This window comes from Lepus europaeus, chromosome 8, assembly GCF_033115175.1.
Source record: "Lepus europaeus isolate LE1 chromosome 8, mLepTim1.pri, whole genome shotgun sequence".
NCBI classification, from domain to species: Eukaryota; Metazoa; Chordata; class Mammalia; order Lagomorpha; family Leporidae; genus Lepus; species Lepus europaeus.
In genome coordinates this window covers 47981656-48053744 of record NC_084834.1, presented here as the reverse complement: position 1 = coordinate 48053744, position 72089 = coordinate 47981656, and the positions used below count along the sequence as shown (strand labels likewise).

The 72089-nt window shown below is 36.7% G+C and overlaps 1 pseudogene; it reads left to right on the top strand.

The window, feature by feature from the left end:
- The first annotated feature begins 40339 nt into the window (after positions 1 to 40339).
- Positions 40340 to 41078, top strand: LOC133765534 (transmembrane and ubiquitin-like domain-containing protein 1; annotated as a pseudogene).
- Positions 41079 to 72089: the final 31011 nt, after the last annotated feature.

Genomic DNA, 72089 nt, shown 5'->3' with positions numbered 1-72089 from the left:
GAAGGGCCCGTGAATGTTGGAAGCAAGCATATCCTTGGGAAAATCCTATATTTTACAGATGCCAGAAGGTGAAATTAGCTTGGAAATCACTGTTCCTGAGGGAATAGTTGATTATACTCAAATTTTACATTTAGTGTCCCTGCCATTCATTCATTATTTTAGTAACGTTGTGTACAACTGAGATAACATATTTCTTTCTCAACAGGGTTCTGTAGCAGATTGCTTAAAAGTATAATTTCATGTATGTATGATTTTAAGAAGGAAGCAAGGCTGTATTTGATAAGAGAGCAGAATAGTGCAGGCTTCAAAACAGATAGAGGATGCACTCTTTATCAGATAAAGTTTTAACAACTACTACCCTCATATTTTATAAAAGCAAACCATTCATAATTTCACACTTTTAGATGCATGAAATATCTAAATGTAATTCAAATAATGTGATCTACTGATGTTCAAACTAAAACATTTTAGAGAAAATAATAAATCTTAAAATATACTCTGGACATATAAAATGTTATAAATTTTTATGATTATATATGCAATATGCATATATATGCTAGAAAACTTGGAAATCACAGCAAAACACAAGGAAGATAAAAAAATGATTATTTTTCTATGACTTGGAAATTATATGAACAATCTTCCCTTTCAAAAGAAAATTTAGTTATGGGAGACAGTGAGAGCAAGAGAGAGAGAGAGAAAGAGAAAGAAAGAGTGTGTGTTAGAGAAAGAGCAAGAGATATTCCATCTGCTGGTTCACTCAAAATTAGGTATTATGATAGAGGATGGAGATGTCTCAAACAGCACTTTATTGCCTATATCAAATACCCACACCAATCTTTCATTTTGAATGGGTCAACAAAAAGAAGTCATTACAGACACACTTCAAAAAGTTTAGGGAAAATGGAATTAAAAGATGGACTTATTTTGGTAGAAAACATTTTGAAAGCCATTCATATAGATGATCTTCATAAAGTCCACATAAAATGCATATTATGGAAAAAAACTGTACATGACTTTTAAAATATTTTTCACTAAAATAAACTTACTTCTATTTTTCATGAATATTTTAAAGCATATATACACATATATATAAACACACACATACAGAACACTATTATCTAATTTCGTATAGTGTAACTCTAATAAAAGTTGTACAATTGATTTTTAACACTGGGAGAATTGTAGACACAAATAGGGCACAAGCAACGTGAACATATACTTGTTCATTTGTTTGTGTCCTCCTAGCACCAAGCTACCTGTTTCTTTGAGCCTCATGGCAGTTTGTGCCTTTTGTAGATAAGTTACGTAAGTGAGGCCTGGATTTCCCTGGAGTTACATGGAGAGAACAGGACTTGAGACTAGTATATAACATGGCACAGACTGAAAAGTTACTGGGTTCTCAGAGAATTGTGGAAGCATTGTTGACCAGGATATCTGAATTCTGGTTTCCCCTGGCATGAAGCGAGCTCCCCAGATTGAAGGAAGATGTAATTTAAAGAGCACAAAGAGATACCTTTGGGAGTTAGTTTCAGCAAGGCCTAATAGCCTGCCTTTTTTCACACTAATGTTCAGTAAGGGAAGAGATAGTTTTGTCTCCCAGCACCTGTAAGTCTACTGTTGCTTGGGAACAACTAGAAGATATGAGTGCCACAAGTTTCACCTGATGAGTTACAACCTATCTAACTTGGACATTGATTCATCAAATCATAGCTGCTACATGACATATCCACCTGAATAAAATCTACTGACAGAGACAATAAGGATAGTAGAGTCCACACGAAAACTAAAATAAAATTTTAAAAATTTAAGACTCCATTAATTAGATTTTATTTTGAATTATTTTGAAGGAAATCAAGTATTTTTCACACTGCTAATATGACTTTATATTCAGATTGTATGCAAACATATTTTTAAATGTTCATCTCCCATTTAAAAATTTGTTTGATTTTTTTCCCTTTCTTTTTTAACATAAATTTGTTTGATTTTTTTTTCCTTTCTTTTTACATAAGTTCAAGGCCAATAGTATGGTGTGGATATTTTGTTGTTTGGATGAATGGATTTTTTGTTTTGTGAGTAAAAAACAGGTTATGCATTACACATTTTTACAAGACAAAAAAAAAGGAAATTATAAGTATAAATATCTTAGTATGAGAAAATGAGTGGAAGAAAAGTGACAACACTACAGAAGGCATACTATCAGAATGTCTTTCTTGAAACATTTATGTAATTCTCCTGTATTTCAATTCCTGAAACAGAATTACTTATGTGGCAATATTTTGCCAACAAAAAGTATGTGCCAAAATAATTGATATAGAAACATTTTTCCCAAATTCATCACACAAGAAAACTGGTCCCTTTACAGCACATATTTCCCTAGTGAAATTGTCATCGCAAAGACAGTGATTATATGCAAGTAGAATTTTCCAGCTATTACCATTTAACACCTTTGAATGAAATTTTTACAAATTGTTGATGATATTGGGGACATGCTCAATCAGACTTGCCCCAAATGATGGAGTTAGAAACGTGCCAGGGGATTCCAATACAATCCCATCAAGGTGGCATGTACCAATGCCATCTCACTAGTCAAGGTGATCAATTTCAGTTCATAATTGATCACACTGACAGATCTAAGAGTCAAAGGGATCACACAAACAAAACTAATGTCTGCTAATACTAAATGATAAAACCAAAACGGGAGAGAAGGATCCAACATGGGAAGGGGGAGACACAGCAGACTCATAGAATGGCAGATGTCCTAAATAGCACTCTGGCCTCAGAATCAGCCCTTAAGGCATTTGGATCTGGCTGAAGAGCCTATGGCCTATGAGAGTATTATAGGCATGGAAAGCCAAGACACTCTGGAAAAAAAAAAAGAAGAAGAAGAAGAAGAAGACCTAAATGAAGGATCTCAGTGAGTGTGATCCCAGTGGAAAGAACAGGGCCATCAAGGTAGGAGGTACCTTTCTCTGAAGGGAGGAGAGAACTTCCACTTTGACTATGACCCTGTCGGAGTAAGATCAAAGTCGGCGAACCCTAAAGGCTTCCATAGCCTCAGCAACTCATGACTAGAGCCTAGGGAGATTACTGACGCCATAAACAAGAGTGTTAAATTGTTAAATCAACATCAAGAGTCACTGTGTACTTACGTCCCATGTGGGATCTGTCCTTAATGGGTTGTCCAATGTGAAGTAATAATATAGCTAGTACTGAAACAGTATTTTTACACTTTGTGGTTATGTGTGAGTGCAAACTGATGGAATCTTTACTTAGTCTATACTGAATCGATCTTCTGTATATAAAGATAATTGAAAATGGAAAAAAAAACTTGATGTTAAATTGGAAATTACATAGAAAATTAATCATTTTTTAAAATATCATGCAGGATCTCTGTCATTAATGTGCTGTACACTGTTATTTAATGCTATAACTAATACTCCAACAGTATTTTTTCACTTTGTGTTGCTATGTGAGGGAAAACTGTTGAAATCTTTATATATACTAAACTGATTTTCTGCATATAAAGATAATTTAAAATGAATCTTGATGTGAATGGAAGGGAAGAGCGAGTGGGAAAGGGGAGGGTTGCGGGTGGGAGGGAAGTTATAGGGGGGGAAGCCATTGTAATCCATAAGCTGTACTTTGGAAATTTATATTCATTAAATAAAAGATAAAAAAAAATTGTTGATGATTTTATTTATTATATTTGCATTTCACCACTCAAATCACCTGCAGAAGTGATTGTGTGGATTCACTGTACTTAACCAAAATAAAATATTTGTTTAAAAAAATGAAAGCTTTTTTTTTCTATCCTCAATGAATAGGACACTCATTTTCTAAAGATTCATACTGTTTGAACAATGTAAAAGAGAGCTGAACAAAATATTTCTTCTCCTTAGGATGTGATCTAAGTAGCAACAGGAGCTTGTCGATTTTCATTGTCATTCTCCAACAAAGACCTGAAAAATGTTAGATGATGATAGGATTATAGATTTTACTTATTTGAGAATATGTAACTATTTCAAGGATTAAAAATAACACAGGGTGAGTATTGTGACACAGAAGTTTGTGCTGTCACTTTGGGGATGCCCATAGCAGGTGCAGTATTTCCTGGTTTATAATCCCAAGTCTGCTTCAGATCCAGCTTCCCACTAGTCTGCCCAGGAGGCAGCAGATGATGGGCCAAATACTTGGGTTCCCACCACCACATGGGGGATGGACTTCCTAGTTCCTGGCTTCAGCCTGGCCCAACCCTGGCTGTTGGACACATTTAGGGGGTGAGCTAGAAGATGGGAGATCTCTCTCTCTCTTTCTCTCCCCTTCCTCTGTCCCTATCACTTTGCATTTCAAAATAAAATACCTGGGTATATCTTTAAAAAATAATGATGCATCTCTACTTCAATATCATAATAGTTTCATACAATTATCACCCAACATCAAAATAAAAATAAAAATTCAGAGTGTACTTGAGACACAATGGATATAAAAATGCATACAATTTCTATGAAATAGGCAAAACTGGTATTTTAAATTCGAACTTTATGTATGTGAGTTGAAAATGATAGAATTAAATACTCTGTGTTCTAATTTGCATCCACTTGGAAATCAGAAATGGAACCCCTCATAAATTTCATATTAAATGGCACATAAATATCAGCAGTTAGAGGACATATTTTCAATGCAATGTTATGCCCTGAAAGTGAAATTCACTGAAGCTGGTAAAATGAATAGAGTTAATGCCCCTGGTATTAAACTAGAAATATAATCAGTAGATATTTAAAGTAGACTCTTAGAAGCCCAGAATGTTTTCTACAGGGTATGTAAACAAGTTTCTAAATATGTCAGTGATTTTTGTGTTCACCTTATTTTGTTCTGAGTTTCAAATAGACCTTCACAGCTGAGAGGGCCATACATTTTCCAGAAGTTCAAGATGCCAGTCATCTTCTGAGAGTCACTGCTTCCTGGACAATGTCAACCATCTCCTTGCTACCTCCTATTTCAGCCACTGGCTTATATTAGAGAACCTCTGATTAATAACCAGATGAAATACCCTGTGTACCATTGGGGGCAGCAGGGGATGAAGTTACAGGTATCTTCCCAGTCATGATGCCTGATAAAGCTACTTCACAGAAGTACACTGTTCTCCTGGACACGATAAGAAGGTCACTCAAAACGCATGATGGAGAGACACCTAACCCAAATTATCCCTGGTCTGCTCATAGAGAATTCTGATTTCCGAAATTCATCTTCATGTTGTGGACTTATTAAATAGTATGCCATGAACCACGTTATGGTTTATAAATTACCCTATTTCATGTAAAATTGCAGGAGGGGCAGGCATTTGGTTTAGCACTTAAGATTACAGCTGGGGCACCTCCAACTCATATTAGGATATTGGCTGACTCCTGACTGTAGCTTTCTGCTATTGCAGACCCCAGGGAGGCTGCCGTGACTCAAGGAATTGCTTCCTGGCACCCACATAGTGATAGAGGTTGAGTTCCCAGCCTTGGCTTCTGCTTAGTGAATATATTTTGGGAGGGAGTCAGCACAAGGGAGCTCTGTCTTTCTACCTCTGTTTCTTTGACTCTCAAATAAATAATTTTTTGAAAAACTGTGCAAGGCATTATTTTACATGATCGTGTTTTCTTCTCTCATGTCTACTCCTACTTTTCATTTCAATATTTCTCACAATCTCTCTATGGTGTGTTGTCTCTCATTCTGCTGTTTTACAGACCACTGCCATTGGGAAAACCACTGGAGCACTTTCTCCTGGCATCTGCCTTTCCATTTCCCGGGTAGCCCGTGCTTCTTATTAGCAACATTTAGGAAAGCACCTCTGAGACTCACTGTGTGCTTTCCTTGGGGACCCTATCCCCTATCTTAGAGCGATGCTATTTCACACGAAAAATTTTAAGTTCTTCTATTGCAAAACCATCTTTTAAATGGGGTCCAGACCTGTTTTTGATTTGAATTCAATTCTATAATAAAGTTACTTTCAGTTTTACAAAGAGTGAGAAGTAAGTCCCACAGGGAAGGAAAATCCTCTCATTGGGTTTAAGATAAATAATAAGAAGAAAAAAGATAACTGGATTGTTCAAATTTGACTGCAAGGAGAAGATAATTTCAGCTAGAGAGCCATCAGCACAGAACAGAAGCAGGCAGACAAAACAGGCATCAGAGATATTCCTAGAAAGTGAGAGCTTTGAGTGGAAGTCAAATCCTGAATCAACAGTGGATGTTTTGAGACCATCAAGAAGTCTGTGTCTATAGCTTGTGCTCTATGCAATTAGTAAGTTACTAATTCACAGTAATAAACATGGAAGCTCAAATATTCTTCTTTTATCACTAAAATATTACAGAACATTGAAATAGACCAAATTACAGGAAAAGGACTCATGTATGCAAAGAATTATTATACAGAAATTTACATAGAATCATGTATAACTATACATATAGGTTATGTATGTCATATGTACTTTTTATTTTATTTTAAATATTTACTTATTTGAAAAACAGAGTTATAAAAAAAGAGGGAGAGAGAGAGAGAGAGAGAGAGAGGAAGAGAGGGGGAGAGAGAGAGAAAGAGAGAGAGAGAATTTTCCATCCACTGGTCTACTCCCCAGGGTGTTGCAGCAGCCGGGTCTGGACTAGGCCAGAAGCTTGGAACTTCACTGGGTCTTCCACGTTGGTGGCAGACCCATAGAGTTGGACCATCCTCCACTGCTTTCACAGCTGCATTAGCAGGGAGCTGGACTGGAAGTGGAGCAGCTGGGTCTGTAGTGCCCTTAGGGGCAGCTTTGCCCATTGCAGAATAATGCCAGTGCCCCTGTCATACACTTTTCAGATATCTTTGTTTTATTTTCCTCTTTTCATTGGCTCCCATCTGCTTCTCTCTCACTTATGTCATCTCTCCCCACAGTCATGTCAAAAATCTACCATGTATTTATGATATTTGATATCTTTATAATATTCAAGTTTTTTGTAATACATTTTCATTTCAGCTAATATCCCTCAGGAGTTTTCTTTATTCATGGTCTAAGTTAAGGACTCAGTTTTGTTTTCTTTTCTAGGTAGAATTTGTGCCAGCTTAATTACATAATCTATTCCTCATTTCCCCTTTAGCAATGAATCTAATGGCCACTTTGACAAATACTCAATTTTTATGTAGACTGGGCTCTATTTCCAATTATCCTATGTGCCACTAACCTGCATGCTATTCCTTCTTCAGTGTCACACTTAATTGATTATAACAGTGCATAAACTTTCTATTGCTGCTGTAACAAGTTACCACAGACTTAGTGAATTAAACAATACACATTTATTATGGTTTGTAGGGAAAAATCTGATATTGGTCTCATTAGGATAAAACCAAGGTGTTGGCAAGATTATGTTCATTTCTGGATGGTTTAGAAGAAAATTCATGTTTATCTTTTATATCTTCAAAAAGCTGCTCATATTCCTTGGCTCATAAACCCCTTCCTCTATTTCCTGAGCCTATGCAAGTGAGTCAAATTTTTTTTATTAAACTTTTATTTAATGAATATAAATTTCCAAAGTACAGCTTATGGGTTACAATGGCTTCCCCCCTCCCATAACTTCCCTCCCGCCCGCAACCCTCCCCTTTCCCACTCCCTTTCCCCTTCCATTCATGTAAAGATTCATTTTCAATTCTCTTTGTATACAGAAGATCAGTTTAGTATATATTAGGTAAAGATTTCAACATTTTGCCCATATAGCAACATAAATTGAAAAAAACTACCATTGGATTACTAATTATAGCATTAAATAGCAATGTACAGAACATTAAAGACAGAGAACCTACATAATTTTTTTTTCAAATTAATTAATTTTCTATGCCATTTCCATTTTAACACCAGGTTGTTTTTTTTTTTTTCAAATTATTCACACACTTCAACCTCTCTGTGGTTCTCCACAGCTTGAAAGTTTCTATGCTTCTTAAAGGTGCAATTAGTTTTGACTCACTTTTGGTATTGCAGGATATTTTGTCAATCATACTTTCAGAGTCTCCTTTGCCATATTCACAGACTGTATTGATCAGAGTTGGAATTCACAGCTGCATTGAGGGCCGTTACTCTGCCTATCAACAATGGCTGAGTTACTTTCTGATACTACATGTGGTCAGTGCCTGACCTGTACAATCACTGTTCCTTTCCATGCTTTTCTTCCTATAACACAGAACCTATTCTTTCATTTATACTTTAAGAATGTTTCATTAAGCTCTAGGAACAATTGTAGTTTTAGAATTGCAACTAAATAAATTCTACAAATTTAATGTTCTTATATTATATAAATTTATGCTTTGTGATCCTAGGATATAGTATAATCTTTGTGTTCAGGAATAGTTCATATTTTATTTCTTTTGATTATACATCAGTTTTCTCCTTACTGATTCTCTTCTTCTTCTAAAATTTATTTTAGCTTTTCCTCCTGTAATAATGTTTCAAATGGTGCTAATATTACAAACAGGACCTATTTTCTAATTTTTAATTTCTGGGAACATTTTGCAAGAGTAAATGAAAACTACTGAATACACTCACACACACATACACATGCCAGGATGGTGAAAATTTTGTGGAAAAATGGAATTAAAAGGTTATATGCATTTTGCATGATCTTTCTGAAAACTTGTAAATACATGAACACACATACACACATGAACACATATACACGATATACATATATATGCATGTATGTGCTTTAAAATTAGCATATCTGATCTTGACAAGCTATGCAAGCATTTCATCAGCAAAATGTGGCACTCTATTTTTTTTAGATGATGCTAACTAATAATTGCTGAACAAGCACCGCAGGTAGCTTGGGGTTTTATTGAAATTATCTCAGTGCTTTAACATTTTGTATATTTGGTATTATACCTGACAAATAAATAACTTATTAATCTAGATTTTTCTCAGTTCCCATTGTAAATGGAATTTTAACCAGATGTTCCTGCTGAAATCTATCAAATGAATATTCAGCATCTATTAACATGGCACATGGATTTATAGATTTTCTCCCTTAATTTGTTGATGCAATGACTATTATTTCTGAGGAAAAAGTGGAGAATGGACCTATGCATACAAATGCTCTACAGCTATATACATTCTTTTCAGATTGCATTTGTCTGTGTTTGATGTCATCTGACAGCTATCTTTGTGTGCATGTGTGCATCTGTGTATGTGAGGAATTGGGTTATATTTGACTGTTAAAGAAAATTATATCTTTACCTATGAGAAGTACTTTTATTTCTGGATTGAAAGAGACTGGTTTTTTTAACAGGATAACAATGACACAAAAGGAAGTCTTAACAGGGTTGAGATACATGCACAAAAATAAGTATATTGAAAAGCGATTTTTGGAATCTAAGTTGATCACAATCCACAGTTGACTGAGAGGGTGTATTGGTTACCATTGTGTAATGCTGTGGATCCTCTGGGCCACATCTATCTCCTGAACAGATATATTTAAGACGCCCTTGCAGCCACTCGTTCTATATGAGTTCTGACAAGTTTCTGCAGGGCCAACCGTATCTCAGGCTTGTGACACTTGGTGTCTAGATTTGTGCAACTGGCAGATTCAAGGTCATTAGCAAATTCTGGGTGGAACAGAGAGCACCAAGTGAAAGGGGCTGCTGGAGAAATGTTGCCCCGTCAGAAGGGGGATGTGCTTGTCTGAGGGCAGTAATCCTCTTGATGATGATAGTCTTTCTGACCCCTTCCTGACTGCTGTTACTGCTTGGATCCACCTTTTGCTCTTGACAAATCTTTCAGAATGCTCTGATTTTAGGAGGGCATTGTTGACTAAATCTCGCTTATTGATTTCTTGGCCCACTTCAAAAAGAATCACTTTGAGAATTGTCTTTTAGGCAGGCATCATGGTGCCCGAATTAAGAGGTCTTTTTTCCTGAACTTACTTCCTAAGGGGAAAGATTCCTGGAGGCCCACATACCTTCAGTAAGTACACCCATATGTCCTAGATAGAAAATCCACAGACTGTTAACCAAAGGTGTAATGGAAATTCTCATAAAAGTTTATGGGAAAAGGGTTTTACGTTTTGGATCTTTCTAAATCAAAATCCAAGGGATTGTTTATTCTAAATTAGGCTGTCATGATATTTACTTTAACGATAATATGTAAAATGTTACTCAGCTCCCTGTTCTTCCTAGGTTTTACTTGTCTCTCATTTAAATCGCCTGATGTCATGTAAAGTGTCCCAGAATCTCTTATCATATTTGCATCCTAGTAGACTTGATTTCCTCTGGTTTCTGGATCATTTGTAACCACCAAGTGAAAACTTTAGACAAGTCTTCCCTTAAGACATTATCAGGCCATTGAGTGCACTGCACATTACTGCTTTAAATAGTTTCCTGAGACAAAAGCATGGCTGTGCCTTGCAGAGCGCTTACCTGAGATGCATTGGCACTCATTATTCTTGAACCACTGAGCAAATGTGTTCTTAATATGGATTCCATTTTTTGAAGTGGAAAAGACATAGAAAATCTATAATTATTTTGTTAATTTTGGCTTTTATAAATAGTTTGGACCCCATAGTGAATTAGTGTATTTATCATCTATCTTCAGACTCTCCCTGTGTATTCAAAGAAGACATTTTATAGGCACTATTAGGGTTTCAGTGATTTCGTTAGACATGCCCTCAAGGAGCACATAGTCTCATGAAGGAGTTTACTGCCTATAAAATTGCCTTTTTCAATTGCCTGGAAACACCGGGTACTTTGATTTGTAATATCCCCATATAATTTAGGCTTAAAAGACATTAAGAAAAGAAAATAAGTAAGATATTTTGGAAAATTTGGAAATTCAGATATTGTAGCATGTGAAAAGACAGACATTTAGAGTTTTCTGAGGGATGAAATGTCTGCCAATTCCAAGTAGATTTTGGAGAATTCTCATTGCTTCAAGATTTCTACATTGTTTATTTTTGGGAAACAGGGTTTACAACAATCAACTCACAAATATAAATTAATTCCTTACATTAACATGGTGTATGCAATGTGTCCATTTGTGTTTTTAGCAAACATTTAAAGAGTTTCTAATGTGGACCCTATGTTGTGCCAGATGCCCAGAAACAACAGAAAACAAAAAAAGGTGGTCTCTGCTTTTGTAGAGGTTATATCCTATTGGCAGGAAATAATGGAAAATAAACAAGCACGTATGGAATGTAATTGCAATTCTAAGTTCTGTAGAGTAAATAAAAATTTGATGTGTTAAGTATGGTTATATTTTTAACATCAGTCAGAAAAATTTTCTTGAGAGGTTATATTTAAGCTGAAAAAGAGGTAACCAAGAGTGATGGACCCAAATCCTGAGGAAACATTCTCGGAAAGGCAGGTGATCTGTACATGACTACTAGGACCTCTTCAGGCTGCACTGCAGAGGGTGGTAGATGTTAAGAAGTGATGCTGGAGACGGACACAGAGGACATCATGCAGGGAGTTTCCATTTTATTATACATTTAATGGGAAATCAATTAATGGGTTTTTCATCTTTTTTATCTATATAAAGAGGGCAGATTACAATTTTCAGCACATAAAGATTTGGAACAGAATTTAAGTGAATAGGAAAATATGATTAGTTTCATACATTTCTAAATAAGCTCTAAAATACATGCAACCTCAGCTCACTGTAAACATTTCTTGAGACAGTATGAGTGAAGAAAATATAAGCTGTGAGAGCATTGGTGTATTGGATTCATATTTCATCAGGAGCAGAGAGATCAGGGAGCAGTGGAACTGTTTGGGATCATGAAGTTCTAGGCCTGAGGACACAAAAGCGGTCCGAAGAAGAGGAGGGTTTCAGGGAAGCACTAGAGAGGATGCCGTGCTGTTCAAATCCCATCATTGAAGAAAGGAATCAAAGTTTAATTTTATTAGGAAAAGAAAAATATGATAAGTTCTATGTGTGAGACAAAAAATTAATTATGGGGGAAATCAGGGCAACATATAGTTCAAAAAAATAAAGAGAGGCAACAGTTACAGTGAGATTACACTAGCAGTTGGTCCATGAGTGAAGTAAGGTGATTCAAAGAAAACAAGCTCTGGGTACCTAAAAAAAGGAAAAAGATGAGTATGTAGTATATATCCCAAATAATTTGTAGTTTGAGAATGCATATGTTGCTTAAAATAGTTATCTCAATTAAATTGTGTAACTGAAAATATAACATGGGGAACACAAAGGAGGTTTCATGTATCATTCCCCAGATTGTAGCCTAGAACCCATGGAGAGTAGGATTGAGTGAACTGAAGAAACTTCTCTTTAAGCTAATTCTATAGTGTTTATCATGGATTGGGTGGCATACACATAATGATTGAATAGAGATTTGCTCATGGACTTCAGAAAGGCCATCAAAACCATCAGCAGTCTCTTCTTAGTAATGACCAAGTAAGTGGGAGCAAGAAAGCCAACCACTGGCAAGAAATGTTAGGGCTGTGAGGCAAAGGAAAAAATGTTGAGAAAATGAAAATTGAGAAAGAGATGGTTGCCAGACAATAAAATTGAAGTTGAATGCAGAAAAGCACAGACATCCCCAATATAGGAAGATCTATGCAAGTAATTATGCAAATAAAGTGAAAAGGGTGAAAGGTTGAAATTTCTTACAAGTAAAAATGCTCAAAGGCATTATCTCATGTCAGACTGGGGTTCATTACTAGAAAATGATTAGAATCAACGCTACAAAGTCAAGAGATATCCAATTGGTGAATCTGGCTTATGAAAAACAATCACAGATTTAATGAAGGGGCTTTAACCTTTAAGTTCAATACAGATTTGATTCTGTTTGTCTGAGCAAAACTTAAATATAACGGAAGTAATTTATTGTTAAAGCCATGTAAAGTGCAATGATTATTATGCTAATAAGACTGGATAGCTAAAATCTCTTGCTTTATAAATGTCATAGATTAAAAATGGATTGTGCTAATAATTAAAGTAATGTCAATTTTAGTATTTTAACACAGATCATTTTACTCCAGCTTTAATTGTCTTTTTAAATTTAACACTTTTAATTGTAGGAAGGCGTATAATTATTTTGAACTTTACAAAATTATTCACGTATACAATAGTTTTAATATGTACAGTATATTTTTAAAGGATATGAATCTTTTCACAAAGCCAGCTGAAGGTTTTTCTAAAGGAATGGACAGTTTAAAATCATATAAGAGAACTTTCATAAGAGGGCAATTTGCTTTAACATTTGCTACTTTTGGTTTTCTATCTTGAAATGAAGTCTGTTCATGCTTAAGTGGCTTCCATATTTTGAATCAATTATCTCTGGTATTTGCAATTAGTGTGCTGGTCACTTTTTAGCTGCTCTCAAGTCTGAAATGTTCAGATTAGGTAGAAGAAATTAACTCATTTGTGACCTTTATCATGAATAATGTGTTCTTCAAGATTTCATAGATTATCTTTGAAAGTATTTCGATTTTGTAAGTGAGCCAGTTGCAGAAAGTTGGAGTGTATGATATTTGGGGGGCATGAATATTTTATAGTGGATAAAAAGTCTTTGTAATTTTATCATCTAAATAGTTCAACAAATCACTTGCCTCCCCTCACACTCTCTCTACCCAGACTACAATTATCCTAATTCCTGCTTGATCATCTTTCACATATCTAATCCTTTGCTTTCTGTTTCTGCTGCCAATTTTTTCCTGATTATTTCTTGCTTGGCTTTTAGTATCCAAACATATCACACTTCTTCAAGTATCTCTTCCTAAACTTTATTTCTCTCTATTTCCACTGATGATCCTTCTCTGGATGTGGAATTGCAAAGCCTTGTGAATGATCATTTTAGGAGACATGACACATGTGTCACTTAGTTGAGGTCAATAAGACGACAAGAGGTACCTGCTGGCACTTTCATGTGCAAACAAGGGAGGTAGAGAGTGGGGTGGGGAGAGAGATCTCATGGCTAGATGTTGTTATTCCTTGATTTGCTATAGGATGAAACCAACTTAGTGTAGGAAATTGTTAAAAGAGTTATGGATAAACAGCTGAAGTTTTAGTTTGAAGAAGCTAGAGTGTTTCACATTGATAAGCTTCTTGTCCTTTGACATGATCAAACTGTTTCCTATTGCCAACCTTTTGAGTTACTAAAATTACTTCCAGCTGGATGCAGCTGAGGTGGGGAAATGATAGGTAGCAGAAGCTTGGGATGTGGAATGTGATGTTCTATTTTCATTTCCTAAATCACTGTTCATGCTCCCACCAAGGGATAGCTGCAGAGAAAGAGAGGAGACTAAACTCCTAGATGCGGTAGAAATTTAAGAGAAGAGGGGACATCAGCTAGGGAGGTTTAGTGTAACTGAAACAATCGGAAGGCTTCTTCCAGTGATTTCCTGATTTTTCAAAATGTGACATGGAAAAATGAGTGTAATAGTTTTCCGTTAGCATCAGCACACATAGTAGCTTAAAAGAAGTTAAAAGAATACATATTTATTATCACTTGAATTCTGTGGGCTGAGATTCCGGGCATGGTTTGCTTGAGCCCTCTGTTCAGGACTTCACAGAGCTAGAGTAAGTTATTAATCAGGGCTGTACTCTCATCTGGAGTCTTTTCTGGGGAAGATTTCACTTCCGAACTCATTGTCAATGTGAGGAGAATCAATATCCCTGCAGCTCAGTGACTGAGGCCCTTGGCTTCTTGCTGGCTTCCAGTAGAGGCTGTCTTTAGGTACATTAGGTTGCTTGCAGCTCCTTGCCACTTGGCCTTAAAAATTTAACAGGCTTGAAAAGGGTAGTCCCTCTTTCCTGTGCTAACTAGATAGCCTTCTAAACAATTTTTAAACTTGTTTAGTCTTGTAAGCAAATCATAACCTAATCGTGGAGCTGAGCCATATTCTGTTGATGAGAAGCAAGTCGAGAACAGAATACGCTGCTTCGTGAGACACCAGCATCCCATATGAGCACCAGCTCAAGTCCCAGTGACTGGACTTCCTGTTCAACTGCCTGCTAATGGGCCTGGGAAAGCAGAGGGAGGAGGTCCACCTCCTCAGGCCCTTGATACTCATGTATGAGGGCCAGCCCTGTCCATTGCTTGCGCTCAGGGAGCAAAACAGTGGATGAAGGATCTATTTTTCTGTCTCTCTCTCCCTGTAACTTGTATTTTAAATAAATAAATAAATAAATAAATAAATAAATAAATAAATCTTTGTTAAAAAGAAGATGATTATTCTAGGTATAGTACTAGGGAGTGGAGATCCTCTGAGTCATCTTACAATTTTGCCTGCTTTAATGAGAGAAGTCAATAAACTGATGAACACAGTTTGTGTTATGATGTGGAAGTAAATGAAGATCACTCTGCAGCACTAGGATCTAAATTAGAGTAATGGGGAGAAATCCTTGTGCCATTTTATTCTGAATATACATTGAAAAAATATTCTAATGAAATGTATAAGGATATGTAATTAACATTGTGCCTTTATACAAAAACAGAGGATGTGATACTCTTGGGCATTTTCAATGTTTATGTTTTATAAATATACATTTATAATTATCAAAACAGCATGAAACAAAGCCACAACTATCCTTAAAACTCCTGAAAGATTGGCTTCGCTGTTGTGTTAACATTATTGTTTTATTTAGACTATTTTCTACCTAAATAGTGACTTTTGTAGTGATGTTCAATGAGGAAGCACTTTTAGATTGAGATTCCAATCTTGTAACAAAGAGAATATTTTGATATGGTGGAGATTAATGAAATAAAATAACTTGGTAACTCTGTGAGTCTATTACTATGGATTGATGTTTGTATTTTTCTCAAATTCATGTGTTAAAACCCTTCCTCTAACTGTGATGGCATTAGAGGCCTTTGGAAGATAATTAAGGTTAGATGAAGATGCAAGGGCTCTACTCTGATAATAATATATTGAGATTTGTGGCCTTATAGCTGTCCAGAGAACCCAGAAAGAATTTGCTCTCTCCTCTGTCTACCATCTGAGTGTACAAGGAGACGCCAGTTGTGAATGAACCAGGAAATGGCCCTTACCAGACTGAATCCACCAGAACCTTGATCTTGGATTTCTCAGTCTCCAGAATTATGATAAATAAATGATGGCTATTTAGGTACCCAGTCCACAGTACTTACTGCAGCCTTCACAGACTAAGACATTAGGAGATGACATTTGGGAGCTTTTAAGAAAACCTATAGAAGTAGTTTACATATCCACTTTTATTCAGAACACTTCTGAATAAAATCGTTTCTTCAATGTGGAGCAGCTGTGAAATTACAGACAACTGGGCAAGACTGACTAAGGCCGAATTCTGGCTTTCAGCTGGAAATCTGGGATTCCGATAAGAAAAAAAAAATGTGTACTTTATCTTATTTTGTCTTCAGACTAACATTATTTGATTTGATCTATAACCATTTCCAATATTATGCTAAAAGAGTATAGAATAATATTCAACAACTTACTCAAGAACACACAGATGTTTAGATACTGCAGACTGACACAGGCAACATGGCTCCAATATTCACATGCTTAGTCGCTCTGCTAGAGAGCTTTCAAAGAACAGAGAACACAGATAACCTTACATGGGATTGGTTATATCCCTTAATGAGGGTCCAATTAACACCAGTATGAAGACATATGCTCACAAACACGGTTGAAAAAACTCTTTAATAACTTAGTGTATTTGATGTATATACCATTAGTATTATATAGTACAAAATCAGGAAATATTTAAAATACTTCAGAAAACAAAATTTTCTGACCTTTTTTTAATGCTTATGTTGAGATGTATACATTTATGCTGGTGGAAAATATGAATGAAGCAGATAGGAGAGTAATGAAAGTAATGAAGATGATATTTAATGTGAAAGGGACTAATTTAGACTTCATCAGGTTTCCCTTTGGGTTCAGAATTGCTCTGGGAATTAATATTGCTATGGAATGACACAAAGCATGAAACAAATAAAATGGAAGTTTCTGTGAGCTAAGATTTTTCTGTGTTCTCCATGTTCTCTCTGGATTAAACACCTATAGGTTAAGATTATTATTGCCAGAAATAAATATTTCCAAAACTAAAGTTGGCTAAGAAAATCCTCCAAAGAAAGTATTTACTATGGTATAGAAAAAAAAAACATAATTTTTAGGCGAATGTTTCACTTTTTGTTGAATTGCCTTGTCATAATGTAGACACAGTTTAAAAGTGAAAATAAAATGCATTTAGTGACCTCTGAAGGGTGTTGGGAAAATGCGCTACCATTTTGTAAATAGCTTTCAATATGAAATGTGATAGGTATTTTGGAACTGCCCAAAAAAGCAATCTTGAAACTTCAAGCATGGTTAAAAAAATGTCTATAGTATTTGAGGGTGTCCCCCAAACTGCAGGAAACTGACAGTTTCTAGACAGTTTTCCTGTCTAAAAAAATAGTCAATGCAAATAAGGAAGTTTCCACACTATTAGAAGTAGAGACATTTAAGGACAGAAGGGTTAGGAATGTGTAAGTTTACCCAATGATATTTACTGAATCTTAGCACTCAACTGTCAGTATTTTCTCTGTATTTTCAGATACTTCTTAAAGGATTTTAGTTGTTTCATCAATAAATCTAAGTTATAAGAATTAGGCTCCTTGATTACTGAAGAACAGCAAAATGCTTTAAATATGGGGGAATTTATTTTAACAGGCTAAACAGTGCAAGTTGGATTCTAATGTATTGTACGTTGATAAATCTAATGGAAAAGGTTGGCAAAGAGATTTCATACCTAGTGGAATGTTTTCACCCATAGCCATTTACTGTTAACAAAGATGGTGTTTCCTATTGCACTGAGGGGAGTAAATTGAACATTATCAAACTGACTTTTAAAAATCCTCCAAGTACTAAAGAGCTGCTCTTTGTGAGGCTGTTATATATATGGAGGCATGAGTTTATCACTGTTTCTCTTCTGACTAAGAATTGTTTTAACTTATGCATAAATATAATCCTTTCTGTTTTGAAGGATTAGTTTTTTAAATATTTATTTATTTATTTAAGAGGTAGAGTTAGAAACAGAGAGAGGGAGAGGAACAGAGAGAGGTCTTTCATCTCTGGTTCACTCCCCAAATGGCTGCAACAGCCAGAGCTGGGCCGAACCAATGCCAGGAGCCAGGATCTTCTTCCAGGTCTCTCATGTGGTTGCAGGAGCCCAAGCAGTTGGGCCATTTTTATTACTTTCCCAGGCCATTAACAGAGTTGGATTGGAAGAGGAGCAGCTGGACTAGAACCAGTGCCCGTGTGGGATGTTGGTGCCACAAGCAGGGGCTTAGCCCACTACACCACAGCAGTGACTCCCATCCTTTCTCTTTTAATATGAGAAAAAGAGTATTTTAAGGACAGGCTCAGGAATTTTTCTTTGGTGTTAAAAATGTAACAATTATTGTAACAAACAAAAGGATAAACAATATCAGTTGATTAAATGAGTATCCTTTTAAAGTTACAAAATCTGTTTCTATCTAGGGGCTTCTGATGAAATAAACAGTTTTGAATAAAAGAAAAGCCAATTCCCTCTCATTATATAATTAGGTCAGGGGAGATTTGTTCTTTATTTGAGGGATTATATGGATTCTGGAATTCATTGACTGTTGCTGAACATTCAGTTTAAGCTAATGAAAACACAATTTTTTATATTAATAATAAGTTCAAATTACATTTTAAAAGTTTTTTTATTTATTTGAATGGCAGAGTGATGGGGGAAAAAGAGAGAGATAGAGATAGAGATAGATAGAGAGAAAAAGAGAGAGAGAGAGAATCTTTCACCCCCTAAATGTCTGTAATGGCTGGGGCTAGAGCAGGATAAAGCAAGGAGTCTAGAACTCCCTCTGAGTCTCCTACATTGGTGACAGGGACACAAGAAGTAGTGTGATTATCGGCTTTGTTCCCAGATGTATTAGGGAGTAAAGTCAGAAGCAGAGTAGCCAGGACTTGAATTGGCACTTGAGTATGGGACGGTAGAGTTACAAGGTTTGGCTTTACTTGCTGTGCCACAATGCCAGCCACTCAAACTGTGTTACTAAAATTCAGATTGACAATGAGACAAAATTATTCTAAACATATTAACAACATCAAAAAAGATACACTTGTTAAACATCTAATTTTACATTTCCATTTTTTTCTCTTCAATACCTGGTGTTAAAATTCAAAGAATTTGGGGCAGTTGCTGTGGTGCAGTTGGTTAACACCCTGGGCTGAGGCACCAGCAACCTATATGGGTGCTGGTTCGAGGCCCAGCTGCTCCACTTCTGAGCCAGCTCTCTGCTATGGCCTGGGAGAGCAGTGGAATATGGCCAGGTCCTTGGGCCCCTGTGCCTGTGTGGGAGATCCGGAGGAAACTCCTGGCTCCTGGCTTTGGATCGGTGCAGCTCTGGCCACTGCAGCCAGTTGGGGAGTGAACCATCGGATGGAGGACTTCTCCCTCTCTCTCTCTCTCTTCTCTGCCTTACCTCTCTCTGTGTAACTCTGATTTTCTTTTTCTTTTTTTTTAAAGATTTTATTTATTTATTTGACAGGTAGAGTTACAGACAGTGAGAGGGAGAGGAGACAAAGAGAAAAGTCTTCCTTCTGTTGGTTCACTCCCCAGATGGCCGCAACGTCTGGAGCTGTGCAGATCCAAAGCCAGGAGCCAAGAGCCTCCTCCTTTTCTCCCATGTGGGTGCAGGGGCCCAAGCACTTGGGCTGTCTTCCACACTTTCCCAGGCCATAGCAGAGAGCTGGACTGGAAGAAGAGCAACCGGGACTAGAACCTGGTGCCCATATGGGATGCCAGCGCCGCAGGCGGGGGATTAAACTAGTGTGCCAAGGCACCGGACCAATCTGACTTTCAAACAAATAAATAAATCTTAATAAAAAAATCAAAGAATTTTTTTTTCTCTTTATATACAGAAGATCAGTTTAGTATATATTAGGTAACGATTTCAACAGTTTGCCCCCATATAGCAACACAAAGTGAAAAAAAAAATACTGTTGGAGTACTAGTTATAGCAGTAAATAACATTGTACAGCACATTAAAGACAGAGATCCTACATAATATTTTTTTAAAAAAATTAATTTTCTATGCCATTTCCAATTAACACCAGGTTTTTTTTTTCATTTCCAATTATCTTTATATACAGAAGATCGATTCAGTATATAATTAGTAAAGATCTCATCAGTTTGTACCCACGCAGAAACACAAAGTGTAAAAATACTGTTTCAGTACTAGTTATAGCATCACTGCACATTAGACAACACATTAAGGACAGATCCCACATGGGATGTAAGTACGCAGTGACTCCTGTTGCTGACTTAACAATTTGACACTCCTGTTCATGGCGTCAGTAATCTCCCTAGGCTCTAGTCATGAGTTGCCAGGGCTATGGAAGCCTTTAGAGTTCGCTGACTTTGATCTTATTCTGATAGGGTCATAGTCAAAGTGGAAGTTCTCTCCTCCCTTCAGAGAAAGGTACCTCCTTCTTTGATGGCCCCATTCTTTGCACTGGCATCTCACTCACAGAGATCTTTCATTTAGGTCTTCTTCTTCTTCTTTTTTTTTTTTTCTTTTCCATGGTATCTTGGCTTTCCATGCCTGCAATACTCTCATGGGCTCTTCAGCCAGATATGAATGCCTTAAGGGCTGATTCTGAGGCCAGAGTGTTGTTTAGGACGTCTGCCATTCTATGAGTCTGCTGTGTATCCCACTTCCCAAGTTGGATCTTTTTCTCCCTTTTTGATTCTATCAGTTAGTATTAGCAGACACTTGTCTTGTTTGTGTGATCCCTATGATTCTTTGACCTATAAGAGCCATCGATTGTGAACTGAAATTGATCACTTTGACTAGTGAGATGGCATTGGTACATGCCACCTTGATGGGATTGTATTGGAATCCCCTGGCACATTTCTAACTCCATCATTTGGGGCAAGTCAGATTGTGCATGTCCCAAATTGTACATCTCCTCCCTCTCTTTTTCCACTCTGAAATTTAACAGGGATCACTTTTCAGTTAAAATTTAAACACCTAAGAATAATTGTGTGTTAATTACAGAGTTCAACCACTAGTACTAGAACAACAACAACAACAAATACTAAAAAGGATAAAGTATTACATTGTACATCTAGAGTCAGGACAAGAGCTGATCAGGTCATTGTTTCTTATAGTGTCCGTTTCACTTCAACAGGTTTCCCCTTCCCCTTTGGTGCTCAGTTGTCACCTATCAGGGAAAACAAATGATATTTGTCTCTTTGGGACTGGCTTAATTCACTCAGCATGATGTTTTCCAGATTGCTCCATCTTGTTGCAAATGACTGGGTTTCATTGTTTCTTACTGCTGTATAGTATTCTATGGAGTACATGTCCCATAATTTCTTTATCCAGTCTACTGTTGATGGGCATTTGGGTTGGTTCCAGGTCTTAGCTATTGTGAATTGAGCTGCAATAAACATTAATGTGCAGGTGGCTTTTTTATTAGCCAAATTAAGTTCCTTTGGGTAAATTCCAAGGAGTGGGATGGCTGGGTTTTATGGTAGGGTTATGTTCAGGTTTCTGAGGAATATCCAGACTGACTTCCATAGTGGCTTAACCAGTTTGCATTCCCACCAACAGTGGGTTAGTGTCCCTTTTTTCCCACATCCTTGCCAGCATCTATTGTTGGTAGATTTCTGAATGTGAGCCATTCTCACCGGGGTGAGGTGAAACCTCATTGTGGTTTTGATTTGCATTTCTCTGATTGCTAGTGATCTTGAACATTTTTTCATGTGTCTGTTGGCCATTTGGATTTCCTCTTTCGAAAAATGTCTATTGAGGTCCTTGGCCCATCTCTTAAGTGGGTTGTTTGTTTTGTTGTTGTGGATTTTCTTGATTTCTTTGTAGATTCTGGTTATCAACCCTTTATCTGTAGTATAGTTTGCAAGTATTTTTTCCCATTCTGTCGATTGCCTCTTCATTTTCCTGACTGTTTCTTTTGAAGTACAGAAACTTCTCAATTTGATGCAATCCCAAATATTAATTTTGGTTTTGACTGCCTGTGCTCCTGGGGTCTTTTCCAAGAAGTCTTTGCCTGTACCTATATCTTGCAGGGTTTCTCCAATGCTCTCTAATAATTTGATGGTTTCGGGTCGTAGATTTAAGTCTTTAATCAATTTTGAGTGAATTAAAAATCAAAGAATTTAAAATCACTATGTGTGTTTGTATTAAAATAAATGTAGAAATAAAGTTTGCATAAAACTAATTTAATAAAAGAATTATTTGTCTTTCTTTTTTACTTTTGCCTCCTAATTGTTAATATGTCCATTTCATTTTTATTTCAATATTTTTTCAATGAATTTATTGGTTCATAATCTCTTGACTTCCTTAACTTCCAAAACTTTCCTTTGGTTTACCAATGTGTTTGCATTAGAAGAAGCTGAAATCAGAAAAAAGCTGGGACTCAAACTCAGACACGCCAATATGTAATACAGATGTTCTAAGGAGTGTCTAACCACTGCAACAAGTGCCCTGTTGACTGTTCATGTCTAACATGGTCCTCAGAGCTTCAGTAATGTGTGTTATCTACCTCCATGATGTTTAAATGATAAAGGCCATCACTAGAGTCACAATGTGCCCTCCATAACTTCATAATCAGTATATTGATACACATATTGCCTCCTCCTGATCACACCTTAACCTACCTCTGACTTTCATCATGAATCCGCCACTTCTCTGATCACTTTTCCTTGACTTACAAGTATGTTTTTTCCCTATTATCTTAAAAATACATCAAACTATTATTTCAGATTTTTCCTACTAAACCATGTCCAATTTAGGAAAAGTGGTCAATTTTCACTGTCTCATCTACTTCATTTTACTCTCACTCCTCAATGTTTAGAAACTGGCTTTAGATGTCTCACTCCTAGTCCAGTTCAAAAGCCTTCCTTTCCATCCTGCTCAACATTCACTATTGTGGCTTCTGATGTTTGATTATTTACTCCTCTGAGAAGTTCTCCTTACCATATCCTTGGCTTACGTGAATTCAAAAAATTAATCTTTCTATTTCTACTTTTCCTTTCTTTCCTGGCTCCTTGCTTTTTCCATTTCTTGACATTCAGGGCATATCATTCTCTTGGGTATTGTTTCTTTTCAACAGTTCATCCACTTGAGGTATATGTACAATCAACATTTAAGTGAATCCAGTTCCATATTTCTTGTGCCAATCTCTTCTTTGAGCTACAACTACTGAAAGTCACTACTTAAATATGCTGGCACCTCATTTCTGTGAATTCAAGATGTTTCTTTTAAATTTCACCTGCTCTATGGGTTTTGTATTATTAATGGCATCACTCTTCATTTTAACTTAGTCACTTAATCTCTCAAATCTTGTCATTGTTAATACTATTATTCACTATATTTAACATTATTAATTTGTTAATTTATTACCTATGCCACAAATATTTTTTGAATGTTTCCTTTTTAATGGGTGCTCTTCTGGGAATTAGTGATATAGGCAAACTTGCTGGACTCATTGAAATTCTCCTTATTCTACTGAGAAGATAAACAATAAACTAATAAATACATAGAAGGTGATTGTTGATAATGAACATTATGGTGGAGAAAATGAGACAGGTAAATATGTTAGGGAGTGACTGGAGTGGTAACTTAGATGACTAGGGAGCATTTCATTAATATATGAGTCTGTGGCTATATTCCAAAGGATTCAAAATGGGTAAAAACAGGAAGATAAGAGGGAAGACAATTCCAAAGAGAAGATGCAAAGTGTGAAGTCCTGCAAGGGGACTGGATTTATTGCAGTGTAGAAGCAGACATAGAGCACGTGTGAATAAGTTATGAAATTCAGGAGTTGAATACTAGGAATGATTGGAGATGTGGACTAGGGTAGAGTTATGTGACATCTTTTGAGACTTATATACAAGAGTTATGGTCAAAGAGGGCCTGATCTCATTTATGTTTTTAAAAGACTCTTGCTTCTAATGTACAGGATGGACAACAACATAGCAATGAAACTATAAGATGTTTTTTAATTAGCCTAGTGGGTAGCTGGCAGAGGCTTGGCTTAGAGAGGCAGCAGTGGAGATAAATTTTTAATATGTTTTTGAATTGATGTTGACAGGCTTTTGTGATACATGAGGAGAGAGTAAAATATGCGATCCATGGCAGTGACTTTTATTTTTACTTGTTTAATGATATTAAACAAGTTTAATTAAACAATAATTTGGTTTGTATATGATTGTTAGGAACTAAAATGTTAGTGCTAGATAGGTAGTTGACTCTGAATGTGGGGCTCAATGGAATGTTCAGGCGCAGGGAAGAGGGAATGTGGTCACATGGAGAGACCGAGTTTCACATGTGCGTAGTGCTGTTAATAAGTTTAGTAAATTGCGTAGGAACAGCTCTCTGATCACCTCTTGACATAGCATAGAAATGGTTAGTGACAACAGATGCCTACTTAGAATGGATAAACAAAGACTATGGTTTAGGAAGAGGAGATGGGATTTTTCTGCCAAAGTTGCTCTATGTTAACTTTCTATTCACCATTTCCTCTGTATTACCTCTTTTCTTGCACTACCATTTCCTCTGCACAAATTGCTTTTCATCTGAACCTCTGAAATGATCTCTGGACTACTTTTCTATATGAAGCTTTTCAGAATGGCCAGATTACATGGAGTCATCTTCTGAAAGTGTCTTTTCTGGTAGACTTTCAATTATCCAGCAGTGATTTGACAATTCTCTATGAATATGAAAAGATTAAATCTTTTGTTCAGATGTAATTTATACTTTTGCAATTTGAGTTTAATTATTTTCACAGAAATTCTGTTATTTCCATAATAGTTGTGAAGTTTTTAATTGTGGACTTCAAGTACTGTGTTAAAAAGTAGATCTAGGCTAAAATTCATTTAACTGGTACTAATTTGTCTTGACTAGGGTATTTTCACATATATTGCATTTTAATATTTAAATTTTTAAAATTTACATTTTTATTGTAACCAGGATATAGCTTTATTGTATTCCTAATTCCCAATAAAGTTGGACCAATAGCTTGAAAGTCACTAACTGAAGCATAAAGGTAGTGACAAAATTTGATCATAAGTACTGCAAAACATATAATCATAAAGTTAGTAGGATTTGTGTTAAAATACAGACTTTTAATTTGTCTCCCAAATAAAATTTGTGAGAATGTAATGATTTCACCAATGTAGCAGTGAAAGAAAATTTCAAACAGTAATTCCAAAGGTTATGTTAAATTAAATTTGTTAAATTTGTGACCACTTATGCCCAGTAACAAGGCCTAAATTGTTAGTTGTCCAGAGGCTCCACAGTTTATGTGCCAATTTAAAATATAATAATGAACTGTCTGATAAAATAATTATATTTTATCTGATCAGAATCAAAGTTATAATTTTCTGTACAAAATTAACTAATTTAACTCAAATGAGAAAGGAAATAAGGATCATTAGTTTTAGCTTTATATATATTATATAATTTATAGAGAGGCAGATATTATAATAAATATTATATTTATATAATATGAATATATTATATATTTATAAGTTATATATATATAACTATCTATCTATCTATCTATCTATCTATCTATCTATATATACACACACACATATATATAAAACCTGGAGCTTCATCCAGGTCTTCCATGTAGGTGGCAGGTGCCCAAGCATTTGGGCCATTTTTTGCTATTTTCTCAGGTGCACCAGCAAGGAGCTGGATCAGAGGTGGAGCACTTGAACCAGTGCCTATATGGGCTGGTGGAGTAGTCTCAAGCAGTGGCTTAACTCACTACACAACAATGCGGGACACTGAGTTTTATAATTTAAAGAATATTATACTATTTTTAGATGATTCAAAAACTGGTTAATCATAATATATTATGTGAGGGAAAGCAGAACAACCTACATGGCAAATAGGTTATGAACTCACAATGCTATATCTTTGCATCATATTGTGAGGATGCACTGTGTAGCAGCCATCACCATCCAGTTTGCACAGCATCAGTTATGTTGCTTACCTGTGGAAGAAATGATGGTTTGCAAAGTATGAATCAACTCTGGCAATGAGTGGTACACTTATAAGAGAGAAATACTCAACACACTGTGTTGTTTATTACTTAAACACCATAATATGAGAGGTTTCTCATTTAGTTAAGGATTATTTTATGAACTGAATGGAGATGACTATGAGGCAGTGCCAATTTATGTTTCCTTTTATTTTCTAAATACTTAGACTCTCAAAAATATATTTGCTGGTCTTAACCCAACACTATTTCTAAGATTAGACAATTATATGTGATCAGACTATGATAATGCCTACATTTTTATAGCATACATGTGCTCTCTCTTAAAAATTTTTTTCACTCAGTCCTGAATTTGCTTTCCTAACCTGCAGTCCTGAGATTGAAAAAGTATAATAATTTTAAAAATGCAATTATGAAGGAAATTAACATAACATGTTCACAGCATTGAAAAGACCTAGGGGGCCGGTCCTGTAACATAGTTGGTAAAGGCGACACCTGCAGTACTGGCATCCCATATGGGTGCTGGAAAGTTAAAAAAGAAACAAATTATATTAAATAAGTCAATGCATAATAAAGTGATTAGTACAGTACAAAATAAATATTTAAAGGATGTAAATTATCATTAAAATAATTGAATGGCTATTAATACAATATAAATCTGTAACCATTTAAAATCAATGGAAAAAATAAAGTGTATGACCTAAAGTGGGAGGGGCTAACCTGGGTTACAGTTATAAACCTAATGTAAATAACAAATACGGGTTGTTTTTTTCCTGTTATATTTGTTAAACAAGAATCTGTATTTATGAAATGCTAACTAAAATAAAATGAAGTAACAATTTAAAAAAATTAAGAAAAGAATTGTAGATGCCAGAATTGATAAGTATTTTAAACAGGCACTGACATCTTAGGGTTGGTGGAAATGAGGTGAATCTTGAGAATACTGTTACAGTAAGAAATAGATTTTTAGTTCATTTTTGTTTAAATTAGAGTCCTTTCTTTTTTCTAACTTCTAATCAAACCTAATGACTTCTAACTCTTCTCAAACTTTGAGCTATTTTTGTCAGTGGAGATTTTTTTTTCTTTTGATTTTCTTAGAGGAATAAAACTAACCTTTTTGTTTATTTAACTACTAGAAAGTTTGCTTTTTTATTTTTATTTTTTGACAGGCAGAGTGGACAGTGAGAGAGAGACAGAGAGAAATGTATTCCTTTCCATTGGTTCACCCCCCAGTGGCCACTGCAGCCGGCGCGCTGCGGCCTGCACACCACGCTGATCCGAAGCCAGGAGCCAGGTGCTTCTCCTGGTCTCCCATGGGGTGCAGGGCCCAAGGACTTGGGCCATCCTCCACTGCACTCCCAGGCCATAGCAGAGAGCTGGCCTGGAAGAGGAGCAACCAGGACAGAATCCGGCGCCCCGACCGGGACTAGAACCAGGTGTGCCGGTGCCGCAGGAGGAGGATTAGCCTATTGAGCTACGGCGGGCACCGGCAGAAAGTTTGCTTTTTTACAAGGTTATTTTGCTGTCTGTTTATCCTGAAAGTAAAGAGAAGTAACCCTTTTTTTCCCTGCCAGTTTCTATACTTAGCCTGGATCTGATGCATAACATACAATGGAAGACTGAAAAATGTACTTGGATATGAGCTTAATAAAAAGGCACATCCATAACTCTAGGAATTCTAAGCAACTGATTTTATGGGAGTAGTTTTGTATTACTTGCATAATTGAGAGGAAGCTACTTATGTTGTTCATTTTCACCCACTTATGAATTAGAATGAGCATGTGATAAGAAGTAAGGAAGAATGGTGATACAAGCTATAGAGCCGATTTAAATCCTAAAGGAAAATCTGAAATTGGAATCTGATAAGTCACATCTAGAGTTATAACAGAAAAGTGATATTACATGTTTCTTCCAAAAAACACTATATTAGGTTAACAGTGCATCATGTTATTTACCTCCCAAGACAATCTCCATTGTTTCAGGCTAAGAATTAAGAAAATTACTCTTGTTCTAAAAGTACACTTGTAACACTTGCAATATGAGATGTACCATCCTGTATGTTCAACATATCAAGTGCTAAATGAGTATGCGTGTGCGTGTGTGTGTGTCTACATGTGCCATAAAGACTTCAGTTGCAAGTGACAAAGATTTAAACTACAGAGATCAAAACAAGAATTTATCATCTTATATAACTGATTGGGGGATGAGGTTTTTCCAAGAAGCAAACCTTACTTAGGTATTACTGTATTTAAGGTTTCAAATGCCAAAAGGATACTTCTCTCACTTTTCTTTTCCCTTCTGAATATGCTCTTAGAGTTGACTTCATTCTCTGGTGGTCTTGTCCCATGCTGTGGCAGAAAGGCGGGGTCAATAGTCCCTGCTAACTTCCTCCTTCCATTCTCCTTATACTCAGTCTCCATATGAATAATGAAAAAGCTTGTTTTCTCAACTGTTCAAGCAAAAATTCCAAAGACAGCACAGTTTCATTGTACATCCACCTCTTATCCATCAATGAGGCCAAGGAGATGGGGTCTCTGATAGCTGAAGACTGGCTCATTTGTCTACTTCTTCTTGATGGAGAGAGAATTTCCCACCCACAAGGAAGAACAGCTCAGTTAGTATTAAAAAGCCAGAAGGGAAATATAAGGGGAAGCCAGAAATTTTATCTTGCTTGGAAGATAAGGAGTATGCATGTAAAAGTAAATATTTGAAATCAGAAGTTGGAGTAATAAAGAAAGACGTGTCTTGATCAGAATTTAATATGAGCAAACAAAAAGCACATCCAATCGTTTCAGCAGGCTATCACTCTGTACCCTTAGTTAAGAGGTTCTCACTCTATTACATTTTGCATACAATCAAGCTTCATTTATTTCCCCTGAAGTTAATTGAAACAGAAATGTACATCATCATTATGACACCTATAGGTAGTTTCTATAATGTAAATTATTGATTAAATTTTGCAAAGCCTTTTTACACCTAAAAGGTGAATACAAATATGACTCTGACAGCAATGGAAATGAAATGCTTTTAAAGCAATCTCATGTGGTCACACATATTGTTTTGTTGTAATGGGATTCTGTTAATATCAATATATTTCTGTAAAGCTCCTTCTCAGTTCACATGATCAAAAGAAAATAGAAGGGAAATATAGTCCCTCAGTAGTTAATTAGCACATAAAAATTGTATTTGAGAACAGAAGGAGAGAAAGAGATGTGTTATTTTCTTACCGTTTCAATTCCTTTGAGCTCTGTAAACTTGTTGGGTATCACACACACAACTAGATTAACTTCAGTTTATACATCTCCGATTTCTTATGTTTCTGTATAATTTACTAATAAAACATTATTTTGCACACATATTAAGTATATCAATTATGGTATACTGTTGATATATGTGTGCTTGTATACACACACACATATGCAGATCTAGAGATTTCAGATGCTACTGCTGAATGTTATCACGTATTCTCAGCCCAGGAAAGCTGGTGCTGCAGACCAATGGTATCCTTTTGGCCAATGAGCCTTGGTGAACTGTGCTTCACATACTGTCAGCCAAATAGCATTCTTCTGGACATGGGACAGAGAAAATTCTCTTATGTATTATTTTTCTACTGCAGCTCGCTGCTGTTTACTTTGTTCCTGAAAAAATCTCTGACCTCAAATGGAAATATATAAGGAAATAAAACAAAACATAAAATTGATAATGTAAATCTGTCTAAAGATGCAAAAGAGAAATTTGACTGAGGCTTTATGGTAACTGGAAAGAGGCAGTCTAGGCTACTGAGGATAAAGTGTAGTGGTTCGATAGTAACTGGTCAGTTGATAAAGGGAATCACTGGCAGCATTGAAGATTGATGAACAGAATGACAATTATTTGCATAGTAAATGGAAAAATGTGAGAGGCATATCATGATTCCAGACTACTTGGAGAGAATAAGAAAGGTGGGTGATAATGGAAAATCCCATCTTATGAAGACCAATGATGGTGTAGCAATGAAAGAAGTACCTCCAGAACTGCATCCTTCTATTTTCTTATCCCATTCCAATGTGTTCGTCTACACTTAGATGGAATTTATCTGATTGTTCAGAGTTCTATGAATTAAAAAAATAAGGAATGTTGGTGAACAAATATTGCTATATGCCACAATATAGAACTCTGTTTCAGAATACTTCATCTTGTTTCAAAAAATACAACAAAATCTTTCCTAATTATAATGACTTATATTATTAGTTAATATATAGTATATATTTTATGCACTCAATAAAATAATGGTTTACACAATTATTAAGTGTATAAATAATTTTTGTGAGCAACTTGATCTTTCCAAAATCTTACGGCTTTTTTTCCCATAGAATGTATTTTGTGAGTACATTATTTAAAGTTGAGCATTTGCCTCATTTTTGCAACACATTCCTTACAGAAGCACAGCTGAACACAAGGTAAACTTCTAAATGAAGTTGTTTGTAGTAGCATTAATTATAATCACACTCTGTCTTGATTTAATCCAACATCAGAAATTCTTTATAGTGGCAGCAACAGAAAAAGAAATGAAACCAAGACTCTTAGTTCTCATTGCTTTTCCTCCTTCCAGTTTTTATGAAAAGCAAGCATAGTTTAAATCATAACTTCATTATTTATATTTAATCAACAACTTCAGCTTTTTAGTATTATTCATCTTAATAATTACTAAAATTACATTAAAAGTTTCTCTAACATGTACAGAAGTTCTGAAACTGTCCAATTTAATTACGAATGAAGAAAAAGCCACACAAAATGGTTCTTCATGAGTTTTTGGAGCTAATGTTCACATGAGGGAGGTGTTGTGGATCATTGGTATTAACTAATGATGACCTGGGATCAAAGACAGAGCCTTATGGAAACCCAGCTTTCAAGGTAGCATAATAAGTTTGAAATGTCAAATGAAATATTCCAAAAATGAAATTTAAACTATAATAATTGCCCATCAGAACTGTCAAACTAGTTCTCCAAGTAATATATTTATATATACACATATAAGATTGATGATTTCAAAAGCTCTAGGAAAGCGAAATCGTTCCAGAAAAATGGCCAAAAGCAAATTCTGAAGTTCAATTACAAAAAAAGCAAACTTAACCAAAGCTGTCGTGAACTATGTCTTGCCTTGTGCCACAACAACAAGACACAATGCAATTGACTCAGAAAACTCAGTAAAGGACAGAACACAAACTGGGTGAACAAAACCTTGCAGTAAGTCTATACAGGAATTTTTAATAAAGCAATTTTGATTGGCCTGTTGTCTTACATACACATACTTTTTACACTCCAAATGCCAGGTGTGTGGAGTAGACCACACTACAGTTGAAAGTGTAAAAGCAAAGAGACACAGAGGCTCACCCAGCAGAGAGCAGCAAGTTGCAGGAGCACACAGAGCTGCGGTGATGGCAAACTACCGGTTATGTAAAATTAATTACAATAATTTTAATCAGAATATTTTTTCTCTGCAATAGTTTGTTGGAGTTAATAATAAGATAAAAACTTCTTACTGTGTGTCTCCAACTCTACTATAAGCATTACAAATAGAACTGTGAAGTCTTTGTGCAGACTGTGAGCTGAACGCTCACTGGTTCACTCCTGAGACAGAGAGAGAAGAGAAGGCAGAAGATAGGCTTATGGAGGATATTTAATTAAAGCCAGAAAGAACACTAAAATAGAAAAATTAGCTCAGTGAAAAAAATCTGTGCATTTCCACTAAGTCAGAAACAATTAAATACTGAAATGGAGACTGTAAGAAGAGGAAACAAAAACTTCTTTGATTGGTCTGGACTTTTGCAGTGTGCCTCTGGATTCTGAATGCGGTATCCTATTGAACCTACTAGTTGTAAATGATTCACTGATTCTTTCATTCATGCAGTCATTCTTTTTTTTGATCAATATATTCTTTCATTCATCCATTATTTTACTTAACATTTTCTGCTATTCGTAAGGTCTTGGACTATGCATTGGGCATGATATCTGCACCTGAATAACTTAGAGTGACTGACAAGTATGTAAATCAGTATAATATTAAAACAAGTTGTGATTTAATATCTTGAAGATGAGTATAGAAGAATTTAAATATACCAGTACTAATGTAGTACATATGGTCAAGGAAGCTTTCAAAGAAGGGATGGTATTTGAGCTATTTCTCAGGACAGTTTGAAATTTACCAAAGAATCTACAAAATCTATACTTAAACAAGAAGAATATTTCAAGAAACCTTGACATTTGCAGATAATTAGAAATGACAAATTTGAGGCTTATTTCCTATTATGTTTCACATTATTGCACATTTCACACAACAGGTAGTCAGATTTATATGTAGTGAACAAATAAAACAGTAAATGGAATAATAATTCTTAGGGAAACAGTGATTATATTTAAAATTATATCAGATTTCACCACAAGGCCAAAAATATGTTTTAGGTAGGTTACTAAAGGGCATCAAACTTCCTTTCATAGTTATTTTATAATTACTAAGCAGGATGTATTAAATGAGGGAGTCACAATCTCTTAGTTACTAATGGAACTGGGATACATTTATTTCTTCTAAGTATTCTCAGTACACTCACATGGAACCAAAGCCCTGAGTGGAAATTCAGATAAGAGCGCTTTCTATGAGAGAAAATTCTAGAAGCCAGTGGTGACCTAAGAGTTATCACTACAAGGTATCAGTAGGGATGTAATTAAATTTATTGCATAGGAGAAATGTGTCTGCTAGAGAGAGAGAAAATGAGAGTGACAGTGAGAGTGACAGTAAGAGATCTCCCATCCTCTGGCTCATTTCTCAGATGCCCTCATTGGAAAGCTCTGGACAAGGCCAAAGGCAGGAGCCAGGAACTCAATTTGGGCTTCCCACATAGGTGGTTGGGAGCCAACTACTTGAGTCATCACCTGCTGCATCTCAGAGTGCTCATCAGCAGGAAGCTGGAATTGTGAGTGGTGCTGGGACTCGGAACCCGGCACTCCGATATGGGTTGTTGGCATCCCAAGTGGAATATTAACCAATATGCCTGTTGCTTGTCCCTAAATTAGATCCTTCAGACTTAATGTGGGAAAGCATCCTAAGAGTTTAAGATTGTCTATGTTTCTGATTCATTGAGTACTTATACTGGTCATCATTATTATTACTATTATTATTTTTGTTAGAAAGTAGAGGCTTCATTTAGCCAATGGATACATTTTATAGCAGAACTATGATATTATTGGTTATTTATGTTAAACATGGAAGACAGTGTTTGTTTTCCAAAGATGTCTTTCATGTTTGTATCTCTTGCTCTACAAATATAGCCTTTCAGTTTTCACCAACAGGAAACGTATTAATTTGGATTACTGTAAAAGGAAAATGTTTAGATTTTTAGGTGGAAAGTTTGGTTTGAATCTGATCTTAATTTGGGTTTTCCCCAAAGCAGATATTGAAGCAAAGTGTTGTTTGTATCATTTTATTTGAACATGTTGCCAAGAAATGGAAGTGAAGGAGAGAGATGGTATAAAACTGGGAAAGAGGAAATCCAGACGTTGTCCTCTTGTTGGGACTGTTTGTTGCCTTGGTGCCTTGTGAGATACCTTACAAAACATGCATCAGAACTTTTTGCTGAAGGGTAAAAAGTTTGAAATAGATACCTATTGGTCCTCAACCCTACTTGTTCAATGCTAGTGCCATACACTTCTGGCTGTGGGAGCAGGCGTATGACTGCTAAAGGGGTTCTGTGGGAGCAGGCATATGAATACTAAGGCATCCTACACTGCGGTACAGGGGAGCCAAGGAAGGAAGACTGATGGGGTGGAACAGGCCTGGGTCTAGCCTGGGGGCAAGCTGGCAGAATGGCTGAAACCTCTGGAGGGACTGATGACGTCAGCAGTGGCTGCAGTAAGGAGAAAGGCAACAGGGTTTTGAAGTGAGACACAAGAGATGCTTAATAGAAATGGTCTGTACTCTTCTAAATTGAAGGATAGTTATTGACAAAAGCCAAATAAGCAAATTTATAAATGTTGAAGTTTGTTTTCCAGTGAAGCACAGCAGATAAATGTTGCAAAGCTCTGACCTTTGACCATCCCCACTTGTTTCTAATAAATTGTAATGACAATTCTCTGTTTCCCTATTCCCTTCTTTTAGGGATGAAGCCCAGATCCTTTACTCTATACCGATATTTCACAAACATTTGGTCTCAGAACGTCTGGGAGGGTGGAAATTATCATTATATTCTTACAATTGTATCTATAAACTACATGAAATTTGTTCCTATTAAATTAATGATTTTAAAAATAAAGTCATTGTTAATCCCAAAGTGCTTTTATTAATACAAATTACATATATTAAATTTGCATATTAAGAATGAATTTTCTAAAAAATGTGTAATTATTTGAAAGATATCATTACAGGGAGAGATGAGGAGAGATCTTCCATCTACTGATTTACTCCTCAAATGGCTGCAACAGCCAGGGCTGAGCCAGGCCTAAGCAAGGAGCCTGGAGCTCCATCTTGATATCATACATGGGTAGTAGGGGCCCAAATGCTCCAGACATCTTCCCCTACTTTCCCTGGCACGTGAGCCAAGAGCTGGATAGGAAGTGGAGCAGCTGGGATTTGAACCAATGCTCACATGGGATGCCAGATTTGTAGACTGTGGCTTAACTCACTATGCCACAAAACCCACTCCAAGAATACAAATTTTTGAATAGCTGTAGCACACTTAAAAATAAATAGTAAAAGAGCATATTAACAATATTTTAATGAAAAAGTAACTATATTATTCCCTCCCAAAAATAATAGTGAGATGATTCACGTTGTTCTACAATCTGTTACAAATCTCTTTGATAGGGGACTGGCACAGTGGCACAGTAAGTTAATCCTCTGTCTGCAGTGCTGGCATCCCATATGGGTGCCAGTTCATGTCCTGGTTTCTCCACTTCTGATCCAGCTCTCTGTGATGACCTGAGAAACCAGTAGAGGATGGCCCAAGTCCTTGGGTCCCTATACCCACATGGGAGACCCAGAAGAAGACCCCGGCTTCTGGCTTCAGATTGGCTCAGCTCTGGCTGTTGCAGCCATTTAGGGAGTGAACCAGTGGATAGAAGACCTTTCTCTTTGTCTCTCCCTCTCACTGTCTGTAACTCTCAAATAAATAAATAAAATATTAAAAATCTCTTTGATGTTGGCCTTTCTAGAACACAGCTACTTTTCCATATCTTGTGCTATATTTAGTGTTCTGTGATATCACTTGTCACGTGTTATACAGAAAACTACACTATATACTCATGACATAAATACAGCTTAAAAGGCAAATGCTATATGCATATCATTATGAAAATTTATTGCCCTTTCTGACTCCCTGGAATTGTCTCAGGTTCTCCCAGAAACTTGATTTCTACATGCACATACCCCCCAGTTTATCTATGTCATTTGATTTCCTGACGTTTACTAAGTATGGTTTATATTGCTGCCATAATGAACATCATTATCACCATTGCCTCAAACACAGTCTCCAGACTCCCTGCATCCAAATTTTCCACTCCCTACCCCATCTTTCCTTTTACACTACTTGTTCTTGTCTAAATCTTTTTAATCCACAATGCTCTAACTTTTTCTTTTATTTAGTGAGCATTAATTTCATCTTGTATAATTGATAGTTCTTTGTGCTTTGCCTCTCTAGGACATTACTTTAAAGTATTCAAACCCTATAGCCCCTGTTTGTGCATGCTAAGACTGGTCAACAAATATTCATTGAAGACATGCACATACTATTGTTTTTTACTCTTCGTTTGTCTATCTTATAGCTTAAAGCACATGGACTGAGAAACCTCATCAGTTTTCAGATGTTCATTTCTATACAGATTACTTTTTATTATATATTGAACCTTCAGACATATATAAAAAAAGAATCAGATATGTGAGTCCATCAATCCTGACCAAAAATATAGCTGAATTGCAAATCTTGTTCCTTTTTAAGGCCATCCAATTACAATTTATTCTACTTAGATCAGATACTTTCCTTTGAAAGAGGTCAGTTAAGAACTAGGTAAGGTAGTCCACTGAATGTAAGTGCAATACTTGTAATTAATGACTCTCTCACTAGTTGTCACATAAGGCTAATCTTGGATTTTTGCAGGATACAGAGGTGCTATTGAACTTGCGAATGAAAAAATGTAATTCACACACCGCGATCCTGCTAATGCACAGTATGGCCAAGACTGATGAACTTTATCAAGTAATTATATTTGATTGGCGAAGGGTATCTCCTTCTTTGATGGCCCCGTTCTTTCCACTGGGATCTCACTCACAGAGATCATTCATTTAGGTCTTTTTTTTTTTTTCCCATGATATCTTGGCTTTCCATGCCTGCTATACTCTCATGGGCTCTTCAGCCAGATCTGAATGCCTTGAGGGCTGATTCTGAGGCCGGAGTGTTGTTTAGGACATCTGCCATCCTATGAGTCTGCTGTGTATCCCACTTCCCATGTTGGATCTTTCTCTCCCTTTTTGATTCTATCAGTTAGTATTAGCAGATACTTGTCTTGTTTGTGTGATCTCTTTGACTCTTAGACCTATCAGAGCTATCAATTGTGAGCTGAAATTGATCACTTGGACTAGTGCGATGGCATTGGTACATGCCATCTTGATGGAATTGTGTTGGAATCCCCTGCACGTTTCTAACTCCACCATTTGCGGGAGGGAAGTTATGGGAGGGGGGAAGCCATTGTAACCCACAAGCTATACTTTGGAAATTTATATTCATTAAATAAAAGTTTAATAAAAAAAAAATTATATTTGATTGGCATAGACAGGAGCTACATGGCAGCACAGATTTCTATCCCTTATACTTTTTGGATAACTGAAAGTAGCTAGATTGCAAAGGAACATCACTCCATTATTTTTTAACTCACAGATTGCCAGATGATGACAATCCAAATACTTACATCTAAAAGATTATTTTCTTACAACCTTAGGTGTAGTCATAATAATACAGATGCATATATTTATATATTCTCTCCATGCTTGACCAGATATGCTAGCTTTATAATTGATACTCCCTTTGATCAATAAATATCCAAATGGAAAAGTTTGCCACCCACTGTATTTAACCTTCATTCTCTTTATAAAAACTCTCCTCACACTGATTTGACAGAGAAGTTGCCCTTCTGGAAATCTGTGTAACAACTAATTTCAAAGGTCTAATCTTGGATCTGTCTATCTGCCAGTTTCACTACCCCTTATGGTTGTATCCCTTCCTCCCAACCCAGTTTTGATCCCATGGTCAATCCAAACAACTACTCCCTTGCATATGCAGCAACCCTCTCATCCCTTCCTTACTTGGGTTCATTCTCCTGGCTAAATCACAGGCCTCATTACATTCAATTGTTTACTTTCCCTGTGCAGCTGATATGCAAATACATGTCAATTTAAGTTCATAATAATTTACCTTGAGTCCTTCCCTTAAAGCTTCTCAGTAATCACATGATATTTCTTAAGTCACGTCTCTCCTCTTCTAAGTAACTATTTTATACCATTTCTCTCAATTCTGCCGGAACATTCTCCATCATTCTCACTTACATATTTATCTTATAATTCCCTGAGGAAGTAGGCATTCTCAGAGGGAAGTTACAAGAGAGGCCCCTACTTACCATATCTATATCCTGATTCTCTACCTTTTCTTTCCTCTTCCTCACAGCTTTACTGAGTTATACTTTATAAATAAAAGTCACATATACTTAAGGCAAGATGATGATTTAATATACATATACATTGGAAGTGAGTACCACAAAGCAATTAATTAGCACATTCATCTCTGTGATACTACAGAGAAGCTGTTTATGTTTTTTCTAAGACCAAGTACTACTTGTGGCCTCTTGCCTACTCAAGTACAATTCTCCCCTCTTACTCTTTGATTTCCCTATGTGTTGGATCATTCCCACTAGCAAACAAACATGCTGTTATTTCTCCATTTGAAAATAACTGGTACTGGATTACACTTTCGTCTTCAACTAATAATCTGGTTATACCTGACATTTAATAGTAGAGATCTTCATGAACGAGTCCTAATTTACCTCTGTCATTTTCAGTCTGTATTTTTCCTCCAAATGACTACTGAAAATAATCAATCAAGGTTGCCAGTAATCTTTGCACTGCTGAATCCAGTGGCCCATTTCTCAATGTTCATCATATAGAAAGTATCAGCACCATTTGATTTAATCATTCTCTTTGGGGCATTTATCTTCCCTTTCTCTTAGTTTTTCTTGTATTTTACTGGTTGTTCATTTTAAATCGTCTTTGCTAGGGTTCTAGAGCTATAACCATGGGCTTGTCTCCCCCGTTCTGTAGTTGTTCTTGGTGATAGTATCCTGCTCTTTCTTAAAATGTTTCATACAGTATAACTTACTGATGGTCAGTGCATAATATTTAGATACAACATGAGAACTTTTAACTCTCTTCTCCTACATATGTTTACATAGATCAAAGTCATCACTGTTAAAACACTATTGTTGGGTTTCTTCCTTTTTCAATTTTAGGATAGTGATGATTTTTTTTTTTTTTTTTTGACAGGCAGAGTGGACAGTGAGAGAGACAGGGAGAAAGGTCTTCCTTTTGCCGTTGGTTCACCCTCCAATGGCCGCTGCGGCCGGCACACCACGCTGATCCAGCAGGAACCAGGTGCTTCTCCTGGTCTCCCTTGCGGGTGCAGGGCCCAAGCACTTGGGCCATCCTCCACTGCACTCCCGGGCCACAGTAGAGAGCTGTCCTGGAAGAGGGGCAACAAGGACAGGATCCGGTGCCCCGACCAGGACTAGAACCCGGTGTGCTGGCGCTGCAGGCAGAGGATTAGCCTATTGAACCACGGCACTGGCCTCATTTTTCATCCTTCACAGGGAATCCAGCTCAGGGAATGAAACAAAGGAAGCCTAAAAGAAAAATGAAAAGAGCTGTTTTTTTAAGGTTAGTAACTGAATAATTACTTTGGTAAAAGTTGTAAGATATTTGATAATTTAAAAAAAAAACTTCATTTAAAATTTTTGATTAACATTAAGACTAGTACATTTTTATAGGAAGTGGTGTACTATTTCAAGACATAATTATTTTAAAAAAACAGCTTCAAATCCCCAGAGTTACTAAGGAAAAAATACCTAAAGAAGATTCCAGGAGATAAAAATGAATGCAAATTGTATTATCTCAACCATCAATTAAAATATTCTTGCAGACAAGTTTCCTAAACACCAGTGGAGTAGATATTATTCAATAATAACAAAATGCTATAGTTTTTATTTATTTATATTTTATAAACCAATACAGATCTATGATAGCTTATATTCTGATGAAAAAATCTTAACTTATACTGTCATATTTTACAGATATAGTTCTATTCAAGTGACCTTAAATAATTTTGGAGGTTTGGTGTTTTTCTCTAAGATTTTGTGAATGGATCCATTCTGTAGGTTGTTTCCCTTCCTTATTTTGCTCTGCTTATGATGACAGATAAAATTGTGCAGACCAGCTGCCATGAGTAGCCATTCATGCAACCTGAGGCTCTTCGGGGATTTCCCAGCTATCTTCACAGGTACAGATAACTCCTCACAATGGATACATAGCGTCAGTGCAGATTCCAATAGTGTAGCCTTAGTCAACTCTTCTGCTGCCTTATCAAGGTGCAACTCATGAGGTCAAGTCCTCTCTGTGTCTCCTAAACTAAAAATGAATTCTTGCAACAAGGCTTTTCTATTCTCTTCATTGCTCTTCTGTGAGTGAGAAAAGGCTGAAGCTGGCAAATAATTAAGTTGTCCTAAACTGGTCCATGACTACCAATCTCAAGATTTTCATCCTGAAAGGAGGATAAAGACAGATAGATGATTGTTAGGAGACTCCAACTGATTCCTCAGTCCTCTTTAAATGATAACCAGTTTTGAGTCAATGCCTCTCATTAGTGAAGTAAGATCTTTCTTCTATTTCAACTTTCATTTCTAATTGTCCTGGGCTCACATTTCCACTTTCCCTAGACACATGATCATTAGCTATATCATTCCTTCAAGTGTGCCATCCTGAACATCAGATTTACTCAACATGAGAAGTGAAATATTTTGTCAGGCTGGGAAGATATATATATCATACATATATATATGTATGAGGAGTTGGTTAAGAATAGGGAGTTGTGATTGGATTTGGTGATGGGAAAGGGCAGGAGGAGGCAAGTGTGGGGCTACTGGGAGAGCAGTCTGTGTTTTGTAGGAAAGCAGAGGGACTGGAAGAGTTGGGGGGGGGGGGGGTCAGGAGGCAGAGCGCCAGCCCTTCATGAGATCTTTGTGCCTTTGCATGCAGCTCAGTAGCCTGGCGGGCAGGGCAGGTGCCATGGCCCTGATTGAAGGGGTGGGTGATGAGGTGACCGTCCTTTTCGCGGTGCTTGCCTGCCTTCTGGCGCTGGCCCTCGCTTGGGTCTCCACACATACCACCGAGGGCGCCGACCCCCTGCCCCAGCCATCAGGGGTCGCAACAGCAGCACAGCCCGGTGAAGTTATGGGAGCCACCGCCACCGACAGCGTCAGAGGGGAGTCCCCAGGGGCTGAGACACAGAGGTCAAGCTGCACAGCCAGAGCCTGGCACGGGGGTCACAGCAACACCGCCACCCCCGGACTCCCCACAGGAGCCCCTAGTGCTGCGGCTGAAATTCCTCAATGACTCAGAGCGGGTGGCCAGCGCCTGGACTCACGACACCATTGGCTCCTTGAAAAGGACCCAGTTTCCCGGCCAGGAGCAGCAGGTGCAGCTCATCTACCAAGGACAGCTGCTAGGAGACGACACACAGACCCTGGGCAGCCTTCACCTCCCTCCCAACTGCGTTCTCCACTGCCACGTGTCCACGAGGGTCGGGCCCCCGCATCCGCCCTGCCCGCCGGGGTCAGAGCCAGGCCCCTCCGGGCTGCTGGAAATCAGCCTCTGCTGCTGCTGCTGCTGCTCCTGCTCTGGTACTGCCAGATCCAGTACCGGCCCTTCTTCCCCCTGACTGCCACTCTGGGCCTGGCCGGCTTCACCCTGCTCCTCAGCCTCCTGGCCTTCGCCATGTACCGCCCGTAGTGCCTCCAGGGGCTCTCAGCAGCATCGCCGGCCCCTCCGGACCTCGCTCCCCGCGGCACAGCGGGAGCTGCTGTCTGCCCAGGCCCGCCTCTCTTCCCTCTCCCCTGGAGCCCAGCCTTGCGCCGCAGAGGACTCCGGGAGCTGGCGGAGCCCTCTGCCTGTGACCACCACGCTCGGGGCCACCTCCTAGGGCTGCAGGCCCCCAGCCCTCACTGACAGTTGGCTCCTCTGGGTCAGGTACCTACTGTGGATGCCTTGGCCCTGGGCAAAGCCAGGCCACCCCCCTGGGCCCTTCTTAGTGTTCTGCCTGTGGACCGGGCCATGTGTAGACCCTAACAGCTATTGGGCTGGTCTAGGGACGCAAAGACTGCGGTAGGCTGGTGCAGAGGATGGGAGAGGGGCAGAGTTCCATGAAATATGTGCAGATTAAAATAACTGTGAAGTTTTCTTATATATATTATATTATATATAATAATACATATTATATATATAATATATACGTAATTTTGTAAGTTCCCTTTCCCTTTTTAAGACTTATTAATAAAGGATGATCCATCATTTAGAAGAAAACTTGCACAGTATCATTTTAATGAATACTTGGAATTCACAAAATAGATATACTGTAATTTAACCACATTCTTATATTGCAGGATTGGCTATTTTCCATTTTTGTTGAAAAAACAATGGTGAATTGGACATTATATACATAAACCTTTATGCACATCCTTAATCATTTCTTTAGGATAAATTACTAGGAACAAAATTGCTGTGTCAAAGCATATGCATTTTTAATTTATTTGCTGGCCTAGTTTTTAATCATAAAGTAATAAAAACACTTTGGAAACTGTCAATCTGTTTCCAAATGCAAAAAAATAGCAAAAGCATGCTCTTACCTGGTACATGCTTTGAAAGTAAATAATTAAAAAAAAATAAAGTACATTTTATCTTTGTTTCAATATTTAAATGTATTTAAGAGTATCCATTTGGACTTGTTAATATACAGAGGGATATTATGCGTATTCTCTTTTGTAAACAGAATTTTTCTCTTATTGTATTTAAGAATTTTTGTCATTTTTTGCCTTCTTCATTTTACCTGTTGCATATTATTTCATAGCGTATGTGTGTAATATTTTACTTAACCAGCCCCTTCATTATAGTTAAACATTAGCAATATTGTTTTTACATTTATAGTCAGTGGCAAAAGAGAATATTCTTATGTAATTTTCTGCAAACTTCTGTAAAATGTATATATGAAGAGATTTCTCAACAATTTGGTGGGTCAAATAATGTATACAGTTTTAAATTTAGTAGCATAGATAAGTACTTTGTAAAATTTAATCAATATTTCTATTTACTTGAAAGAATATTTATTTTTTAAAAAAGGAGGCAATCCAGGCCTGTGTTGTGGCGTAGTAGGCTAGGCCTCTGCCTGTGGCACAGGCATCCCGAACAGGTGCTTGTTTTAGTCCTGGCTGCTCTTCTTGCAATCCACCTCTTGGCTAATGACCTGGAAAAGCAGCAGAAGATGGCCCAAGTGTCTGGGCCCCTGAATCCACATGGGAGACCTGGAAGGAGCTCCTGCTCCTGTCCTTAGATTGCTCCAGTTCTGGGCATTGTGGCCAATTAGGGAGTGAACCAGTGGAGAGGAGATATTCCTTTGTTTTTTCCTCTGTCTATAACTCTGCCTCTCAAATAAACAAAATCTTAGAAAAATAAAAAAGGAGGCAATCTTGTTTTAAGCTTAATTTTTTTATGTGAAAAGCAAAGAGAGAGAGAGAGAGCTCTTTCACCCACCCATAGGTTCACTTCCCAAATGCCTCCAACAAGGCTATGTTCAAACCCAAGCTGAGAGGCAGGAACTTAATTCAGATCTTCCAAATTCATGGTAGAAATCCAAATATGTGGGCAGGCACTTGCTGCCTCCTAAGGTATCCATTAACAGAAAGCTAGAATCAGGAGCAGAGTCAAGATTCAAATTCAGGCACTTCCATATGGAATGGAAGCATCCCAAGCTTTGTCACAACTGCTGAGCAAAATGTCTTCCCCTTGAAATGTTATTTTTTGAAAAATAATGTAGGCCGGTGCTGCGGCTCTATAGGCTAATCCTCCGCCTTGCAGCGCCGGCACACTGGGTTCTAGTCCTGGTCGGGGAGCCGGATTCTGTCCTGGTTGCCTCTCTTCCAGTCCAGCTCTCTGCTGTGGCCAGGGAGTGCAGTGGAGGATGGCCAAGGTGCTTGGGCCCTGCACCCGCATGGGAGACCAGGAGAAGTACTTGGCTCCCAGCTTTGGATCAGCATGGTGCGCCGGCCACAGCGCACCAGCCGCAGTGGCCATTGGAGGGTGAACCAATGGCAAAGGAAGACCTTTCTCTCTGTCTCTCTCTCACTGTCCACTCTGCTTGTCAAAAAAAAAAAAAAATTAAAAAAATAAAAATAATGTAAAAAAAGCAGGTGTTTTCAAGTAAAAAGTTATCTTTTTAGAAAACTTAATAGTTCATTTGTTTTTAAATATTTATTTATTTAGAGTTATTTACATATAATTCAGTTGGGTTTGGGGAATGCTTAGAAATAATCTTAAAACTTAATGGTGAACAGGTAAATTTATGTTTAAACAAAATGTTAAGAAATCCCTCTATGTACTTCATGAATGTATTGGATTTGCAAATTATGTTGTTATTCAATGATTAAATACTAGAGCATCAGGTTCTTTTACCTACTATCACTTATATTTACATTTATGTAACATAGGCTGTTGTAGAGATCAAGCAATTATCTTGTCATCCATTTAACAAATATTTAATGAATGTCTACTCTGTGCCATGCACCATTCTAGGAGTCAGAAATGTAATAATGGATCAAACTACTAAATATGCCCACTGAATAGTACTTTTTAACAAGGGAAATAAAATTAACAGATAAGATCTACGTTTTGAGTGATAATATTTCAAGATAAGAAAAAAAAGCAAAAGAGGAGAATAAGGAATGTTGGCTGAACAGTGGTGCAATTCTAAATGATGATGTTGGAGAAGCCTTCACGGAGCAGTGGTTCTTCAAGGAGACACCTAAAGGAAGAGGGACAGTTTGTTCAATGAACCTCTCAGTATGATGGTCACTTTTGTGCATCAGTGAGGCCAGGCTACAATCCCCAGCTAATCAATCAAACACTAGTCTCGGCGTTACTGTGAAGGTGTGTTGTGGGTATAATTAATGGTATGGATTTCTGTAGGGGGGATCATCCAAGATGAGGTGATTTGATGTGATTCAACTAATTGAAAGGCTTTGAGAACAGAGTTGAGCTATCCTGAAAGATTTAGAAATTCTTCCTGTGGACTGTAATTTCACATGGTGTCTGGGAGTACTAGTCTTCCTTTCCTGAGGGCATGCCTTGAAAATTTGAATTTGCCTAGCCAGCAATCACAATCAGCCAATGCATTAAAGTGAACATTTTCTACTGGCTCCAATTCTGTGGTAAGTGCCTGACAGACAAGGCTTACTGCATAATTCAGGTATATCTTTAATTTCATGCTATGGAATACATAACGGGTGAAATACATACATGACTAAGAATGACTACGTCTAACACCACAGTGACCTATGGGTGCATCCTAGCTCTGGACAGCTTCTACTTCATCTGGTATTTCTCTGGGCTATCTCAACAATTACAGTTTGTTTTAAAGATTTACTTATTTTTATGTGGAAAGCAGAGTGACAGAGACAGAAGATGGACAGAGAGAGAGAGAGAGAGAGAGAGAGAGAGAGAAGAGAGAGAGAGAATCTTCCATCTGCTGGTTCACTCCCTAGATGGCTGTGGCCAGTTCTGGGCCAGGCTAAAGGCATGATACAGGAACTCCATTTTCATCTGCCACATGGGTGGAAGTGCCCAAATACGTTGGACTGGACCATCCTCTGCTGCCTTCCCAGGCTCATTAGCAGGAACTGGGTCAGAAGCAGAACATCAGAACTGGATCTCAGTCACTCACATATGGGAGCCAGAATTGCAAGCAGTGTATTAACCCACTGTACCACAATGCCGGGCCTTCTCTTAACAATTAGTAGAACAACTAGGCAGTCATCTAGTGCATTAAAAATAAAAAAAAAAAAAACAACATCAACCAACAGTATCCAATGAACACTTATGGAGCAGTCAACCAAATAATAGCAGGATATGCTTTTCTCTTCAAGTTCCCACGGATCATATGTCATATTAGATGACACTGTGTGCTGCATAACAAACTTCAACAAATCTAATTTAATTGAAATCATGCAGGAGATTTCCATAATCCTTGGTTTAAAGAGGATGTCTCAAGGACCATCCATAATTACATCGAACATAATGTAGATTCAACTGGTTTGGGCTGAATGTATGTTCCCAAAATATATTTGTTAAAATCTTCACCCTGAGACTTCTGGAACTGTGAGAAATAAATAAGCTACCAGATTTATGATATTTTACCTTACAGTATTAATGGAGTAAGCCAGATTGGTATCTAAAATAAAGGCTTAGCCATTAAAAATCAAATAATACGATTAGTAAACAGATAAAAGTATAAAAACTTCACTGAATTTTCACTAACTTACAAATTACAAATTTCATTGACATATGGGTTGCAAATTGACATGAGATTTTCAAAACCATTAGGCATAAGGAAAATATAATTTGAAACCAAAATAAGGTATCACTACATATTTATCAGACTGTCTGAAAAAAGATAATGACAGCACCAAATACTAATGATGATGTGGAGAAACTGGATTCCTTAACATTGCTGGTGGTAAAGTAAAATGGAATAGTTGCTTTAGAAAATAAAGCTTGTTTCTTTGTAAACTAAATATGCAACATCCATATAACGAAGCAGTTGCATGCCTGGCTATTTATCCAAGATAAATGAAAACTTACTGTCTCATAAAAACCTCTGCACAAATATTTATTGTAGTTCTGATAACAATTCAAAATAGGAAACAACTGAAATGTCCTCCAAAGGATGAATAACTGGACTGATATTCTCATAGATGGAATATTCTTAAGTGAAAAAAAAAACAAAAACTAACTATTGACGCATACTAATGTAAGACAAATTTTCAGAAAACTTTGAAGGGTAAAATAAGCCAGTCTAAAATGTTCACATATGGAACTATTACATTTGTATAACATTTTTGAAATGACAGAACTGTAGAAGTTGTGAGGAGTTAAGGTGGTAGATATAGGAATGGAGTTGATGAGAGGGAAGTGTGTGTATCTATCAAAGGGCAACACAAGATGTCTTTGTGGTGATGGGAATGCGTCTGCTTTGGGTGTACTAATATCTTTATCTTGGCTTTGACTTCCTACTCTAATTTTTCAAGATGATGCCACCAGGGAGAAATGGGAAAAGAGTAAATAGAATCTCTGTATTACTTCTTACAGCTCTATAAAATTTACCATCATCTCAAAATTTAAAATTTTGTTTTTTGTAGACCTCAATTTATACATTTAGTATCTTGATTAATTACATTTTTAGCTAAACTCAATCTTCATGAGTGTTAAGGAGACTAATTATATTAGTAAATTATACATTCTGTAAATTATATAGTTTTGTGTCTATCTCAAAATCCAGCACCATAATTGCCTGCCTATTTGAATTCATCAATTTCTTATTAAATAATAACTCACTATTCTTATCCCAACAATATAAATTAATTTCATCATGCAGGATTTTTATTCCTCAACATTGTTTTTCAAAGCTAGAATTTTGTTAAGTATATGCTTTTCTGGAATAAATTTTATGTAATCACTTAATTCTAATATAATCTACAGTTATGTGTGCAGTAGGACATGTCTCCCCAAAACTCATGATGCTGATAAACTCTGATGTGTCTTTGCTAATAGTTGATTGATTAAGGTGGAAATGATCCAATCACAGCATCAGAGATTATTTGAGTTGTTGGAGGCATGCTCTATGATGGTGGTTCTTGAAACAAATTTGATTATTTGAGTTTGAGTTCTACCTGGTCCTGTTTCTTTCCTTTGTGGCTCACTATATGATTGTGCTTTTTGCCATCACACTCACGATGACCAGCCTCTACCAGACATTGTACTCATGGATTCTGTACCTCAAACTGTAAGCTGAAATAAACCTTTTCTTTCCCAAGCAGCTACTCCTGCTACAAAGTAATAGCAGGATTAATCTGCCATTGAAATTATTTTCTATGAATAGCAGAATAAGGAATTGTGAAATATTATATATGCCTTGAGAATTTTTCAATATCAAAACAAAATACTTTGAATAAATGACATTTTTTTTAATTTTAATGGGATACTCCATGAGTATGTGCAGTGACGTTTGGTAGTTTGTCAAACAATTTTAATTAAGATAACTTCCTTATGGGACAATGATATCGCTTATAAAAATCTGAAATATGTATTTAAGACATCCTATACATACACTAATTAAATCCTATTATGTAAGAACAATAAGAAAATGGTTACACTAGTATCAGTTATATTATCTTTTTTGAGGGGAGAAGTAACTTTTTATAAAAGGAAAGTTGCCATAGTTTTCACAGAAATAGTCATATGAACTTTGGCAAATATTATGTTGCAAATGCCACTCTTAAGAGAGGTAGGACTAGCAGTAACCTGACATTTATAACTATTCTAAATAATGCAACAAAAGCATTTTCAAGGTCCATGTGCATCTTTTCATATGCAGACTTTGCAGTTCTCTTTAATAATTTAGCTTGTTTGGACACATCTGACTGAATCATATCTTTTGAATTGAAACATACATTATCTTGTGAATCAGTCAAGAATTTGTAGAAAGTCATATTGTTGATTTTCTGCTTTGCTTGACCTTTTCTGATTTTATTTGGCATCTCCTGGTTTCTTGGTCAGGTGTTAGATCCTTGACAGTTAGTCCAGTGTATGGACCACAGTGCTATATTAGGTAATTGTTTAGTTAATTAAAAATACTTATGTTGAGTTTGGTTGATTGGCTTGAGGACATGAAGTCCTGAAAGTTTTAATGGTAATACTTCAGACTACTTCCTTAAATAACCTAAGATCTTTCTTGGAACCTTGGAATAGATTGTGACTATTCGTAATACACATTGTGACTCACGTGACTTCTTACTCTCTAGTTTGATGATCTGTCTCTTCAGGAGTTTCCATCCTAGGTATGTATTTATTAATTCTTTCAGAAGTCTGATTCGAACTGCCTCACAATATTGACAACTGAAAAATAGATAAAATATGGAAATACTGTCATGTGAATCTATGGATCACTATTACACTGACAAAATCAATATTCACATATCAGAAAGATTGTTCTTGGTAAACCAGGATGTACTATCAATAATAGATGTTAATAAAACTCATGTCTTAGGTGAAATATTTAACATAAAGTTATTTTGACAAATTTCTAGTATTTACAAGAATTTTGGTAAAGTTGCACAATTTGGAGCACCATACACTAGGAGTTCATAGCCCTACTGTCTCTCATTTAGCAGCTGCACAGTCTTCAGCAATCTTCTTAACTTCTTTGATGGAATAAAATACTTATACCACTGCTAAGTATAAAGCAAGGCTCAGCAAATGTTAGTTCTTACTACTTTTATTTCTATAGCAACTAATATGACCATTATCATTATTATTACCAGTCTCCCATGTATCAGCACTTGGGCTATGGAAAGAGAAAGAACAAAACCACAGAAATGCAAAAGGTATTTAAGAACATTTGTAGTTTTAAGATGGAGGATTATTTCATCAGTTGTTTCTTATGACATTTTATGATTCAAAAGACTTAAATGCTTTTTAATGAGAAATTGCTAATTCTTTGGCATATTTTGAGAACATTGCTTTGCTTCAGCTCAGTTAATTTCAGTAGATAAGACTTTGAAAATCTTTCTGATATGATAATTCAAATAGTATTTAAAATTGGTCATCACTACAGGAAAAGTCCTTTGATTTGCAGTGGTATTAGTTCAACAGATATGAACTCTCTTGTAATGTGCAATAAAGCGAAAATTTTCATTATGTTCAAGTCCAGTTGAATAGAATTTCATTTTTCATTTATTGCTTAAAATTAATCACTTTTAGAAGGACTATGAGCATTACAATTTAAAATAAAAACTTAGGTATTTGTACTAAATAATAATTCTTACGTAAAAATCATAGTCTATATATAATCTGAGTGTATAATCCCAGATTGACTTTAATCCCTGGATATATCTATTGTCTGATGTGAGCTTCCTCCTTTTGTTTCTTATTGAAATTATATTCTAATTAAAAATAAAATTGTGTTTCAGCTCCCAAAATATTATTTCTGCAAGTTGATTCTCTCTATTGTAGCATGTTCTTACTCATGTAGAATTTTATTCTGTTATGGGTATCAATCAATAAACATTTTTTTGAAATGTTAACAAAATGCAGTCCTATGTATAACATCATAAGGTAAAAATGATTGTTACACAATTTGCTCTCATTTTCTGCCACTGTATTTAGCAAAATTCACTCTCTAAAATCTCATTGATATATTTTTGTCCCTATGTTCTCAAAGTTAGAATTTTAAAAAAAGATTCTAAGACAGCATGTTTTATTTGATGGAAGAAAATGACTGCAATGTTATAAAGGTGTTGGAGTGGCTTTAATTACACACCAAATAAAAGGTTTGACTATCAAGGTGGCTGAAGGCTATGGCAAATTCATAGTATATTTGCCTCTATGGTGTACTTTAGTGCACAAAACTAAGCCACTCTAAGTAGCAGCATGATTACCAGGGTGTGAAATGTCAAATTTAATCTCACAATTGACTCAACAATTTCTGAATTTTAAAGAATGAGAGTTGAAGAACTAAGCAATAGGTTCTTTCATATATCTGGAGGTAATCCATTTCATGTTTGCAAAACAAGTATGCTTTTCTGTGAAATTCAAACATTGAAGGAAAATTTTAAATATTTAGAAAGCATGTCTTTGAGGAATTCTACCAAATTTTAGAATGCAAGCATTGTACATCTAAATTTCAGGATCATTTTCATGTTTTCTCCAAGGTAATATGAAATGAAAGAATGATATTCATCAATATAATATCACTTTTTAATTGAAGTTCATGTTTACATTTAATGCAATGTACATATTTGTGATGATTTACAATATATAGGCAACTGTATTTCTAAAATAACATTATCAGATCAAAAGGTATGAAATAAAGAGGAAATTCATGATTTCAGTTTCTATGATGACTTTTCCATTGACCAACATGATAGAAACTACACCTTATGGATGTTTCTAATTGTAAGACTTTTCATAATAAGGTTCCTTACTGAATTACTTAATCCAAAGATCTGCCAATGCTTAGTACCAATTACAACTTAATAAACATATGTCAATGAGTAGCTAGAGCAGTATGATCACCTAGTACAGAGATTTTGCTACTAGATCAGTGTGTCTCAGGAATTTTTAAAAATAAATATCTCCTGGAACATTGTTTACAATTGTATGGATTCTGCCACAAGATATTTTAACTTAGTGAAGAGCAGAAACCTACTTAATGTTTTTTATGTGTGTGGAGAAATGGAATCAAATGATGAGTTTACTCTAGTGCAAAAGTTTTTTTAGTCAATGAATAATTTCTCATTAATATGCATTTTTCATTCTGGTATACAGAATGTATTCTGCATATTTATATTCTGAATGAGCTTTTTATTTTTCATTTTTATTAATACAAGGAGAATAGATTTTATGCATTCTAAACCTACTTAAATTTATTCTCCAGGAAACTCTGAAGCAGTGGTCCCAAAGGGAAGTCTTTTAGACTATCCTTTTTTTTTAGTTTTTTAGTTTTTTTTTTTTTTTTTTTTGACAGTCAGAGTGGATAGTGAGAAGAGAGAGAGACAGAGAGAAAGGTCTTCCTTTTTGCCGTTGGTTCACCCTCCAATGGCCGCTGCGGCCGGCGCATCTCGCTGATCCGAAGCCAGGAGCCAGGTGCTTCTCCTGGTCTCCCTTGCGGGTGCAGGGCCCAAGGACTTGGGCCATCCTCGACTGCCTTCCCGGGCCATAGCAGAGAGCTGGCCTGGAAGAGGGGCAACCGGGATAGAATCTGGCACCCCAACCGGGACTAGAACCTGGTGTGCCGGCACCGCAAGGCGGAGGATTAGCCTGTTAAGCCACGGCGCCAGCCTAGACTATCCTTTTGATTAATATATTGTGTATTCCATGATCTAAGATTCCATGAAAATGGATCTCTGAGTACTTCCAAAAAAGAAAAATAGAATGCCAATTATATAATCTCATTAATTATAAAATGAATTTTATTTTAGAGAAGTTAAAATGTGTTAATCTTATAATTGTAGAAATACTATATCATTTATCTCTAATAATTTTAGACTTCAGATTAATAGTAATTAAAAATTAATCTCTCTAGTAAATCTTTAATTAAACCAACCAAACCCAATTTATTTACACCTCATCAATAGTGCCAAGAGTTTTGATAGACCTTCCTAACTATCATCTTTTGTTGAATTAAAACCAAATAAAAACAAAATGCTATCTCAAAACTTAGGAGTATTAAAAATAATTTATTGGCCGGCACCACAGTTCACTAGGCTAATCCTCCGCCTGTGGTGCTGGCACCCCGGGTTCTAGTACTGGTAGGGGCACCGGATTCTGTCCTGGTTGCTCCTCTTCCAGTCCAGCTTTCTGCTGTGGCCCGGGAGTGCAGTGGAGGATGGCCCAAGTGCTTGGGCCCTGCACCCGCATAGGAGACCAGGAGGAAGCACCTGGCTCCTGGCTTCGGATTGGCGCAGTGCGCCAGCTGTGGTGGCCATTTAGGGGGTGAGCCAACAGAAGAAAGACCTTTCTCTCTGTCTCTCTCTGTCACTGTCTAACTCTGCCTGTAAAAAAAAAAAAATATGATTTTATCTTGGCTAATGAATTGATTGAACATATCTGGGCAAGTCTCACTTCAGGATGTCTCATGCAGATATAGTCAAATGCCTGACAGGCAATATTGTCAAATTGTCAGTTGAGCTGGGCATCCAAGATTGCTCATGCCCAAGGTTGGCGATGATAACTGGACATTGACTTAATTTCCAGAGGAGGGACAATCTTCATTTCTCTGTGTGGCTTGGGTTTTGTAGATAGCATTAGTTTCCTCAGAGAGAGCATTCCAAAGTGAGTGTTCCCAGAGACTCATTCTGAACCTGCAAAGCTGCCTCTGACCCAGATTCTGGTCGTTATGATAGTAGAATCACCTCTGCTGCAGTCAATCAGCCAAGAATGAGTCACAGTTTACAATTAAAGGGAGAGGTAATGGTAGGGCTCCCTGGAAGCATGTGCCATTGGACCGCCATTTTTGGAAACTAGCTAAAACAGTGTCTCTACCTATTACCTAATGTATTCTTAATTACAAATTATAGAGGATAATGTGTCAGACAAATAGAACTGATTTTTTGATAACTAACAGAAATTCAGAGATTTCAAAAGCAGTGAATTTTTCAAATAATGCCTGAGAAATTAATTGTTTAAGAGGTGGGACTCTCTATTGTCACCCCACATGCAGGCATGCATTTTCATTTTTACCCCTTTTGGTGATCTTGAAAAATTTCAAATGCAAGAAAGTCCTTCTGTCTCCTCACAGCTCATGCATGTTCATGCCATACAGTCCCTTGTTATTGTTCTCTTTCCTGCCACCCTCCTTAGACAGCTAGAACCAAGGAGAACAAAATCAAGAATTGTTTTTATATTCAGTTAGCATGTTTTATTGGAAAACCACAGAAAAAAGCTTAAATAGCATATCAACCACTGTTGATGAGCTGTTATGTTCTAATGATGTGTGTTTCATATCTAACCAAGTCCTTACAACAAACCAGTGAGGCAGATATTATCCTCATCTTCATGAGGAAACTAAGGTTATGGGAAGCAATAAACTCACCCAAAACAAACAAACAGGGCTGCCTTTGTGGCATAGAGGAGTGTGTGTGTGTGTATAAAGGTTTTTTAAGAATTTTTATTTTTTTCTATTAATCAATAAGGCAATGGATAATGATGGGAGGAAAGTCTAATTTTGTATAAATTGGTGAAGAAAACATGTACACTCCACTCATCACTTTTCTTTGCCTGATTCTTTACTGAGAAAAAAAATTGTAGTGTTTGTCTATTCATTCAATATTTAGTGGCTGTCTGTAAGAGAGAATCTGTAAGGTCCTGTGGCAGTGTCATGACAGGTTTAGAGACACAAAAGATCAATCCAGCTGTACTTTGTAAGCCATGTTAAAGGTTAAAGATTTGAATGTTTTTCTGAAGGACAATGCATCCATTGTAGTGTTTTAATTAAGAATTCCATGTGATCATATTTGTATTTTTAAAAGGAAGATCATCCTGATTGTAGCAAGAAGAGTGAATTGGACTCTTCAACTGAAAGAAAGGAACAAACTTTCTTTGCTTACATAGTGGTGTCTAAATTTCTTTCTATTTAAGGATATTTTTTTCTCAACTAGAAAAAAAATGCTCAGGTTAAATATAGAATTCGCTATTTTTAAAATGTTGTGAATTTCTGACTTCTGACTTATTTGTTCTCACACCCAAAGTCACCTATGAATGCAGTTTTGGCTCTTGTGAGCTGTTTTTTGAAGGGTAATTTGTTAGTATGTTATCCAAGCAAACAGTGAATCTCTATGTCCTTACCTGATAACTGGGGGGCATTTTTTTTTTTCTCTAAGAAAGAGTAATATTATCTTTTCTCTATGACATTTAATTGGCATAAAATTGATATTTTATTGTAAAAACACACCAGATACACTTTTCCTTTTATTGCTAAACACCTTTATTATTCACATTTTATACAAGTGGTATGTTAAAATATTTGTTTGTATAACATTATACAAGGAAAAGTTTAATACAGCTTTGGCCATATTAAAAATGTCTTATGTGCCATATTGCTCAGATGGCATGTTTATGAGTAAGTTTTCAAAGCTCCATATGTACAAATATGAAATACAAAGTGTTCCTCCAAATACTAAGGATACAGCTCTGTCTACATTTGCTGCTTTATAATGTTAACATTTATCTGCGTTTCCATACCCAAGATTTGCAAATGAGATAATTCTGTTGCAGTATGTTGCCAAGTACAAACAGCTGGCTGTCTTTGGCGACCAGAATATCATCTGAACATTCAAGGCAGCCCTTCCTCTAGGATGCCTTTTATCATCAGGATTCAGAGGGAGACAGTTGCTTGGCATGTGTCCTATGTACTATTCTCTAGAGTCCCACAGCCCATGGATTCTCTTGATAATTATAATAATAACAGATATGGCAAGGACAATATTCTAATATTAAGCATTGTGAATGAAATCCTATGAAACTATATCAAGGACATTTCCAGAAAACACTGAAATTTTAAATCATCAATTTAATATAGTGATACCATCTTAAATTAGTTTCAAATAGAATGAAATTCAGCCAGTGAAGTCATGAGAAGTCACATTGTATACAGGTTCATAGTGGTGATGAATAAAGTTTACACCACTAATGTGATATAAAATATGAATCAAATAACATTATTTCCATCTAGATTCTATAAATCCACATATGTAGCCTAACTCTAGTTACTCCACAAGCAAAAATAATTTTTCCAGTTAAAATGCTAAAGTTTAAAATAAAAACACAATAAATAAGAAATCAGAACTGATTTGGAAAGATATCAACAGATGAATGCAAGGATAGGAAAAGAAAACAGTGCTGACTACCTCTTATTGTATCCCAGATAAGGTAGTTAACACTTGGTTGGCTTCACACCTTGCCTCTTTCTTTGCTCTCTCAGGGCTTGGATCTGTGCTGGCCAACAAAATTTCCTGGAAAGATGAAAATTTTCTATATCATTGCTGTCCTACATCGTGGCCACCAGTCATCATAGTTCTTATTATGCACATAAAATGTGTCTGCAACTCAAGGAATTCCTTTTAATTTAATTTAAATAAATGGAATTTTAACTTTCAATGTGACGTGTGACCATAATACATAAGATAGTGATTCAAAGCTGTTTCTATGGTTGCTGCAGCTGAAACTTTATGGGAAGGCATAGAGAATGAGCACTACACAAAGCAGTAGTTCCAGACTGTACTGTCAGTTATCCCAGGATCAGTGGCACTTTGTCTTGAAAGATTCACTAGCCACTCTAAGGATCTATGCAAATGGTTATAGCCCAGATGAAGAGAACATTTTAGCTTCTCAAATGAACAATTTTTTTTAAGATTTTATTTATTTATTTGAAAGGTAGAGTTACAGACAGTGAGAGGGAGAGACAGAGAGAAAGGTCTTCTGTCTGTCGGCTGGTTCACTCCCAAAATGGCCATAATGGCTGGAGCTGCGCCAATCCGAAGCAAGGAGCCAGGAGCTTCTTCCCAGTCTCCCATGCGGGTGCAGTGGCCCAAGTGCCTGGGCCATCTTCTACTGCTTTCCCAGGCCACAGCAGAGGGCAGGATTGGAAATTGGAAGAGGAGCAGCCGGGACTAGAACCAGTGCCCATATGGGATTTGGTGCCGCAGGTAGAGGATTAATGTACTGCACCCCGGCGCAGGCCCCTCAGAGGAAAACATAGTAAGAGGGAAGAAATTTACTGTTGATGTTATTTTTGATGATGTTTCAAATGGGCTTTTTAATTTACTTTAGATTCAGAGAGAGACTGCAAGATACACAGATATGGACAGACAGAAAGACAGAGCTCTTAGCACTGGTTCATTCCCCCAATGCCCACAAAAACCAGGGTTGGGTCACGCTGAAGCATGGAGCCAGGAACTCAATCCAGGTCTCCCATATAGGTGGTAGCGACTCAACTGCTTGAATCATCACATGCCACCTCCCTGGGTGTACATTGTCAGGAGGCTGTAATCAGAAATGGAGCCAGTACTATAACACAGGCACTCTGTTTGGAATGCAGGCATCCCAGCTTATTACATAACCACTGTGCCAAACACCAACCATTGTTTGTTTTTATATTGATAATTATGAATTATTCCTCTCCTTACAAAGACTCTAATAACTTTGAGCCTCCTACATTTATTTTAACACTAAAGGGTAAACCTACATAGAAACTAACTTTTCATTTAGTATTTAAGCAGCTTAAATGAAAGTGCTTTATCTGAAATAGGTACGTTGAGAAAATAGAACCAATAATGCACAGCAAAAATAAAAATGTATAGATAGTCTCTTATAAATCATGATTGCTGAATGTACTTTAGAAATAAATAATAAAACTAACACCACACAGGTTAATATTTACTGACTATGCCCTATATGCTGGTCACTAAGGTGGTTTATATGGATTACATGAATATACTATATCTAAAATATAGGATGTTATCATTATTTCCATTTTGAAGTTGAGGATACTAGAATTAGAATCTGAAATAATGCTCCTGATGTCAAGTAACAATAAAGTAGAGTGATCAGAATATAGATCTAGGCAGGTGGAAGCCCATTTAAATGGAAAATTCAGAAAATTTAAAAGATTTATTCAGTTTTATAGATAGAATAAACATTATCTCCAGATAAACAATGACTTTTTCCCCAGAAAACAAATTGACGATACAGAATCTGCATTTATTTACATATATGCATATGTACACTAATTAGATTCACACATATGAAGGTACTTTAAAAATCTTTGAAAAACAGAATTAAATATTTTGGTGAGAATTATATGGAATTCATGAATATAGGGATTTTCAAAAAGTTCATGAAAAGAAGAATTATGTATAAGAAGCTATGCACAGATTTTTTAAAAATGCATCAAAATAACCTTATTTTTAAATTCCATTTTCCATGAAATTTTTTAAGTAACCATGCATTATAAGGCAGCTTAATGTTAAGGTATAATAAATGTTTGTGATTTGAATATGGCATACCAAATCTCTGACAATGAAATCAATTGCATTATTATAGTTTTGATATTTAAAAATTTGATAGGTTCAAGAAAATCTTTGGCTACTACTGTCATTTAGATCTCTGGTTTGCCTCAGAGATCTGGAGGACACTGTATGTCCAGTTGCCAACTCGAGTAGGTGTGTGTCTATATCTCTGAAATCAATGTGAACTACTAACATAGGAATTGAAAAAACGTTTTCCCTATTGCCTTTGACAAGAAGTCATTATCAGTAGCTTTCCGTGAGAGCTGTGTAAATTCATGAAAAGTATCAGGCCATTATTTACTTTTGATACTCCCAGCCTAGTCTGAAAAGGCAGATAATACCTTCTGTTTATGAAGAGTAAGTCTCATTATGACTCTCAGCCAATCTCAAAACCACAAAACTGATCCCAGTGCATGGATTTTATTCTTGCTTTTCTCCTATTTGGGATTTTTATTTTGTTGATAAAGTTGGTCTTAGTATAATTTCTTCTTTTTAACCTTAACACTATTTTATTAATGGCTCATTGTTAGTTATTTCATTAGTAGAAGAAGGTAACATTAGGAGATTTGACAATAAATATTTGAAACAAAATAAAGGGGGAATAATATGTGATCCATTTTTTTCTAACAGTGAATATTTATATAATTCCTCCATCTAAAGCTTTTCTTTTTGCCTGACAATGACAACATATCAATAGTATATTGAAAATTGCCCTCCATAATTAAGGATTTAAAAATATTTATTTATTTGAGAGGCTGAGTTACAGACAAAGAGAGTGAGACAGAGAGGTCTTCCATCTGCTGGGTCACTCCCCCAAATTGACTCAACAGCCAGGGCTGGACCCATCTGAAACTAGGAGCCAGGAGCTTCTTCTGGGTCTCCCATGTGTGTTCAGGGAACCAAACATTAGGCATATTCCACTACTTTTCTAATCCATTAGCAGGGAGTTGATTTGGTAGTGGAGCAGCCAGGACTAAAATTGATGCTCATATGGAATGTTGACGTTGCAGGCAGCAGCTTAACCTGCAAGATCTTCCATCACTGATTCATTCCCCAAGTGACCAAAATAACCAAGTCTGTGCCAGGCATAAGCCAAGAGCCAGGAACTCAATCCTGGTTTCCCACAAGAGGGTCAGGGACTCAAGTACTTGGACCATCATGCACTGCTGTCCCATTAGGTACATTAGCAGGAAGCTGGATCAGAAGTGAACAACTTAATACTTTATCCCTTTTAGTATTTTTTTTGTTGTTCTACTTAATACTATTGGTTGAACTCTTTAATTAGCACAGAATTATTTTTGGTGTTTAAATTTAACTAAAAGTGATCCCTGTTAAATATAAGAGTGGGAATAAGAGAGGGAGAAGATGTACAATTTTGGGCATGCTCAAGCTGACTTGCCCCGGATGGTGGAGTTAGAAACATGCCAGGAGATTCCAATTCAATCCCATCAAGGTGGCATGTACCAATGCCATCTCACTAGTCAAAGTGATCAATTTCTGTTCACAATTGATCATAGTGATAGGATTAAGAGTCAAAGGGCTCACATAAACAAGACTAGTGTCTGCTAATACTAACTGATAGAATAAAAAAGGAGAGAATGATCCAACATGGGAAGTGGGATACACAGCAGACTCATAGAATGGCAGATGTCCTAAACAGTTCTCTGGCCTCAGAATCAGTCCTTAAGGCATTCGTATCTGGCTGAAGAGCCCATGAGAGTATTTCAGGCATGGAAAGCCAAAACACTCTGGTAGAAAAAAAAAAATAGAGACCCTAAATGAAAGATCTCTGGAAGTGAGATCTCATGGAAAGAATGGGCCATCAAAGAAGCAGGTACCTTTCTCTGAAGGGAGGAAAGAACTTCCACTTTGACTATGGCCTTGTCTAAATAAGATCAGAATTGGTGAACTCAAAAGGCTTCCATAGCCTTGGCAACTCATGACAACAGCATAGGGTGATTACTGATGCCATAAACAAGAGTCAATTTGCTAAGTCAACAACAGTAGTCACTGTGCACTTACTCCTCATGTAGGATCACTGTCCTTAATGTGTTGTACAATTTGAATTAATGCTATAGCTGGTACTCAAACAATACTTTACACTTTGTGTTTCTGTGTGGGTACAAACTGTTTAAATTTTTACTTAATACATACTAAATTGATCTTCTGTATATAAAGAGAATTGAAAATGAATCTTGATATGAATGGAATGGGAGAGGGAGTGGGAGATGGGAGGGTTGCAGGTGGGAGGGAAGTTATGGGGGGGGGAAGCCACTGTAATCTATAAGCTGTACTTTGGAAATTTATATTTGTTAAATAAAAGTTAAAAAAATTGCAAAAAAAATAAAGAAGTGAAATAGCCAGGACATGAACTGACACTTCAGTATTTGAATATGATATTGCAAGTGGTAACTTAACATTGCATCAGAACAGCAATCCCTACAAATAAGGATATTAAACTATCTTTGTAGTGAAGAATATGTGACATATTAATTGGATGGTTCAACATTTGAAAATCAATAAATGTGATATATGATGTTAAAAAACTGAAGAACAAAAATATGATTATCTTAATAGATGCATAGAGCACTGATAGTATTTGATGTCCTTTCATGATGAAAACTTAAAACAAACTAGACATAGAGGGAACATTCCTAAATACAATCAAAACAATTTATGACAAACCTATAGCCAGCATCATACTTAATGGGAGAAAATTTGTGCCATTCCCACTAAGATCTGGAACCAGACAAAGATTCTCAGTCTCACCATTGCTATTAAATATAGTCATGCAACATGTATCCAGAGCCATTAGGCAAGAAAAAGAAATCAAAGGGATACAAATTGGGAAGGAGGAAATCAAACTATCCCTATTTGCAGATGACATGATTGTATACATAGGGGATCCAAAAGACTCCACTGAGAGACTATTTGAACTCATAGAAGAGTTTGATAAAGTGGCAGGATGTAAAATCAACACATAGAAATCAATAGCCTTTGTGCACAGACAATGCCTTAGCTTAAAAAGAACTTCTGATATCAATTCTATTCATACTAACTGCAAAACTTAATAACTTGGAATAAATTTAACCAAGCACGTTAGAGATCTCTACAATGAAAAGTACAGAATATTAAAGAAAGAAATAGAGAAAGACATAAAATAGTGGAAAAATCTTCCATGTTAATTGATTGGAAGAATCAATATCATTCAAATGTTTATATTATCTAAAGCAATTTATAGATTCAATGTGATCCCAATCAAAATACTGACAACATTCTTTTCAGATCTAGAAATAAATGATGCTAAAATTCATTTGGAAATACAGGAGACTCCGAATAGTTAAATCAATCTTAAACAACAAAAACAAAGCTGGAGGCACTACAATATTTGATTTCAAGACATAGGGAAGTTATAATCAAAGCAGCCTGGTACTGGCTCGTGCAGACCAATGGAACAAATCAGAAAGTTGAGAAATCAATCCATGCTTCTATATCCAACTTATCTTTGACAAAGGAGCAAAAATCAATCCCTCTAGCAAAAAATAGCCTCTTCAATAAACGGTACTGGGAAGACTGAATCTCTGCATGCAGAGGTATGAAACAGGACCCCTACCTTACACCTTACACAAAATCCCACTCAAAATTTATAAGACCTAAATATATAAACTGATACCATCAAATTACAAGAAAACATTGGAAATATACTACAAGACATTGGCATAGAGAAAGACTTCTTGGAAAAGACCCCAGAAGCACAGGCAATCAAAGACAAAATTAACAAATGCTACTATATCAAGCTGAGAAGCTTCTGCACTGCAAAAGAAACACACAGCAAAGTGAAGAGACAACTGACAGCAAGGGAGAGAATATTTGCAAACTTTACAACTGATAAAAGATTAATTTCCAGAATCTATATAGAGTCCAAGAAACTCAACAACAATAAAACAAACAATCCAGTTTAGAAATGGGCAAAGGACCTGAACAGGCATTTTTTTAAAAGAGGAAATTCAAATTGACAACAGGCACATGAAAAAATGCTCAGGATCACTAGCTATCAGGGAAAAGCAAAACAAAACCACAATAAAGCTTCACCTCACCCTCATTAGAAAGGCTCTCATACAGAAATCAACACACAACAAATGCTGACAAGGATATGGGGAAATGGTAACCCTAATCCACTGTTGGTGAGAATATAAACTGGTGCAGCCACTGTGGAAGACAATACAGAGCTACTTCACAAAGCTGAATATAGACCTACCATATGAACCAACCATCCCACTCCTGAGAATTTACGCTAAGGAAAGGAAATTAGCATATGAAGAGTTATCTCTATCCCTGTGTTCATTGCAGCTCAATTTACAATAGCTAAGATATGGAATGATCCAGATGTCCATGAACTGAATTCTGGATAAAAAATATTATATATGTATATTATGAAATACTACACAGTGCTAAAAAATTAAATCCTGTGATTTCAATAAAATGGATGCAACTGGAAACCATTATACTTATTGAAATATGTCACAAAAAGACAAATACCACTCATTTTCTATAATCTGTGGTAAGTAATAGAGTACTCTATAGAAACAAAACTGACACTTTGTGATGCAATGATTTTGAACAGCTCTTGATTATTCAGGAGCAATGTTTTCTTTTTTGTTTGTTTTTTTTTCTTTTTGTTCATACTATTTGGGGAACTCTCTACTTAGTGTAGGGTTAATCTTATGAGTATAAAATTAATTGAAAATATATATTTGTAAAAATAATAATGGGAATGGGAGAGGGAGGAGGAAGAATGGTGGAAGGGAGATATGGTAGAAAGAATCACCATGAAGTTTGTATTCCTTAAACACAATTTAAAAAAGGCCATTAAAAGCATGTGAAAATATTATTTTATGATTTGATTGTATGAGTAGTACCAAAATTTCATAAAGTGATGCTTATATTTAGCATTTTTATTTTATTGTTAAGATTATATATATTCGTTAAAGAGACAGAGGCAGTGAGACACTGTGAGCCAGGGAGAGAGAGGAGAGAGAATAGACTCTCATATGGTAGTTTAATGCTCAAATGCCCACAGTAGCCAATGTTGAGCTGCCTAATGCTGGGAGCTGGTAGCTCAGTCCAGGTCTCCCATGTGGGTGACAAGGACAGAACTATTTCATCTGTTTCCTGCGGTGTCCCAAAGTCTGCACGGTCAGGAGGATGGATTTGAGAGCTAGAACCGGGTGTTGAACCCTAATACCCCAATGTGGGATGCAATCATCTTAATATGTATCTTATGTGCTAAGCCAAATGTCCACCCTTGCATTTTTATTTTAAAAGTTAACTTATTGAGTATCGCTTGTGTTTGAACATATAAAGGTGCTCGTGTATCTAACTTCTTCAGTTCTGTAAACATTTATTATAGATATTGAGACAGAAATAAGCTATTTATGGGCTGGCACCATGGCTCACTTGGTTAATCCTCCTCCTGTGGTGCCGGCACCCCGGGTTCTAGTCCCGGTTGGGGCTCCGGGTATTAGTCCCGGTTTCTCCTCTTCCAGTCCAGCTCTCTGCTGTGGCCTAGAGTGCAGTGGAAGATGGCCCAAGTTTTTGCGTCCTGAACCTGCATGGGACATCGGGAGGAAGTACCTGGCTCCTGGCTTCGGATCGGTGCAGTGCCAGCCTTAGCGGCAATATAGGGAGTGAACCAATGGAAGGAAGACCTTTCTCTCTGTCTCTGTCTCACTGCATATAACTCTCTCTCTCTGTGTCTTTCTCTCACTGTCTAACTCTTCCTGAAAAAAAAAAAAAGAAATAAGCTATTCAACATCATACTAATTTATTTAAGTAGTTGATAGATAACAAAGCAGATTTTTGTGAAAAAAATCAGCCCAAACCTGCTTTATCCAGATTATAATGCAAAATATAATTTTCTTGATATGAGATCTCATCAGAAGATGCCTCACATTGATTTTATGCATTATTTTAATATAAAGGATTGATAAGGGAGATTATTGGTAAATTTTAGCTTTACATTAATGTTTATTTCTCTCCTTTAAATGTGTAATACACATTCAAAATACAGGGATTAATTAGGCTAATATCGTACAAAAAAGATGTTCAAAGAGGATGATTAGCACCAGCAGTGGAAAGACACATGTCCTCAAAAGGCTATAAAGGAGCTTGAAACTACCAGTATCATTTATGAATCTGAAAATGGTATGATTCAGAAGTATAGGTTCACTATGGAAATAAAGGTTGTACATTTGTGGTGGTAGGGAACTCAGGTTGGGTAAGAGCAAGAATGGATCTCATATTGGAGATAAGCTTTTACTCTCTGGATTGACCAGAGAAGGAAAAATGCAAAGATAATTTTGAGTGGAGAAAGAAAGGAAAAAAAGCTAATAAGTTAATCAATGGTGGATTTGAAAGTGTCACCTCATAGAGGCTGGGGCAGTTAAACATCTGAATTAGACAACTAACTCTGTTTATGTTTGCTCCTTTTTTTGTCAAGATTCATTCAAATGAGAAAATTGCCTGGAAAGTCATATAAAGTTGATTGGCGGTTGAGGTCAGAGGTCTCCTACATATACGTTCGTTCTGTCATATGTGTGTACAATTTTCAGGAGTCATCATCAGTTTGGGGAGCACTGGAGAACCCTAGTTTCTACAATTCTAGGCCAATATTTGGACATGGTGAAATTATCACATGAATGTCATTGTTTGAGGTCAATTGGTGTTGGCCTTTTGGCTTTCTTGGACTCAATTTATTCATATATTTTTGTAAAATATCTGCACAATTGATATACCACTTTTAAAAAATTTTATTTATTTATTTGAGAGGAAGAGTTAGAGAGAGACAGATTGAGAGGCAGAGAGTAAGGTTACCCATCCTCTGGTTCACCCCCCAAATTGCTGCAATAGCCAGAGCTGGGCCGATCTGAAGCCAGGAGCCAAGAGCTTCTTCTGGGTCTTCCACATGGGTATAGAGGCCCAAGAGCTTGGGCCATCTTCCGCTGCCTTCCCAGTCCATAAGCAGAGAGCTGGATTGGAAAAGAAACAGCTAGGACACAAACTTGCGCCCATATGTGATGCTAGTGCTGCCAGCTGAGGCTTCACCTACCATGCCAAAGCTCTAGCCCCTAATATACCATTTTAATATGGATTCAACGTGTGTGTGTGTGTGTGTGTGCAGGTCTGACAGGCGATGGCTCACACTGTGCTTAAGGGTCTGCTCTCACCTTTGTGATACAGTTCTTAAGGGTGATTTTCAACATTTATTTTGTCCTCATCATCCTCAATTACCTAATTCTGGCTCCCTCCCTTTCTATGATCCAGACATGTTCTTATTAATCCTTTCAATGTCCTCTACTGCATCAGAAATTTTATACTGGATGAGCATTACTTCAGTCTGATCTTGTCAATTATGTTCAAGGACTTTAGTATTGATGATCTGATTTAACTTGAATACACATTAAGGCCCAGGTTTGGGGTGGAGAAGAAAAGAACATTGCTAAAACATTCAAAACCTTAGAGTCACTCTTACAGAAGGACAGAGCATACATTGTAGAACATTACTTGAGTTTTTGTTTGATTACCATTTTCACCCCCTTTGGCCACTTTCTCAAATCGTATATTTTTTTTCAGTTAATTACATTTTGATCTGTTCATCACTGGATTATACATTACTGTTACCTGGGTGACAGAATCTAAGGAAAGAATGCATTCTTGATATGACAATAAATATTGAGATTAGCTTGGGATATGCTTGGTAATTTACTTTAGATATGAATTGATCCTATAGTATAAATTCAGCCATAACTTTTATACTTGTAAATGTCACTTCTATTAATTATGGTTTATGTAGCTTGGATATAATGCAAATAACTCTACATTAGGATTTTTGTTTCAGATACAGCACTCTATAGATTTTATACTTTTTGAGGATAGGAAATTTATCATTGTTTCCCTTCACAATCAGCACAGTACCTAGTAGACAAATGAATACACATTTACTGAACTGAATTGATAATCACTTAATTCTACCACAAGTCCTTTCATACTCTCAAAATCTGCCTGCTTAATTTAAATCCATACTTTAAATTAAAAATTTGGACATTGGTGTTGTCACTTAGCTGGTAAAGCTGCTGCCTGCAACAGCAACATATTCTATGGGTACGGTTTTGTGTCCCGGTTGCACTGCTTCCAATCCAGCTCCCTACTAAAGGCATTTTAAAGGTATCAGAGGATGGCCATAGTGTTTGGGTTAACCTAATCCATGTGGGAAACCTAAGTGGAACTCCTGGCTCTTGGCTTTGGCCTGAACCATCCCTGGCCACTGCAGCCATCTGGGCATAGCTTCCCACAGATGGAAGATCTCTGTCTTTGCCTCTCTCTGTCTGTAACTCTGACTTTCAAATAGATAAATATCTATGCAGATATAATTACAAACTAGTTTTTTTTTTCCTAAGTCTTCCTAATTCAGTGTACAAAAAACATCTATGCTATCAAGAATTTCCCACTTGGTTCACCACGATAGTCATGTAGATAAGTTTAAGATTGGGCATCAGGGAAGATACCATGAAAGTTTAAATCCTGAACAGTAGGTAAACAAAGGAAGGACATCATCTCTCTCTTGAGAAGCCAGAAATAGACTAGAATGCTTTCAAATCTGAGATGATGCCGATGACCAGATCTAAAAGTTCAAAGCCAGGAGCCTGGAACTGCATTCAGGTCTCCCATCAGGGTACAGAGGCCCAGACCATTTGTCACCGCTTTCTCAGGTGCATTAGCAGGGAACTGGATCAGAAGTGTAGCAGCTGAGACCCAAATTGGTGCCCATATGGGATGCTGGCATTGCAAGTGGTGGCTTAACCACTGTGTCACAATCATGGCCCCAGGGTGTTGAATTTGACCAAGTGTTTTGTCTGCATCCATTAAGATAAGCGCATTTGTTTTTCCTTGATTCCGTTGATTTCATGTATCACATTTATTGTCTTGCATATATTGAACCATCCTTGGATCCTTAGGATAAATCCCACTTGATAATGGTCAATCATCTTTTTAATATGCTATTGGATTAAATTTACTTGTGTTTTGTTTAGCATCTTACTTCTATATACTTCAAGGATATTGGACCAAAGCTTGTTTTTGTTGTGTTTTTTGTAACAATATAATGTTAGCCTAAAATGAATTTGGAAGAATTCCTCCTTTTCTCTTTTTTGAAAAAAATATAAGAAAGGCTTTTTTATGGAAAAAAAATTTTTGAAAAAATGTAAGTTGTTCATTCTTCTTCAAATGTTTGATATATTTCTAGTCTTGGGCTTTTCTTTGATGGGAGATTTTGAATTATTGATTCAATATTGATACTTGTTTTGTTTAATTATTCTATTTCCTTATAACTCAATTTTGTTGAGATATTTGTGTCCAAAAATCTGTCTCCTTTTTCTAGATTATAGTGTTTGTTGCTAAAAATTGTATTCTCTCACAATCCTTTCTATTTCTGTGCTGTTGGTGGTAATGTCTCCATTTTCACCTTTAATCCTATGTATTTGAATAATCTCTTTTTTTCTTTGGTATCAATTTTGTTTATCTTTTCAAAGAACCAGTTCTTCATTTTGTTTATTTTATTTTATTTTATTTTATTTTTTCACAGGCAGCGTTAGACAGTGAGAGAGAGAGAGACAGAGAGAAAGGTCTTCCTTCTATTGGTTCAACTCCCAAATGGCTGTTACAGCCAGAACGCTGCGCCGACCTGAAGCCAGGAGCCAGGTGCTTCTTCCTGGTCTCCCATGCGGGTGCAGGGCCCAAGCACTTGGGCCATCCTCACTGCCTTCCTGGACCACAGCAGAGAGCTGGACTGGAAGAGGAGCAACTGGGACTAGAACCCGAAGTGCCGTTGCTGCAGGCGAAAAACTAGCCAAGTGAGCTGCAGCGCTGGCCCACTTTGTTTATTTTTGTATTTTTTTACTCTCTATGTTATTTAGTTGTGCTTTGAGTTTTATTATTTCTTTTCTACTACCAATTTTGCATTATATTTGTTCTTGTTGATCTAATTCCTTGAGCTATAGTGATAAGTTGTTTATTTGAGATCTTTCTGATTTTTTGATTAATTTTTGATTAATTTTTTGTATTAATTGCTATAAATTCAGCCTTAGTACTGCTTTTTTTCAGAAGTAAGTTACTTTTTTAAAACTTTTATTTAATAAATATAAATTTCCAAAGTACATCTTTTGGATTACAGCGGCTTTTTCCCCCTATAATCTCCCTCCCACCCGCAACCATGCCATCTCCCACTCCCTCTCCTATCCCATTCTTCATCAAGATTCATTTTTAATTATCTTTATATACAGAAGATCAATTTAGTATACACTAAGTAAATCTTTCAACAGTTTGCACCCACACAGAAACACAAAGATTAAAGTACTGTTTGAGTACTAGTTATACCATTAATTCACATAGTACAACACAGTAATGACAGAGATCCTATATGGGGAGTAAGTGCACAGTGACTCCTGTTGTTGATTTAACAATTGACACTCTTATTTATGGTGTCAGTAATCATCTGAGGCTAGAAGTAAATTATTTTACATGTGTTTGTCTAGCCTCCAATGTGTTTCTTGTTTCTTGATTTCTAGTTTTATTGCCTTGTGGTGAGAAAAGATATTTGATATGATCTTCTTAAAGATATTATTGCTGATTTATTTTGAAAGGCAGAGCTACAGACAGACAGACAGACAGACATGCACACACACATACATACAAACGCAAACACACACACACAGATCTTCCAACCACTTGGTTACTCCCCAAACAGCTACAGTGGCCAGCACTGGGTCTGGCCTAAACCCAGGAGCCAGGAGCTTCATCTGATCTGAGCCTAAGCACTTGGCCATCCTCTGCTGCTTTTCTCCAGGGCATTAGAAGGAAGCTCGATTTGATGTGGAGCTGCTAGAACATAAAATTGGCACCCATAGGGGCTACCAGTTTCACAGGGGGCAGCTTTACTCACTAAGCTACAATATGACTTCTAGTCTTTTAATTTGTTGAAACTCACTTTGTGACCCATCATATGATGCACTGTTTCCATTTGTTCTTCAGAAGAATGTATATTCTTTAGCTGTTAGATGAAAGTTCTGTAGATATCTATTGCATCCAATTGATTCAGCATGCATATTTTTAACTGATTCAATTTACAGTATTCCTAAACTCAATTTACTTTCAAATCTGCAGTTTATGTGTTGTTCAGTATACACTGGAGAAGTACCTTCCAAGGTATAGTTTATCCCTACAAGCCTCTTCTTGGCCTGTGGTTGGCTGAGACTCCTCATCTTGTGTCCACAAATACAATTGTGCTAGATCAGATCCTGAGACCTCAGCCTATCAAGAATGGTGCATCCTGGGGGGTAACAGCAAAGATCACCTTGTTCTGCTTCTGTGGTGGGCTCATTGCCTAAAGCAATACCTCTCAGCCTCTGGCAATGTTGGCCAGTATATAAGCCTACAGAATTCTTCTGGACACTGGAGCAGTCCAGAAGTTCTGTCTGCAGGCACCGGCATGGGGGCAGGATCTTCTCAGCATTTTTTTTTTCAGCCTGGCACTGAGCTCCCAAACTGTTCTATGATTCCCTGCTGTCTGCCCAACAGAATAGCTGGGGTGATAGTAGCAGCCCTTCAGCTTTTCAGGTAGATTCTAGGAGGGTCACAGTTGCGTCTCACAGTCACCTGGGCCTGTATAATCTTCATAGTGTACACAAAACCCACAAGAGACTGGTGGTTATACACATCAGAACAAGTCTGTCTCACCAAGGCACACTGCCTTTTTCTGCAAGAAATCCAGAGACTGTCACAGGCACTTGCTTTCAAGACAGAAACTCTAAGGATCTGTCCAGCATTGGGCTTTACCAGTCTGTCACCGAGTCACAAAACAAAGACAGCAAAGTTGTCTTACTGTATGCCCAAGGTAAGAAGAGAATGAGAAGAGCAGCCCTTGAATCCTCAAACTGGTCACATCTAGGTGCCACAGTCACAGATCCTCACCAAATTCTGGGAATGCCCGACTAGCCCACCAGAGGCTGTTAGTGACACACACCAAAATCAGATCTGCTGGAGCACAGGTTTCTGACTGATACTGGAGAAGTCTAGGGGCTCAGTCTTTTGGTTCTGACTGGGATCCAGAGCCCTTTATACTTTAGGACTTAGCATTCTAGGCTCAGCTCTGAGTTCTGAGACATGGTCATATGCGCTTTCTCCTGGTATCTCCCAGGAGCTGGAGTTTTGCTTTCTTCTCGTTATAAGGAGAGGGGTGTCCGAGTCTGTGTGACTGTGCAGACTCTGAATATTCACTCCACCAGTGTGAGTCATGCTCCTCGGGGGTGGAGGAGAGCTGATGTAGGCAACACTTTCCATTTTGCTTCTTTAGTGCAGTTCTTCTCATGCTTATAATTTGCTGTGGTCTCTTACCTGGCTTCTGCAGTTCTGGTGAAGGTGACTTGGTGTGTACATAACTGTTCACTTTGGTATCTCTGCAGATGTGATTCCCATAGCCTCTTGCTCGGACACCATTTGGTTCCAATCCAGGCATGATTCATTACTAACTCAATCCTTAGCTCCTTTATCCTCCATAGAAGATGAAAGATGGAACTGAATGTTCTAATCCTCTTCTCATAGCTTGGTGTCTCTGATGACCAGAGCCCATAAAGAGTCACCTAATTAGAACAAGAGATGCTCTTTTCACCTGGGAAAATTCCAAGGGATTTAGGAATTCTGCGTGAGAAACCTAGGTCTAGGATCACATATTAGAGCAAAAGACTCACCTACTACTCCTATCATTCAGAAAATTACAAGGTTTTTAGTTAGGAGTTCTACACTATGACCTGGAGACAGAGACGAAACATATTTGTGATTTTTTCCATAATAACTAGAGGTAAATGAATGATGATCTCCACGCATGAGAAATAGCATGAGAAACAACATTTGGTGCTTCCAAGACCTACTGTTACTGTGTTCTGACTGCAGCACAGGACACGATAGCAGTTTCACAATAGATGAGGTACTGAGAAGCAGGAATAGGCCAAATCATGAATTCAGCTTATATAATTATTCCATAGAAAAAAACCTCATCTTGTCACATTATCTGAAAACTCTCCATATCTTCTTTAATATTTCTCCCTTATGTCTTCAATGTTCTACTGCTGTTTTAAAACTCTATTTTAACAAAAAATATTTCATTTTCTACCATATTTTTCTTGTCACTATTACAACTATCCATTCTATCAGTCAACCAATTTTTTCTTAGTGCTTTTAAGGTGTTATGTGTTATTCCATATTATTGGGGAAAGGTGAATAAGGCACAGTTCATACTCCTATCAAGCTTATCTGCTAGAGAAGAACATAATTAATACATGATTTATCTGTTAAGTTTCTATTGACCTATCAGGAAGTACTGAATCTTTGAGTAAAGGTTAATTAGTATAAAAAAAAAGTTACGGAGGTTATCTCATTGGCTAGTGTTGATTAATTTGCACAAAAGCATAAGATTTCACTCATGCATTATTTTTGCACTTTACAATATGGTCGCATTTCTATGAATATTGCCATATTTTTTGACTGACAGCTATAAATATTTTTAAAAATTATTTTTGGGAATGGCATTCGTCATGGTTAGGATTGCTTCCTTCTTAAGATTCAGCATCCTGTCTTGCAAATGATACAGTATTTTTAAAGAGCTTTCACTCATCAAACATTGTTAAAATGTAAATAAAATGGAATTTAGATCCATGGGGTGCCTCTAATAGCTTTTCCTCCTTGACATAGAGCTAATATGAACTTCATCTAACCAGCTGATTTTTATAAGATTGCAGAAACTGACAGTTATTTTCCAGTGCTGCTTGCCACTGTTCTATCTCACTTTAATTCCAGAGTCAGTGGGCAATACCAATACCTACGAATTACATGTTAAAAAGGGATTTATGAATTATGGATGAACTGGGACAGCTATTGGTATTTAAAGGCATCACAATTCATGTTGAATATTAATAGGAATGAAAAGACCAGAGGAATATAGTTACCAAAAGAATTAATATTTCAAAACAGTGTAGCTTCTTGAAGTTATAGGATGTAAGAATTTTAAAGAAATGATAGTTAATTCTTTAATAGCAATTTTTACAATAAAAAAATAGATGTTATAACTTACCATGGAAGGGTTTTTGTATTATCAGTTTAGATGAATCTAATCTAGACGTTAAATAGAAAGATGGTTAAATGATTGTCCGGTATTGTGACAGTCTCTATTGTCTCATTGTTTGGTTTTATATGATTGTTAAAAGCAAGATTATGTTATAATATGAAATATAATAAAATGCAATTTAAAATTTAATTCTAAGTGTTCAAATCCCCCATAAAAACAGAAAAATAGTTTTATTCTACCCTTGTGAGATGACAACATAAATTAATGGTTTTGCCATTTATGTTTGTTCAATTGTAACAGAATGGAGTTGGTCAACCTCTGCCTCTTGGGTTAGAGTCCAATTCCAATATTACCATAATCCAAATGAGGGATTTGTTTTCTTAAAAGGCTGTAAGGTTTGGGATTATGCTCGCCAATGCAGAAAAAGTGAGTCAACCAGAACATGGATATCCAGTGATAGATTACTGTGTAATAAGAAACAAAAGAGAAATACCAAGACTAGTGTACATATACTGACTGAAAAGGAGGTTGTATTCCCAGTAGGAATGTCATTTATTATTTATTCATAATGTTTATTGATGTCTGATTTACACCAGACATTTAGCCCAACACTGAGATGCAAAGTCAGATAGGGCTGGATCTCTACCATCAAGGAGCTTATTGACTAGTTATAAAGACAGCCAAATAAAAACAGCAATTATAGCAGTGCGAAGAGAAGATTTCATATCTCAAGAGGGGTCTGGAAAGGTTTCTCTGGGTGGTGGAACAGGTGAAACAGAAAGGAAGTAGAAGTCTGGCAGTTGAAGAAAAGAGTTAGGTCCTCGCCAGGTTCTGAACTATGGATTGATCTGATACTAAGTCAAGGTGAGCATTCCAACTGTGGTTGCTGAGTGAGGCGCTCTGACTGCTGTCTCTATCCACAAATTTCTCTCCACATTGGATCCCCTCCATCATTATGCA